Genomic DNA, 72089 nt, shown 5'->3' on the forward strand with positions numbered 1-72089 from the left:
TTGCTGGATTTTCTTTCATCAACCCTCAGTTTCGACACCCATCGCAAGTCAACAGTGAATGAGAAGGGTTAGGGTTAAAGCTGATGAAGAAGCTCCTTGTTCACTGCCACCCATTTAAACCATCAAACAAATGACCAGACCATCAATTCCCACAAAGGATCCTAATGTATTGGTGTAGTTCCACAACAGGAGTCAAGGGCATGCATATTTGCTTTGTACAATAGTTGTTGCAGTGTAGATTATGGACTGGATAGATTTGTCAAGTGCAACAAAAAACTATTTTTAGGCTTGTGTCTTACTGGGCTGTGACTGTTGGTGACTATCTGGATACTTTCCCATATGTCAAAACTAAGAAGAAATTGCTACAAGATGTGTAGTCGCTATTTAGTCACCAAGTGTCTTAATCATGTCCTAATTTTCCCTAAATGTCAGATTCTAGTCATTTGTCTCTAATCAAAACTTACTCTCCCACAAAATTTTTCACTTTCTAACTAACTCACAGAAAGGACATCACAAAGTTTTGTTTCCTTTTTAGGAGTTCTGGGAAATTTTTGGGAGGTGACAGGGAAAATCCACTGGCTCTGTTCTCTTAGCCGTCTCCACACAAAAGTGACCCGACTTTGCTAAGACGTCAGTATGTCGTTACCATTTCAGCAGTGAGTAATGTCACAGACCAGTGCCAAAACACATTCATGGACAATAATAACATTGAAGATGTTTGAGTCTCTCACAGTGCACCATGATTTAATCCATTCAAGGGATGAGAAGTGCGGCTGTGTAACGTGGAAAGAGGCATTCAATGACCAGAAAAAAATGTTTTTAGGGTGCTCTGTAGGAAAACCCAAACCACCATGAATTATTGCATAGTGGAGGGATTTCCACTGCATTTTCGGCATTGGGAGTTTAGATTTTAAAGAGTATTTTATTTTCCTTTCATTCTGCTTATCAGCAACTTCCAATTTTACAAATGCAGGTTGTCTGGCGATGTCATTTTTTACTGAGCTACAACCAATCAGCATGAGTTAACCACAAGTCCCACCCAGCGAGTGTACCGCCATTTCTTTGTACACACCAAATTTCCAGTACTCAGTTGGTGACTTATGGGCCATTCCCATCTGTACCGGGTCGGCCCGGGCCGGGTAGCGTAGGTTGTTTACATATCTGGGCGGCCTGGTATTTTTCCGGGCCAACCAAGGCTCATTCTCAGCCCTCTTCTCGAGGGGGTCTGCTTCAGGTCGACCAGGACCAACACACCCACTGCTGACAGCAAATTCACACCTTCCATTAGAGCAAGCCTCTGATTGGTGGGTAGAATCAGCCCACATGGGCTTAAGGCAAGGATGTGGGGAATCAACCGGGCCAGGCTGGGGCCGACTGGGGCTACCCGGCCCGGGCCGACCCGGTGCAGATGGGAATGGCCCATTAAATGTCTCGGAAAGTGGTACTGTCAGACCGGCCCAGTAAACTGGAGACACGCATACCGTGAAGGTTAAGTCAACTCATTCACTGCCAGCCGTTTCCTGATCAGTAAAGCCCTTTCCTGCCAGCGTTTTTCAATGCTTTTACTGGGTTTTTTTAGGAGTCACAGAACGTTGCGCTCTATGATGAAGTCAACGCCAAAACTAACAAAACAAAGAGGAGACTCGCCTTTTACATCAGGAAGAATCCGCGTGTTTTGAGCGTTATCTGTTCTTTCATAATCCGTTGTCGAATTGGGATCGGCAGATCCTTTTCTGGTTTGCGCCTTGCTTTTTTTACATTAGCGGCCCAAAACGATCTCCTAACGCATGGATTTTCTGCTTCCTGATCAAGTGACGTGTGACGTACACGGATGAAGATCGGCTTTGGAGCAAAATTCACTGCCAATGATAACAAAAGCCATCACTGGCAGTGAATGAGTTAAGTTAAGCCTGATTTATGCTTCTCCGTCTGCGTCAGTGCGGAGACACGCAACGCCATTATCCGTCCTTGCGTAGGGATCCGGCAGGCACGCAAGTACGTACGGAGTCGAGCCCACTTTTTTAAACATCCGTCGAACGAGACGGATTACGCAAGCTTGTGATTGGTCAGGACGCCGCTGTTGTTTACAGCGCCGCCATTGCAAAGAGAACCGAGGATAACTAGCGGCAGACACGGAGAAGCTTGAAGAATACCTCGCGAAAAAACTCTAAAAATATCATCGTTTAATTCTCCCGTGACTGCAGGAGTGAAGAGATGCGCAGCAAGCGTTTTATTTGTGGACAGAAATGACAGGAAACGTGGGTTTAGAGGTGGGGAGCGCATGAAGCGGTGGGAGAATGAGAGACAAATATGTCCGTGTTAAAAGTCTCTTATATACACAAAAACACAATATAAACACACTATCTTGGACCGATACATGACAGGATACCACAGAACAGCGCTACGCCCTCTGTTGTCCTGCCGGGAAATTGCTTTGCAACACTCTCCAGGAGACGGAGAAGTATGAAAGCAAAACGCTTCCGTCAATCCGTGCGTGTCTGTCCCCTGCGGAGCTGACGGAGTAAACCAGGCTTAAGGGCCAGAATACACTTGCTTGTTAAAGACACGTACGCATGTTTAAAATTCCTCGCATAACTTGAGTTGATTTAAAGAGTTGTTTGTGCGCTTCCCCCCAAATTTACACAAATTAATGAGATGCGTTCGCAGTCTTTAATATACAAATAACCAAGATCCGGGCTGTCTTTTTTCTGCTGTTATCTCAAAATTAACCAGCAACTGATTTCTTCTGTTGACGCCATGTTTATTTTGGTTGTAGGCAAGGCAGCTTTATTTGTGAAGCACATTTCACACACAGAGGCAATTGTCCCCCCACAAACAAACTCTCTACCCAGTCTGAGTACCCTATTGTGCCCTCTAGCAGAACCCTCTAGTACTACATGCAGTGCGGTGCAGCAGCAAGTACAAGAACAACGACGTAGCCTGCACCAGCGCGAGGTCAAAAAAGTATATTTCAGCCCTTACACAGAAGTTCTGGTGGTGGAAACACGTCTTATATTTGGACAAAATTCTTTATTCAACGATGTTAACAAGACATTTTGAAAAGTTGCTTGTGAATGCCGTTCATAAGTCATCACCAACAGTCATATCCAGTGAGATGCTTGCTGTAGAAATGATGATCACTCCCTGTAGAAGAATGTTTCTCTGTAAGACACTGAGACAGGCTGTTTTAAACCTGTGCCAGTATAGGTTTTAGAGAATACAATCACGTGTTTACAAATCTCAGTGGATTAAAGTGCTATGAGTAGATCTAATTGGTGAGAAGCTGTCTGTTTGTCAATAATTAAAACGCGAAAGTGTAAAAGGAACGGTAGATACTATTATTAGCCAAATATTGAGGGCAGGTGGTGCAGGTGTTGAAACGGCACTTTGTGATTCAATGTTTCCTGTATCATGTTTACAGTTTTCTTCTTGTTTATTTTATTTTATTTTATTGTATGGTGATGGTATACAACCTTAGAAAATTATTTTTTAGACTACAGTCTGAATAAACAGGTAATTATTTGCATCCTGTATCAAAATAACTGAGATATTTAGATGTGAATGGCTTTGATTATGGCATAAAAATGTTAAGTGTTAAATCTAATAATCCAAACATTTTACTCAGAAAATGGCACTTCCATAACGGAGAGAACCCATCAGTCAGTTTTAGTACCCAGTTAATCATCATTTAGTATTTACTGCTGGTTCTGGCTTTATCCATGACTAGAAAGCCTCCCATTGGCCACAAATGTCTTAAAAGTAACCCATAAGGATGTTTTGTGTCATCTGGTGTTGTTGCGTATTAATCACTTAATGTTTTACTGCAATACAGTATCTGCTCCAAACACATTTGCCAGGTTTTTTTTATTCAGACACTTACTCGTGATCTTGATAATTAATTAGGAGTCATAGTTAATTTTATTCTTGTTTTCCCAGCATCATTCTGTATTATATTTAAAATGAGGTTATTTACTCTCTTTTTTTCCCTGTCTGTGATTTCATCTGAATTTTTACACTTAGATCAGATTAATAATCTAGCTTTTTAAAAACATCAACATGTAACTCCTTTGTAAATAATTGAGTTATTTAGAAAAAAAATTATAGCAAGTTGCATTTTTATACCAACACATACATGTGATTTTATTACCTTAGTTAGGAAAGCCAATATGTGTATGTCAGTTAAAAATACTGAGAGCTGCACCCAGAACAGATGTTTGTAATAATTGGTTGCCATACAGTCCAGACTGAAAACGTTTGACATATCTCTTAATCCTTGTTTAGTATTTCCTTTTAATACCAGTAACGTGGGCTGCAGTTTTGTGTTGACTGGATGCATTTGTAGGTGTTGGCCTTCCCTTTGTGTCTGCATGCTGGTTGTGGGCAACCTTCATGCATGAGACCTGGTTGATGCTGCATGCTGCGGAGTTTGAACCGATAAGGTGTACAGTGTCAGAGATTTTCAAATCAGAATTAACGTTTACAGTCTTGAAGTGCTTCCCTATTGACAGATTCACACCTATGTCACTGTAGAAAGGGGTGTCCATCCTATGTTTCAAACTGTTCCTACTTGGCAACGTCCTCATTGTCTGTCTATTGAGATTGTTTTAAACATGAACTCTTGGTAAAATGCACGTTTTGTCTCAGCACGCTCACACATCGAGTATCGGACATGAATCCTGCATGTTTGATTAATAAATCTAAAACAACAATACGATTTAGGGTGAATAATAAATGCAAACACTGTTTTTGATTGGTTATCATTGTAAGTAAATTTGAGCTCACTTGTCGAGTGACACAGCTTTTCTGTGATACTGCCAATCCTCACACATTACTGATACTTTGTGACATAAACCAGACATTTCCCAGTGTATTGACTGAATCAGATGCAGAGCTTTTCTTGAGAAATTGCTGCCGCTGGTGGTTTTAAATCAGGGCTCCTTCATCTATTAGCCTAATAAATCCACGTTTTGGCACTTGGTTATTTTCACTCGTACAGACAGGGGCGTATCCAGGGAGTGGCCTGGGGTGGCACATGCCACCCTTGGAATCTGATTGGCCACCCCAGGTGCCACCACACTAATTTACCTTTAAATAGGCTTTTCATTGTTCACAAAAGGCTTGGGGGTAAAACAACAAAAAGCATAACCATTGGTGCCACCCATGCACAAAGTTGTGCCTCACCTGGGCCACCCCATTGTAAAAGATCTGGACACGCCACTGCGTACAGAGGATTGAAACTTTGCTACGTTCTCCACGGTCTTTTAGAATGTGGCTGGTTTGCAGCAAATTTGGAAACCTCCTTTACTGTGAAGGCAATTGTGATGCTACTTGGCCCAAGCTACTAGTAAAAAAGGGTTTTCTCAGTTATTTTCTTGAGTTTTTTTAGTCTACCACTCGGACCCATGGTCACACTTCATTAGGCCTCATCCAGCTGCTAGAACGCCACACACGCTCATGATGGGGCCCTGACCAAAACCTCACAACAGAAATTTTTGTGAATTTCAAAGCCGTCGTGAGCCTATCACCTTCTATTAAAAGTTAACGATGGACCCACTGCTTTCTTAATACGCACCTGGAGATCTCAACAAGACTCTGCAATGACCATCGTTGTTTTGGTAGATTTTTTTGGCCCATAGGGAGACCTTCCTTCTGTGTAAAGAGAGCTTTAGTAGGGGTGTGTATTGCCAAGAATCTGGCATTATGATAAATATCACAATGCAGAGGAGACGATACGATATTTGCAATAATAAAAGCCAGATGATGTTTGCAAGTTGAATCAAACTGGAAAACTGAGGTGCTTGTAATATTCAGTGTTATCGCAAGATCTCGTTCCAGCAGAATGAAGGCGGTAAGAACTACTGCCACCTTGCAGTCGGAGTTTGAATTGTACCACAAAAAATGTAAATTCTCATTAAAAATAGATACTTGCATCTTAACCTTGACTCAGTATCATAACACAAAATATTGTGATATTTCAGTGTGTCAATATTTTCTGACATCCCTAGGCCTCGGGATGTTAATGTTTAGTTGTTCCGGTTTAGTCTTGCACGAATGAGCATTTCCGGACTACAATACATTTTTTTTCAATCTCACCCTCAAGAAACTCATTATTTCAGCTTTAAAAATTCCAAACACAAATAAATAATTAGATACTGAAATCAATCATGTTTATCCAATGGCTGCACTTTACTGTTCTGCATGTGCCAAACCTGGAGCGTCCCACAACCCAACGGTTAGCTGTGTAGCAACACTGATGACTTCCTGTGGCAGCTTCTCATACTTGCCACAAAATAAATCATAGCACGTTGCCATAGCAACACTTGTGCACAGTTGGTGCACATTCACTTTAATACTTGGGCTAATTCTCATGTTAAATTTCCTGCTTGTGCTGTTTTGCCAGAGATCGGCAGCGTTTCTGAAACAAAAACATCTAGTTAACACAAATTCAGATTTAGGGTTAGTCAAAAACAGCCTTTGCTCCATTTACCATGCAGGTTTTAGACTCTAGCTTGATCCCTTTAGCAGAAAGACTTGTGATTTCAGCCTGTTGAGTCAGACTATAGAAAATGATAGTCTTCCCCTGTGTGCCTGTCCCAACTTGTCCAGCTCTGTCCAGCTTTACTTTTACTGTGTACTCTTGTCTTAAATAACTTTTTAATATACTTTTTATTTCCCTCATGCTTGTCCATGTTCATGTGAGGTTAAAAACAAACGTACTCAAAATGTTTGTTTCTGACAAAGGTAACTTGTAGAGTTTGTGAAGAAGAACTGGATTTCTCTTTGTTTGTAGGCTTGTTCGCTTCACCTTTACCTCCCTGTGCCTGTTACTTACCGAATGATTTAGGGAAAACGTGTTTTACACTGTGTACCAAACGGATCTGAAGGGACAAGGAGATGTGTTCAAAAAATGTTGGATCTTTGAAGACTTCCTGTGCCTCGTCCCGCTGATCCAGTCCCCTCTCTGGTGCCTGAGCCGAGTCAGTCCAGCATTTATCAGTAGTAGTTTTCTTTAGATGAATGTGATGCAGCGTCTTTCTTTGTTCCAGCGTTTCATTTTTAGAGCTTTGTCCTGACAGATGAAGTAAGCTGCTGTCCTCCTGGACATGCAGTGCACATTATCAGTGAGAATGCCTTACTGTATAACCAAACCCACGTGTTCTCCGTCTGGTTATTTTATAACCGCTGCAGTGCTGTTCCCGTACCAAACGTACCTACATTAGATATACACAGAGACTGTAAACAAAAGAAAATATTGTATTTTGCAAATGGTGTATGTATTTTTTTTCCTTGTCAGCCTGATACCTTTAGAATGAGTCTGAGCTACTTAACCTTGTAACTGATTGTGTCATTTGTACCTAATGTATGATAATGCAAGTAAATAAAAGGAGAGATGAGGTCCACACCTAAGCTTTTGGTTTTAAATCGCATTAAGGAATGTTACACTAGTATCTGTTTTAATGTCATTGTCTCTTTGGTCAAGCTTTCTAAGGCCCACACACACACACACACACACGTAGCGAGGTTTTTATAAAACCCAATGTCCTCCCTCACCAATGTAGAAAAATAAGAACAGGTCCACACCACCTTTTACCAAAACAAAAAGTCCAGTGTGTTACGCTCAGCTGTTATATTAGAAAGTGGCACAAGCTTTATTCAGACATGCGTCACATGGAGCAAAATCAGGCATCCATCTCATTTCCCTTGTTCACTTCTTCTTCTCCTTCACTCACTTCTCTCGTCCCCTACTGTCCCCTAGTGGTAGACTCAACACAGTGCAGTAAGGAGCACATTTATAAGCATGCCAAGCCTGTAGGCAGCAGTAGTTTCAGAAACCGGTGTCTTTGCCGAAAAACAATCCTTCCACGTGGAATAACTAGGTGGCTCACAATAACCACCCCTGACATCGTTCTTAACCTGTGGTGTTCTAGAGCAGATGCTAACAACGAAGAATTAGCAAATTTTCACTTTGGACTTTTGAAACAACTGTTTTGATTAAACAGTATCTTCACTTTCATGTGGTTGACAAGCCAATCTGTAGAAAAAGATCTTCGTTTGGTGGAATACATTAGTACATTTATGGCATTAGTGAGCTACAATGACACTTGCTACTTTTTATTCATACATTCATAGATAGTAGACTAAATAATAAACAAAGAGTTTTAGATCTTTTGACGTCGGTTGCTTTGGAAATATAAAATACTACTAAAATTAATACACGTGCAGTAGATATGTAAGTGATGCAAACATGAAGAATTATTTGGGATTATGAAATTCTAATCATTTTCTTTTGCATCAAATTAAAGATTAGTTCAACAGATACATTTAAAAGCACACACATTCGTCCATGTTTTTGAATGCTTTCCAAAGTGTTTCTGCCTGGCTGAGAAGTTGGCTACACCCTGGACAGTGGCCTGGTCTATCAGGGTCACTAAAAAACACATTTTATTATTTATTTTCAGAATCACAAATCAGAGGCACATACATGTTTTTTCTCTGGAATAAAACCAGAGTACTGAGAAAAAAATGCAACGGTAAAACGTGCAGATTCCATTGGGAAACAGGACCTACCAATCAACTGCCACACATCTATATTTATTGCATCAAGACTGTTACTGTGATTCTATTTTTGAACCCTTATTTTTCTTTTTCCAGCCTATGAAAAGGATTGTTTAAACTTGGAACTGTGCCTTTTTAAAGAAAAACATTTAGATGAGCAATAGAACTGATGCGTTGGCAGATAAGACTCATTACATGCAGAGAGGTTTCAAAGAGACAAAAACAGATAAATCTGGTTTTTGCCATTATTTCCTATTGATCATAGAAACTTTTCCTCTAATTTTCTTTCACCTTGATGTCTACAGCATTTTAGAGACTCTTCTGTCTTCTTAATAACTAAATTTATACTCAGATATTTCACACGTCACCTGATGGGTTTCATCGATCATGTTTCCACAAACGAGCACACTTAATTACAGATCATCTCTGAAAGACGGCCAATTACATGACGGCTGCACAGTGAGAAATGATTGGTTGGGTTTTATAAGAGAACGGGAGGATGAAGCAAATCTTTTATGATTTATGTTTATTGTATGAAACAGAACAAAAATACATGATTGAAGCCTAAAATAAGTTTATCTTATCTTACCCTGTAAGGTGTGGTCTTAAGTTTTTGATTTCTCAAATTCATTTTGGTGATATTAAGTGTTTTCCTTTGTTACAGATGTTACTTTTTCCTATCTTTTGTTCCCTTTTAATCATACCTAGTATTTCAGATTTCATGCTCAAATCAGCAAAATAGCAACCATGGAGAATCTCCTCTGACCAAAAACATCAAAAAGGCTCATCTCTCATTTAATTATTTATTTAGATAGTTTGTATACTGAAAAGACAAAAATACATATTTTTTAAAGATTTAAATCATCACTTCACTTCAGAAAAAAACCCAACCAACCATCAAACATGGTGGTGGTAGTTTGATGGTCTAGAGCTGGTTGAAACATTTCAGAGCAATGAAGCATTCATATAAGATTAAAATATTACTGTTGGCACTATGGAGACGTCATTTGTTCTGAAATAGGTTATTTTCTTGAGACATTTTATCAACCAGGAAATAAAACACTTGGATTTGTTGAAAAACGGCCCCCACCAGTGTGAGTTCCACCCAATGATGAATGATAAATGACCCGCACTTGTATAGCGCCTCTCAGAGAAAGGACTCCAAAGCGCTTTACACTACAGTGTATCATTCATCCATTCACACACACATTCACACACTGATGGTGATGAGCTACGATGTAGCCACAGCTGCCCTGGAGCGCACTGACAGAGGCGAGACTGCCGAGCACAGGCGCCGCTGGTCCCTCCGACCGCCACCAGCAGACAAGGTGAGTTAAGTGTCTTGCCCAAGGACACAACAGCAGAATTCTCTGTCCGGAGCAGGGATCGGACCTGCAACCTTCTGATTACTGGACAACCCGCTCTACCTGTTGAGCTACTGTTGCCCCCAGTTCATGACATAGTCCTAGCTCCCCAGTAAAGCATCATGAACCATGAAGAAGAAGACGAAGAAGAAAGTGATGATCCTGCCATCAGGAGCACTGGGACATTACCCGGTGGTCTGGCCACCAAACTGGCCCACTTGGTTGTTGCTGACCATTTCTGGTGATTAAGCTCTTCTTCAGGAAGACTGAACAGATTCCTGTACCTCTCGCAGAGAAAAAGTTTCATGTTCTAAACATTGTCAAAGAGTAAGCTAGATAAGAAAGAAATCACGTCTTCGCAACACCTCGCTTACAACTTGGTGAGAGTGGGGGTTAGTGTTTACAGTCCAGGGGAAAGGGTTCTGGATTCAACACTACATGGATGAGGAGGAATGGTGCATGATGATGTAACACTGTTCTATCCAGCTGTAGGCGATATAGCTTTGTAGACCTGCTGAGGGTCTGCAGCTCAGAGAAGAATGCAAGTGTGGAGCCAAAACCCGCTTTGAGGTGTTTCCATGGTGAAATATTGGTCAAAAGCTCCAAAAAGTGGATTTTGAAGGGGAAATTTAATTACTGGACCAGGTTGGTTTAAAAATGTTTATTAAATTTAATCAGTTCAATCATTTTAATATTTTCTTTGGTTATATTTGTGTCACATTGAATTTAGTTTGCTGAGGAAATCAGTGACAGGGTTGATTCTTTTTGCCATAAAGATTTCGGTAAACTCTTAAATCTTGCTGGATGAATGCCAACGGAGAGTACCTTAAAATGTTTTTTTTCATGATGTTATTTACATATTGTGGGATAACAAAGATTACTTTCTTGACATAAAAATGTTGATAGTTATTTGGACCTAGAAACTGTTTTCCTATATTGTACTGTAATTTATTTTTCAATAACAGCTAAACCATGCAGATTATCAGGAATCAGGACAGTCAGTCATGTTGGAAATAATAAAGGAACAAACTCTTTTATTGATCATCTCCAAGTGGCAGGACAGCAATTTAACTAATTAAACTGGGTGTAAGAGAAGAACCACTCATTTTTGCACCATATTCATATTGTAATCTCAAGAAACCAAGCATAAAAGATAAAGATGAAAAAAACACATGGTAATCCTGAGATAAAGAAAAATAACTTGTCTTTAGAACAATGCTTCAAAATTAATAACAGCAGGATATTCTTGGCTTCATTTGATCTTGATTAGGACTCAAAATTGATTCCTGTTTGTCAATTTCTAAAAATATTTATTTATCTAGCCTTGTGTTCATGACTCAGATCCAGTTACTCCAGTTAGTGACACTTTGCTTCACCCTCACAATAAATTTTTTTTTTCCTCTGCAGCGCTGAGCAGCTTTTATTAGCAAACTGTCAGGAGGCTCTATGATCCTTCCTCAGTAACTGATGTCTTACAAACCATGCAGGTGATGGTGAAGGAAACCGCGGCCCAGTCTGACATTTACTGTTTTGGACACCAATTACTGAACCCCCAAATATAGTGCACTGCACTGGTCAGCAACCAGCTCAAACTTTCATGAGGGAGCTCATAAAAACTTGGTCAGTCATTGTTTCTTCTGCAGGAGTTTAACTCTTACAGCTGAAAGTTGGACGTTCTGTTGTCATGGAGGGAAACAGAAGAGGTGAGAATGTGTGAAAAATGCACTTCTGAGGAAAAATCAGGGAGGCTGGGATGGAAATTTGGGCCACATTGCTATCCAATCAGGTCAATGTGCAGTTTTGTGAAATGCTTAGTCAGATCCAAGCTGATGACGGGTTCCTGCTGATGATGAGTTGATGTTAGTCAGACACTTGCAAGAGATCAGGTGCTATTTACATCTCCCTCCATTTTCCTTAGCTATAACAGAAGGCGTTATTTATTTATTGTGTGACACTCTTTATCTCAACACAAATCATTTTCATAAAGGAGGGTGGTGTCGTAAACAAAAATAAACAAGGAAATAAAGCAAACGAGCAGGAGATTTGTTTTGTTGCACACCAAACCTCTCATCTGTTTGATAAATGATGCTACTGCCCTGACAATGGGAGTTTAATATTACATTAATTTATTTTAGCATTAAGGATTTATAATCCTAATGAATAAAGCACGTGGGTTTATTTTCGTTTGAATGTTTAGATATTTTATGAGCTCCAGTCTGATGATGTTTACTAAAATAACTCGTGCCGTCATCCTCACTCACGTCGCGCTCCTCCACTCACCTGGGGTTGGGAAGAGCGCGGAGCTGAGCTCCACGTGCGTCTCCGCGCGCTCGCTCACTACTGCACCAGCTCCACAGCAGCCGCCAGTTCGGTTCTGTTCTGTTCTGACTCGCATCAAAATCCGGGAAAACAAGAGGGGAGATAAACGCGGAGTTGTTGTCAACGAGTCTTCTCTAAGAAGGTAAACAAATTCATTTGTTTTCGTTGAGCGTCCTGAAGGGAATGGAACCATTAAATCCGTTTTTCCCTTCATGTCAGTGGGCTGCTGAAGTGGACCTCCTTTTATTCTTGCTCCGGAGTGAATGCTATATTTTATTTTCACTTAACTGCTTTCTGGAGCCTTTCATTTGCACAAAAAGCAAAAAACTTCCCATTTATTATCTGTAATAATCAAAAAATGCGATACTCAGAAATGTGGTCAGAAAGAGATCAGGAAGTTAAGAAAAAAACTGAAATACGCAACAACAACAACAAGAACTGAGCTCACGTTCTTATTTCCAGTGTTTATAAACATCCAGATGGTTCCACATCCTACACATTCATGTTCTTTAATAATCAGGTTTACGTTTTAAACTGTTTTTACGGTGGAAACCCGATAGCTGCTTCAGCACCACGGACAGCGACGTCCCTTTAAACCAGATCAGAAAGGATGATGAGTTTAAACTTCTGGCTGATTCCGCAGAAACAGCTGTGCACAAGTGATGCTGTGAATTAGCACTGAGCGAAAGTGGCGCTAATCTGGAGTAGGTTGCTTCCCACTGAAAACTGCGAACCTGATTTAGACTGTTTTGGTGTGGATTAACATTAGGACTGAACCACCCCTGAAGAGATACTGGGCAGCATACTGGAGAAGGATTTGTTTCAAATGTTGAATTGGCGTTTAAAGTTGAGGCCACTAAAAACTGGGATGGAAAAATGACCCAGAATGTGAATGATTACATTAGATTTGAAGCCAAATTATTTTTATTTGTTTGGTTTCAAACCAAATTACAGATTTAAACAATGGCTAATATTTTTACAAATTCACTTTAATTGGCAGATAATAGAATATTGACTTTGATACAATGAAAGTGTGAACGATTATAAAATTCAGTTTTTGATTAAAACTCCTAATTTTATGTTATTTGAAACAAATATTTCTACTGTTTGAACTAAATGTTGCCAAAAATAAATGAATTAAACTACAACTATCAGTTCTTTATTTATTAGTTTATTTTTTATGACATAGAAAATTAAAATATTTTTGCTTCAGTGAAATGGTATTTACAAAAAAAGTTCAAGATTTGGTTATTTTAGTTTGAAACTCATCAAAAGTTGTTGCTTTTGTCTTTTCCTCAAAGTACATGGTTTGTAGGTCTAAGCCAAATGCTGACACATATTCTGGCTTCAGTGGTAAAATATTTTAGTACCAGTTCTTCAGAGGAAATATCTCTAAAACCAGCACTTGTGGATATTTACGCTCAGAAAAACATCCAAATTAATTGTTTCAGCTGATGTGAATATAGTTGTTCAGTCTGCTTTGTATCAAAACTTGGTTTTTGTGTTTCAGTTTGAGTTTAATTTTCACTAAAGCTCATTTGTCCAAATTTTGTTTAGGTTCTTTTCTTTTTTTCCTCAAGGTTTGTTCATTTAATGCTAGTCACAACATTTTTTCTTAGACATTAATGAAAGATTTTAAACTCTTTCTTGGAGTTTATGCTGATTCTATTGCAGGAATTTAATGGCTATTCATATTTAGACAGTACATGCTACAGTCCATTCAATGTATAACACATGAACCCCGACTTTGGCCTCTTCACTTCCAACAATTTGCCTTAAATTTGCAGCACTGCTGTTTGCTGAAATTTAAATCAAAAATCAAATCCAGAGCTACAGGTTGCCTTAGTAAAAAATGCCTGATGCACAGAAGGCTTCCAGAGAAGCATTGCCATGTTTAAAGTTACTTCTGTAAATAAGACAGTTGAAATATTTTAGAAAATGTAAACGTAACCATCAACATGCATTAGAACTAAACAAGCACCTCCTAGTGGTCAGCTGCGATGTCAGTTACTGGATTATTGAAAGCATCACAATTGTGTCCAGATTTGTAGTTTGGGACTTTCACACCACCATCCTGCTTACAGACTGGACCCAAAAACACTCTTTAAGCCCAATCCAAATGGTAGGATTATAAAAACAGATTTTTGACCTGCCCCGCCCTTTCCCACGATCCTTGTAACAGCTCTAAAGATACTCTTATAAGATAATCCTGCCTTATGTGGTGTGTTACAAGTGCTCTGGTAACAAAACACTTCTGGCCAATCACAGTGCTCTGTATGTAGAGAGGCATTGGGCTGGCTTAGCTCCAGAGCTGTGATGAAGAAAAACTACAAAAATACTAGCTCAGAAACTGTGTTAATTTGAAACAGCGTTGGCATCAACTTTAGATTATTTAGACTTAAGATAGAGGTACTAAAGTCATTTATTATGAAAAAGGATGCATTTGCTTATTCTTCTTCCTTGATGTATAACAGACTGCCCCGCTGACCGATTTAGCAATGAATCCGTCACATATTTGTTGGTCTGATTGGTCCTAGTGTTGTCCAATAGCATGTGGAGACAGTTTGACAGACAACCATAGATCCCGCCACACTACTGAGCTCTGTCTATGGGTCGTAGCCAGACTATAAATTTACATATGGATGCCTTGCCAGGCTACTTATTTATTAGACCTTTACCAAGATTTTGGCTCATCAGTGACTGCATACTATAGTGAAATTGCCCTGTCTATAGAGCATCTTCATGAGAAATGATTCAAATAAAAACACCCACATGGCTCTCTTGCTCTCCCGCCCGCAGTGCAGTTTGTGCCTGCTTGGCTGCACATTTAAGTCTTAAACATGATGTATTTGTGTGTAATGTTTTTGTCTTGTTTTCCCTCCATCGCCGCTCCTGCATGTAAAAAGCACTTCCAAATGGAAAGACGTGTTTTGTGACTTTTTCATTAGTCCATTCATGCTTAACTAATTTGGAGGTTTCTCTGTATTGCGTTGCCAGGCAACAGGGCCATGTCAAGCTCCAATTAAATGGCAGACTTGTTCTTACAACAAACACAGGGAAATGGATGTTAGTGCTTTTGCTGCAAGTCACTGTTTTGATGCCACAACTAAGTGAGTGTAAACCCTTTCAGAAAATCATGGTGCGCTGTTGAATAAAGGGTTAAATTAAAATATCAAACTTCCTCCTAATGAATCATGATGAATCAAATTAAAAGAAATGTACATTCAGCTGATTATGGTGTGATAATGTCTCATCCAATCATTGTTTATGACTTTCAAAAGACACCAAAGTTGACAGGAAATCTCAGAAGAGACTTGCCATTAGTTTAGAGGAGATTGTGAATGACAGTTCAAAGTCAGAATCATTTGCTAAAAAGGCGCAAGGGAACTGCCTCTGGAACAGCTTGTAAAACACAGGCTGGATGCTCCGTTCGGCTAAAATAATCTGGTAAGAAGAGATGTTCGGTTTTCATGCAGGGTCTAAAGGTTTGGGGAAAAAATGTCTCATAAGATCAAATGTTTTAACTGCTAATGTGCAAAACATCCCCAAAAAACATTTTATGGTTATGCTTTATCGCAAAAAAGAAAGTATAAAAAGAAAATCAAGTGGTCATTCTTCTCTGCTGGATGGGTAGTGTTTGGTCAATTTGAACAATATTAATTCTTCTAATATGGGTGGGAATAACTCAAAGGGTTAGCTGTGCAATCTCCAAACTTATTTTACTGGGCAACTGATGATGATGATGATGATGATGATGATGATGATGATAAATGGCACTAAAGATAATCTTATCAGATTGTCCTACGGTGTGTGGTGCGTTAAGAGTGTTCTGGTCAGCTCTGGAGCATGTCAGGGTCACTCTGATCATAAATCCAGGCTTTCAAACATGTTGGGTTTTATTGGTTCAATTTTTGGGTACAAACTAGCATGCTGGCCAATGAATGTGATGTGTAGCCAATCAGAAAGAGAGGTGATGGAAGTGCGCTGCACGCTCATCCTACTCCACCATGTTTGTTTACTCCGAAGTCCTGTTTCATCGCACAAAATTGACTTTGAGCTGTGATTGTGTGTAAAGTCAGTTTGTGTGTAGTTTTTGCTGTTAACTAACATATCCTTACTGACCAAATCAAGAATAGTTATTTGGCAATCTGCTGCCAGTCTGACTTCTTGATAGCCAGAGTTGTTGGACAATTTTTGTTCCCCGTCTCAGAAACATTTTTAGCTGTTTATGACAGAATTGGAATTGGAAAGCTCATAGATGTAAGTTTTAACTTGAAGGGAAAATCTGGTATGTTGGCTTGAGACCTCTATTCTAGCAATAAACTAACAGACATAACTGGATCAGCTGTTAACCAACTTTACTGTATGAATGGAGAAAATAAATCACTAGCAATCCCCAATAAGGATAAAATTCTGAAAAAAGACAAATCCTCAGGATACTTGGTCGAAGTTTGTATTTATGACATTTTTCCCCCTTAAGCACTGCACAAACTCCACCAGTGCCAATTTGCTTCCAGCTATCAGAGGTCAAAAATCCACAAACATGCTCAAAAAATCTGAAACTCGGTTTTCAGCCCTCTCACAAAAAGAGACCTAGCTGCCTCACACTTAGAAGTTCCTGAATCTCACAAAATAATTAAAAATAAGTGAAAAAAAATCCATTTTCAAAAGGTCCAAGCCTTTGCTGTGCATATGAGGGGAATTACGAAACATCCTGGTACATCGCTGGTAAATTGGAAGAGGGCTCCTTTAATTTCAAACTGTAGACTTTCCACTTCTGAATCCATTTTCATTTTCTTTCTTTTTTTTTCAAAGTGGTGAAGTGCGCTGAAGATTATTGTTTTAGCCAGTTATCATGAGGTCATGCCCTTCTAACTGGTCTTCCAGCCTGTACTGTGAGACCTCTATAAATGGTACAGAACGCAGCAGCGCGTCTGGTCTTCAATCAGCCAAAAAGAGCACATGTCACCCCTCTGTTCATTGAGCTCCACTGATTACCGCTAGCAGCACGCATCAAATTCAAATTGCTAACACTAGCATTCAAAGTCCGAGATGGTACGGCTCCCATCTACCTGAATCCTCTTGCAAAGGCTTACGTCTTGGCCCGGCCGCTCCGGTCAACATAGGGTCGTCGGCTAGCAGTGCCTACACCACGCTCATGACAATCCAGACTCTTCTCATGCATCGTTCCACAAATGTGGAATGACCTACCAAGCACTACCAGAACAGTGGCTTCCTTTTCAATTTTCAAGAAACTCCTGAAGACCCTGCTCTTCAGAGAGCATCTTCTTAACCAGCACCCTCCCTGCACCCCTCCCCCCTCTCTACTGTCCACTCCTTGTTCCCTCCTCTCCATGATTGATGTCATGTTGTTGTTATTGTTGTTGTTAGCCTCAAGGGCAACATGCCGATTATCACTTGTAAGTCGCTTTGGACAAAAGCGTCTGCTAAATACATAAACAAACATAAACAAATAGAAGCCTGAAGCTTGAAATAGAGTCTGCAGAGTGAAAAATTATACAATCAACTGAGAAACCAGAACTACTCTTGGATATAAAAGGCAGAACCTGTGGCAGAAGTCCATGAAGTGGTGGCACAGATGCTGGAAGATGTTTTGTGTTAAGTGGAGCTTAAAACGTCTGGATCCGACAAGCGTCCCAAAAACACAGTAGCTCACCCAGTAAGGAGATCATGTCTCATGACTGCCTCCGTGATATGGTACCAAATGAGAGCAAATTTCTCTTCCTGTATTTAAATCCACTTGCCTTGAGAAGTGGACTTGGAATCAGTCAGAGTTCATCCATCCTTTTCTACCATAACAATAAACCTGACTATCTTAAAAGGGATACTTTGCAACTTTTCATATTTTTAAATAATTTTCATAAGCATGTATGTGCTAAAACCACCCTTTACATGGTTAATGAAAACGACACTCAGACCCCTGCCACCCTCTGTGGCCAGAATAGTGCGCTTGCAATTTCAGTGTGGCGGGCTGACAGCTGTTGGACTAAGGAAAAATTAAGCTGACATACCTGGTGCTGCAGTCTGCTTCCAGCATGTTTTTGTTTGTGAGCTAAATGTTTAATTTAGTAATGAATTGATCCTGTAGACACTAATGAAGGCTGAGGAGACATTTTAGCTGTTAGATTATGATAAAATGGCCTGTATTTTCTTAGTGCCTTCTTAGGGTTCTGCAACCCCACAAGGTGCTTCACAACACAATCATTCACCCATTCACATGCTAGTGATGATGAACTACGATACAGCCACAGCTACCCAGGGGTGCACTGACAGAGTTGAGGCCTGCCAAACACAGGCACCACCGGTCCCGCCAATCACCACAAGCAGCATGCAAGGCAGGTTAGGTGTCTTGCCCAAGGACACAACAGCAGCAGCATTCTCTGTTGGGAGCCAGGATGGAATCTGCAACTTTCCAATCACTGGACAACCCCCTCTACCCCATGAGCTGTCGCTGTGTTTGAAAGTGTTTAAATGACAAACGCACAGCAGAGATTTTTGCTTTCGGTTTTACCACAGAGAATTAATAACAGACACTAGGGGGTGCTAAAAGCATGCAAAACTTCCTTGTGTGCCTTTGGGTCAGCAATCTTCCACCTTTCAGGAATTGTTTATACATGTTTAGAAATTCATAAAAGTGATAGTCTAACTCTGCACTGTGGTATAATGTTGGCAATATTTGTTTGGCTAAGCCCACTCTCCATCCCGTAATATTCAATGTGAACTGAGCGCCATCAGCATTAGCCAATAGGGAGCCTAAGTCACGCCCATCTACTTCCAGACCATGGGTCCCCGGAAAAACGAAAAAAATGAATGCAAGTCAATGGAGCTAAAAATGTTATTTCCTAATTCTGTTTTGTTGTGTGCCATGGATTTCACTTTTGTTATCTGTGAAATTCAAAGGCGCATTTTGATGCCAAAAAAGCGCTTATTTTCAAACGGGGTTAAACATTATCTTAGGTTGTGTGTTAGAATAAGTCCAGGACTACAAACAAAACAAAAAAATGAATACAAGACAATGGGGCTAAAAATGCAATTCTCTAATTCCGTTTGTTGTGTTTCATGGATTTCATATATAATGTCCGTTAATTTTAAACATGCATTTTGATGCCAAGAATGCTCTTATTTTCTAATAAGAAAATACGACGTTATTTTACATTATGTGTGAAAATTCGTCCACTACAAATGCGCATCACCAAAGTGACATCACCAAACCAGACATGGAGAAAAGTAGGGTTCAGCAAACTTTAAACCCTTCCTTGAGGAGGAAAGAACCACCATAAATTTGGCCACGTGGTAAGTAGCAGCTACGCTAGGGGAGAGGAAATTCTACGACGTGCTGATGTCTGATTTGTAGTCAAGCTAATTGCAAATTTTTACAAGCTGATGAATCTCAAAATACATGACAGGCGTGGTCGAAACTCACTTCATTTCTTTCATTAAAATTGAAGTACAACATATGTGTGATCCATGCAGTGCATAAGGCAAAGCAGATTAGAAAATAACTCTTTTAGCCCCGTTGGCTTGCATTCATTTTTTCGATCCTATGGGGACCCATGAGCCGACCAGAAAGGGAGGAGACTTAGACTCCCTGTAGCGTTAGACATCCACCTATGTACAGATGTCAATCACAGAGCATGTTTGAGCGTTTCTGGAAGTACCTAAAATGATGCAGAGTTTGCAACATTTCTTATGGAAAAGTAAGACTTTAAAAAACATATTTATAAATAAAAACAGAATAAAGTGAGAATAACAATCATTGTCAAACTATGCATTTTTAGCTCTGTTGGTCAGCTAGAGGAGAGAGATGTCGCTTCCAGCCATAATCATGGCAGTAGGAAGAGAGGTGTGACGCATTTTTTCTGGCTCTCGATGGTGAAAAACGCTAAATTTCTGCTTTGAGGCATGTAGGTTTAAAATTTAGACTATAGTGTAACGGATTTCAGTCTCAGCTGGAGCTTTGTCTCTCCTTATCCATCTGTCAGATTTCTCCAGAAATCCAAAACTGAATAAATATAGGCTGCCGTTAAGAGTCAGCATCTGCATGACTGGGATTCACATAGTGTCCCTGTTACTGGTTTCAATTCAAGATGCTGCTTGTCTACAAAGCCCTTATGGATTAAGCCCCATCTTATCTTTCTGAGCTGCTCTTCCCATACGTGCCCACCTAATCTCTGGTCTGCTGTGTTAAGCTTCATCACCCTAACCCCAAACATGACAAAGAGGGAGCAGCAACTGGACAAATGGATAAATATGTAAGAGTTACAGATAAAACCAAGGTTAGCCGGTGCTCTAAGGATCAAACTTTTCATTTCACTGATCTAAATGTGTGTTTTTTTAAAGACAACAAAGCAACAATGCACCAAAATAACAGCGTTTTTCACTTATTCAGATTTGTATCAGTTATCCCGTCATTATTCTTCCTCACTTTTGTGTCATGGCCATGTCAGATCCATCACTTCCTCCCTAGGTAGCTACAACAGAGTATTTCTACCATTTCAGGCTGAGACTTTCAGATGATCACAGAGAGTTTAAACCATGAAATGAAAATGTGATTTGAAGGAGACTTTGAACCAGAATTTGGTTAACCAAGTCCAAGTCAGTAATAATTTTTTATGACTCACAGTCTGTTTTAATATTAAATACTTGAGATTGCTTAAAATGTTTGAGCTACCTCTGTTGGGCGCACATGTGAGGACAGAGTCTGAGAACTAAGTTTAAATAAATACCCGTCAGAACTAAAACCAAAAGCTGATTAGTGCGCAATAAAAATAAATAAAACAAAACCGCAACAAACAAATCTGGCAGGAAAATCAACACACTGAGGAGTATTTATGCAGGGAGGGCTGATTAGTGGATGGCAAATAGGTGTTACAGGTGAGTAACAGGTGTGAGAGGAAAAAAACCTCAAACCTAAAACTAAGGCCTAGTCCACACGTAGCCGGGTTTTTTAAAAACGAATATCCGCCCCTCCAAAAACTTGCATCCACACCACCTCGTTTAAAAAAACAAACTCTGTCCACACGTACCCGGATAAATACGTTGTTAAGGACATGCCAGACCTGTAGGCGGCAGTACTTCCCCCGTTCTTAACCTCGTCCTTCGTCTGTGGTCTTCCACAAGGAGCAGTAATTCCACTTGCAAAAACAAACAAGCAAAAAGCGCTTGGACCATTGAAAAAGCGAGCGCAGCTCTGAGGGCATCCATGCTGTCGGCTAGTGTAAACACAGGTCGCACACGTGATGTCAGCATTTTTTTGTCGCGGAAAGTGACGTTGCGGACCTTAAAACTCCGGTTTTGTCCGTCCACACGCAGACACCCAAAACGGAGAAAACGCAGATCTTCACTTTGGCCGGAGTTTTTAAAAAACTCCGTTTTCGTGTGAAAAAACTCAGTTTTCGTGTGGATGACAGGCCAACACGTAGAAAAACATCTACGTTTTGGCAGATCCCCGGCCCGGCTACGTGTGGACAGGGCCTGAATCCAAAGGCTCATAACGGAGGCAACTGGACTTCTTTGGTTTTTTGAAGACGCTTTGCTTCAAATTCGAAGAGCTTTGTCAATTCTAAACTAAATTTAAAAAAAGACAAAAAACAAACTTTCTACAGTTTTGTCAGTTGGAAGTTAATACCTCACGGATGTTTGATGAATGAATGATTTTAAACTTGATGTCTCTTTGTGTATGAAACTGTTATCGCAGACCTCAGCTGCCCGCTGAAATGGGCTCGCCAGCGTCGCCCAGCTGTGTCCGTCTCTCCTCCGTCATGCATTAGGCCACCTCTGTCCTCAGGCCTCTCCGGCCGTCCCTAGCAACACCACCCAACAGGAACAAACTCACACTGTGTGCGTTGCCTGTCCACATCAGAGGCAGCAAAGGGACGGCACTCACAGCCACAGGAACTAGGTCAATAAACACACCAAAAGAGATCTGCTCCGTGACACTGACGACCCCTTACCAGAGATGGACAGACACACAAATTCAGATTAGGACATCGAATCAGAGTGTCGGTTGTTTGCCGTGATTTCTCACTCATGTCTGACAAGTTTAGCTCACCTTGAGCTTTAAAGCAGACTGAGTTTGGTCAAGTAATGCTAAAAAAAAGTACTTTCAAATCATCCTTTTGTTGCTGTAATTAACAGCAGAGACATAAAGATGGTCTTAGAAATATAAATATTAAGACAAAACAGTTGCAGCATCTTGTACAAAAACTAAGAACATAAATAAATTTTTAAGCCAAAATCACGTTTGTGTTTCTTTACTTTGCAGTGAGCATTTTGGATTCAGGTTGCCAGGAAGCTGCGTGCAGATTAAGATGGCAGACAGCAAAGACATCGCCCTACTTTTGGCGATGACATGCCCTTTACTCCGGCGATGGTTTATATATGTCTGCTTGACTCTATAGCAGCGTGTCTCCTGGGTCCACAGGGAAGACGCTCTGCATCAAGATGATCCAGGATTTTAGCACGACTGGTTCGTTTTTCATGCTTTGATACTCTGAAAATAGACAGGAGACGTGATGATTTTCAGACCATTCTTCTTTTAACCTATGGTTTTTTTTGTTTGTTATTTTGATCCAAATGTTTTTTCCCCAAGAGGATTTTTGTGTTTGCCCAAGCTTCAGTCCCATTGGCTTTGAACGTTTAATGAGAAACATTTCTCTATGAACATAATATCCTTTTCCCACCTGAGATAAGTAACCAAACCGTCCTTTAGAAACCAGATCAATGAAAGGAATAATTGAAATTCATGAAGGTTTTAATATCGAGATGCTTTGTGGGTGAATGAACGTGCTCTCATCCTAGAACCGCTCCAAACAAATGCCCATTCACTCGCTTTTATTTATTCATTCCTTTGTGCTAGTTTTTATTATGAAGAAAAGCTAAATGAGTTGGATGTAAATTTACTAAACTGTATTTTAGACAATTATAAAACGTTGCTGTAGATTTCTGTCTAGAAACAGTCTGTCTTCACACTCTGAACAAATCCTGTTAAAGCTCAATTAATTATCAAGCATCCTGAAGATTATGTCTTTTTATTGTGCAATGCTTTTTGTTATTTGTTGATTTTAAACGACAATTTCATCGACTAATTAAAAAAAGCAATTAAAGAATACAAAAAAGAATAAAGAAACAATTAAGTCATGAATTTTCTTAATAAAACACATTATTTGGAAAGCCAAGTTCAGTTTTACCAAGCATTAAGAAATCACTTCAACAGAACCTGTGTGACAACGTGGAGTCGGCTAAACGATCTCAAAAAGCAAGACGTTATGCCTTGTTGTAAATTCAAGAACAAAAGAACCCAGAACAACATGGGGTGGTATGTTTCAGGGTCAAAGGTCATGATTCAGTAATAAGAAAGGAGTGGGGAGGATAACCTGGAATGCAATAAACCTGGGTTTGATGTGTTTTAAATAATAACAAATATGTTAAAATAAAACAAAACAGTTTTAAATTAGTTATTCAGTTGAACCAAAACACTACAGTCCATCCCAAAAAATTAAAGTTTGCCATGGTGCAACAAAGAAGAAGACCAGTTCAGACTCCAGAGGCGAGCAGGCAAACTAAAGTGACGTCTGTTAAATAACTATAACAGCAGGAACATGAGGAGCACAAAATACCACAAGGGGACCCAACAAGGAAGGGATGCCAATCAAGCCTTTTCCTTCTAGCCCCAACTCTCTTGAGTTGTCACTGCAGTTTTCAGGAGTTGGTTGAAGACTTGCATTGCTTGGCTTTCATGTAAGATAATTTGTGGCTCTTATTTTTTAAATGTTTTAAAGTCTAGTTTTAATGTATTTTGAATTAACGTAAATAGATCTTTTTTATGCTGTTTTATTATTGCTCGTCTTTCTTTTTTTCTATGATCTTGTTGTTTGTGCTGTTCAGCCATGGACGTACGTTTGACTTTAGAGGCGGGGGGAGGGCACAACTGGCATGAGGACCAGAAGGGGGGGGGGGGGGGGGTCTTTACAGTAAGTATACAAAAAATACGTATAAATCTACAGCCTAGAGGCTATTTGTGCAATGTCAGGAATGCAGAACTGTCAAGTATGCAGGTGGCAGGAACGGCCAATCACAGGTTAGCAAGTATCAGCAGAGCCAATAGGGATCCTAAATCACACCCATCTACTTCCGGACCATGGGTCCCTGGAGGAACGAAAAAATGAATGCAAGTCAACGGGGCTAAAAACAATATTTTCTAATTCCGCTTATTATGTGCATCCGTGAATTTTAAAGACGCACTTTGATACCCAGAATGCGCTTTTTTCGAACGGGAGGAAACTTTATTTTAGGTTTTGTGTGAAAATAAGTCCAGGACTACAAATGCGCGTCACCAAAGTGACGTCATCAAACCAGACATGGAGATAAACAGCTGTGAGTTTAGGGATGGGTTGGGGTGGGTTGCTTTGCTCAGCGTTGGGCGGGAGAGCCTGCTCATCAGCACCCCAGTAGAAAGGGCCGAACTCTGGGAACCGGTGATGGTTGTACCCATTGTGCAGCAGTACCAGGACCAGAGTGAATAGGATATGTATGGGGAGCAAGAGTGGGCGTCTGGCGTGCATTTTTGTACATTTAAGATTGTATGTGTATGTGTGAGCATGAGGGAGGGAGTGTGTGACTGTGTGTATGACTGTATATTTCAGGTGGGGCCTTTGACTCCTCCCCTCTCCTAGACTTCTTTTGATGATATACATCTTCGTCTCCCCTCCCCCTGCCACATTAGGTGTGGAGTGCGGTGCCTTGGTCCGCCTGAGTGTTCGTGGCTCCCGGGTCAGGGGGTTTAAGACTTTTGGCGTCTGCCTGATTGATCCCGGTGGCTGCCTGGTGGGATCTGAGTCCCACGGCTCTGCTGGGTCCCGGTGAGGCTGGTCGCCTCTGGGTCCCAGGTCGCTGGATTCCAGGCTCGGCCGGCTAGGGGGTGGGAGGCTGCGGCCGGGCCTGTGGGCTTGCCGCCGATATCTCCCGGGACTCTGCCGGCTGCTGGTTGTGGCCCCCAGGGGCAATCCTCTGCGCCTCTTGAGAGGGGCAGGGGCTTCTCTGGTTGCAGTCTCCCTCGGGTCCCTATGCTCTGGGGCAGCTCCTAGATCTCTGGGATTTGGAGCTCCTTCCATCTCCTACACATCTTTGGGGGGCAGATCTGTGGCCCCTCACACTCTCTATTGGACGCTCCTATAGAGAAACCTTACATAAACAAGCGCGTGTACACACACAGGTGCTCACATGGTGCTCTCAAAAGTATGGACTTGGGCACGTTCAACACATGTCTTAAGGCTGTGGTTGGCACTAAATGCACTGTGATTTATTATAGTGATTGTTCAGTAAAACAACGTTGAATTTACATTTTTTCATCAAGTTGACGCAGTGATAGCTTGCTCCTGTTGTATTGTGCGTCCCTTTTCTGCAGGTCTAGAAGCAGACTCTTGTTCATCATTGATTGTTTATTCTTGCCCCCCCCCCCACCCCCCCACCCCCCCGTCTCCGAGTCTGGTCTGAATTACACAGCATTCAAAAAACAACAACAATAAAGTTTTAAGTATCAGGCGTGACATTAAAAGCAGAAGCTTTGATGCTCCACCTGAGAGTAAATCTGTAAGGCTTGTCACCAGCATTCAGACATTAATTCTGTTTGCTTCACAGCCAGACAGGACACGGTAAAAAAATAAATAAAATAAAAATAATTTTAAAGACGCACTTTGATACCAGGAATGTGCTCTTTTCAAACGGGAGGAAACGTTATTTTAGGTTTTGTGTGAAAATAAGTCCAGGACTACAAATACACATCACTAAAGTGACATCATCAAACCAGACACGGAGAAAAACAGCTGTAAGTTTAGCGAACTTGAAATCCTTCTTTCAGGGGGAAAGAACCAGCATAAATCTGTCCATTTGGCAAGTAGCAGCTACGAAACACCCATCATTAGTTTTCATTTAAATTGCAGTATAACATACAATATATGTGATCCACGGTCTTAGGCTAAGCAGATTAGAAAATAGCTCTTTTAGCCATGTTGTTCTTCCGGGGACCCGTGAGCTGACCGGAAAGGGAGGAGAATCAGGCTCTCTAATGGGAAACAGGCTTCAACACAAGTGGTTGTTTTCCGCTTGTTCCTAGTGCTCCACCACTGTTATTAATGTAGCGTAACATTGTTTTTGGATGATAAAAAGTTCAGGGGACAAAAATGTACTTTGGAAAAAGTGTGTGTGTGTGTGTGTGTGTGTGTGTGTGTGGGGGGGGGGGGGGGGGGTCCCTGTCCCCCAAAAACTACGTCCATGGGTTCAGCGCCTTGGGCTCCCACAAAGGAAGTGGAAGGCGCTATGTAAATACAATTTAATTGATTGATTAATTGATTGAAACAGGAGTTTAAAAACAAAGGGAAGTGAAGGGAGCTGAGGTGAGAACAGGTGTGCGTGCTTACCAGTGGGAGAATGATTGTCCAATGATAAACAGCTGTGAAATAATCACTTAGAAAGAAGAAAGAAGAAGAAGAAAATATCATTTCTATAGCGCCTCTCAAGATAAAAATCACGAGGCGCTTCACAAAATCAAAAAAATGTAAAAATATAAAAAAGCATTTAGAAAATGTTTAATATATTTAAAATGAGCAAAAATAGGCAATTGGGATTTAAAAGAAAAAATGTTAAGAAAGAGACAGAGTGAATAGGAAAGAGGGTAGTCAGTGGATCCTGAGGAAGGTGGAATAGGTGGGGAGAGCAGAATAAAGAGAGATGGGGTGACAAAGGTCAGACGAAAGCCAGCTTGAACAAGTGAGTCTTCAGCTGCTTTTTAAAGGAGACCACTGATCTCAGGCTCAGGGGGGGAGAGTTCCAGAGTCTTGGGCCACAGCAGCCTTAGTTTCTTACAATTTCTACTAAAGTTTATAAAATGGTCACTAGATGAACTATTACATTACTAAGTAAGCATAAAATATTAGAAAATGTAAATTGTCATATAGTAAAAAACTGCAAACCCTTTTTTGCCTACTTGGTCTAAAAGCCGTGAGCATTTGTTGATGTAAAAAAACATTTAGTTTCACCAAAATCCCCAACATCAGCATTTTTTCTCTGTCTTCTGTTTGTCAAGGCTTCTTACTTCTAGTTAACATTCAAATGAACACGTCACTAATTTGTTCCAGAGGAGCTTCGGTTGCAGCCATGATACAAAGTCTCAGTCTGTAGAGATGTAGATGTGAGATGCCAAGCTCAAAATCCTATCACACATTCCCTCCACCTTCCCAGTTCCTCTGTTCTCAGTGTGACTGCACGCTGGGAACTCTTTATGCAGAATCCATTCTTTCCGTGGAGTGTGTGGCGCTTGACTTTTCACAAACCGATCCATGTGGTTTTGTGTGCGGCGCATTCATTCAATGACACTTCCTTGACAGCGTCTATAGCTCGTATTCCTTCACATCACCAGTGTACAAAAAAGAGAAAACAGTGCATTATAAGCAATTTGTGTCGATATTTGAGCCAGACATTTCTGCTGGGATTTAAATGATTCAATGGATATTTCTAGCAAACAAAGCAAAGTTCAGTCAAGGAGACATTTAATTCAGTGTTCTCTTCTGAACCATCTACTCGTACTTTTATCCAGTAAAATGTACCTCATGGAGTCATTTTAGGATCTGTTTAGCTTTAGCTGCAGACCCTTGTTAACCCGTCTCCATGGGTATTTAATTAATTGACAAATTAGTTTGAAAGAAGATGAAGTAATAATTAACCCCAGAAGCACTCAGTTAAGAAAGTAATCATGGAAATTACAGCACCAATAGTAATAATGTAATCGTATCTCAAGAGACGGGTTACCTTTTTTCTCTTTCATTCAATTCAATTCAATTCAATTCAAAAATACTTTATTAATCCCAGAGGGAAACTGATTGCTGTAGTAGCTCAGAATAATAATAATAATCAAGTCATCAAAGAGTTGTTGTATATTACAATGGCTGTTGGCAGGAAGGATCTCCAGTAGCGGTCAGTGTTGCAGCCAAACTGAAGAAGCCTCTGACTGAAGACACTCTTCTCTTGTCAGACAGTCTTGTGAAGAGAATGCTCAGGGTTGTCCATTGTTCATAGTTTCTTTTCCTTACTTTTTTAACCATGTCTTTTTTTTTGCCATCTTTTGCAGCTCTCTTTTCTGCCCGTGGTGCATCCCTGCTATTGAGGCTGTGGTATGAGCCTATGTGGCAGGAAGGTGCTGACGTTGCTGAGCAGCGTGTTCGCTGTCTGCGGCCTCGGCCTGTTGGGGATCGCCGTGAGCACTGACTACTGGCTCTACCTCGAAGAAGGAGTCATCCTTCCTCTCAACCAGAGCACTGAGATGCGCATGTCGCTCCACTCTGGACTCTGGAGGGTTTGCTTCCTGGCTGGTGAGTTAGGACGATGTTTGTGGTGGCCTCATGGAGGGGGCCATCGACTAGCACACTGCTGCTAACCACTTAAACATTCTCTCTCTCCTGATAATAACTTTTTGGTGTGCTTGACTTTTGATGTGCTAATACTAGTTTATCCGTTTAATTATAGATCCACTAGGATAAATACAATAAAGTTTATCTTTCACCAAATAGAATATTTACTAAGACATCACAATATAACTGTAGACACATTACGTGTGTGTGTGTGTGTGTGTGTGTGTGTGTGTGTGTGTGTGTGTGTGTGTGTGTGTGTGTGTGTGTCTGCTCTGTCTTCTCGATCCCCAGTGAGTCGTGGAGGATGGCTGCTTATACTGAGCCAGGATTCTCTGGAGGTTTCTTCCTGTTAAAAGGGAGTTTTCCTCTCCACTGTCGCTGCATGCTTGCTTAGTATGATGACTGCTGTATAGTCACTGACACTAGTCAGTGACTTGATGCAATTTGCTGGGTTCCTTATATAGGAAACATTATTTCTGATTGGCTTAATGAACTGACCTGAATTGGAATTTTTATTATGTGAAGTGCCTTGAGACGACTCTTGTCGTGATTTGGCGCTTTATAAATAAACTTGAATTTGCTCAAGTAAAATATAAAAATAAAAGCTGATTCACTTTGGGGGGGGGGGGGGGGGGGGGCAATGAAGGAAGTTTGATTAATAATCATTCTTAGTAGTGACATTTCAAAAAATTGCCTTAGGTGTATTTAAATGGAAACCCCTATGTAACACATTAGATAGATTTCTCTATGTTTGAATAGGTTAACAGTCATATTCCTCTGTTAAAGTCATATGAGCAGTTCTGGTTTTACGCTTGTCTAAAAGCAACATGTTTTTAAGGCATAATGGAAATACAGCACCCTATCCACTCTAAACGTAAACTACATGTTGAAAGGATATAATGTCCATCCATTGGTTGTCTTACAATTACCTGATTGCTGGTTGCTGGGGCAGTAGCCTTGGAAGAGAGGCCAAGACTTCCATTTTTCACAGCCAAGAGAATCCCAAAGCCTGATTTAAACATCTCCATCAGCTCGAGTGCAGAGTTGCACACACGCACTGATGGAGATGTTTTCCCTTCAGACTTCTTTGTCACCTGGGGATCATTGCAAAGGAATTCCCCCTCAAAACAAATGAGGACGTAGTGCTTTTCTGAGGTATCCTGCCACCATTACAGTTATCCAGTCCAGTGTAGTCTATCTGCTGTGTTTACATTGTTTTATGAATTTCAGAGACTTTTTAACACGGACACATTTGTCCCTCATTTCCCTCTACCTCTTCGTGTGATTGGCACCTCTAAACCCCCATTTCCCATTATTTCCGTCCAGGGGGCAATGGTGGTGATGTTGACAAATGTAAAAGAAGCGGCATCCTGACCAATCACAAGCTTGCAGTCTATATCACTTTTGATGGACTGTTAAAAAGTTTGGCCTATCAGAGGACCTCTAAGCCGACTGATAATGGTTTTGCATGTCTTCCCATGCAGACAGAGAAGTATAAATTAGGCTTAAAACGTTCCCTGGCCAGCCGAGAAACATGGTCCCTTCATCGTGTCCTGGGTCTTCCTTTAGGTCTTCTCCTGGTTGGACGTGCCTGGAAAACCTCACCAGGGAGGCTTCCAGGAGGCATCCTGACCAGATGCCCGAGCCACCTCAACTGGCTCCTCTCAATGTGGGGGAGCAGCATATCCACTCTGAGAGCCCTATCTCTCAGGAAGAGCCCAGACACCCTGTGGAGAAAAGTATTTTTGGTCGCTTGTATTTGTGATCTCATTCCTTTGGTAACCCAAAGCTCATGATCATAGGTGAGGGTAGGAACATATGCTGACCAATAAATCAAGAACTTCACCTGTCCGACTCAGGTCTCTCTTCACCACGACAGGCCGGTACGCTGATGCAGCATTATTCTGCCTATCGATCTCGCGCTCCATCTTTCCTTCAGTCGTGAACAAGACCCTGAGATACTTAAACTTCTCCAGCTGAGGCAGGACCTCATCCTTGACCTGGAGAAAACATTCTACCCATTTTTTGGCTTGGATTTGAAGGTGCTGATCTTAATCCCAGCCACTTCACACTCAGCTGCAAGCTGCGAACTGCTCCAGTGAAACCACTTGTTTTCATTATGAAACATATTGCATTAAGATCCCCATCATTTCAATGGGGATCACATATAAAAAAAATTGGAAATGAAAAATATGACAGTGTCATGACATACAAATAAGGTTTATTGCTTCTCATCTAAGAGTTAGCACTCCAAATGCGACTTTCTGGTAAATGTTGACGTTTGAACGTAATGTCTGTTCAATATGCACATGAAGTTGTGTTCCTTTTTATATTTCCCGTCTTCTCTTTATAACTGCTACTGGTACAGATTCCTAGATTATTTGCTGCAGATTAATACTCAAGCATGATGTTGTTTTTTAAAGTTTTCTTCCCCTCTGTTGCTTTTGGCCCAGCTGTTAAGTCCTCATCGCATGAGCGCGATCTCAAACAGCATTTCAGGTGTCTATTGTTCCCTTTGAAACTGTCATTTGTCTTTATTCCAGTTGGTAGATAGCTGTCTAAGGCCTCTTTCCTCACTAGAAGCACTCTGAATTTAAACAGAAGCCCTCTTTGTTCCTAACTTTACACTCTTGCAAGATGTTAAAGGCATTATTATTTTGCTTTTTTGCAATGCATGATTTAGGGACCTTCAAAATATAATTGTCCTCCTCAGCTCCAGTATCCTACAGGCATGCTTGGACATCTGGATTATTGCGAGGAAGAAACTAACTGTTAGTTTTTGATTTTTTTTTCTTAGAGGCAAACCCCTTCCAGACAAGTGTTTAACTGAGTAAACCAGGTATCAACTTTTGTTTTTACTCTGTTCATTATGAGGCTGTGGATTTATGTCAGTCGGACTCATTTCTGTCTTAAAGAGCAAGTCACCCCTACCAGAGTCTAACTCCACTCCCACTTCATGTTTGAAAAATGCAACACATGCTGTTGCCTGGCAGACCGAGAGGGCGGAGCCGCTAACAAATACACACACACTCAGGCTCACGACAGGATTGTGACATCATAATGTACCAGTTTACATCATAGCATACTTCTTAGCCAATAGCGGTGGCAGATTTAAATTAAAATACAGTGCAGAGTTTTTACCTGACAACGGCACAACACTGCCAGTTTTAGGCAGAATATTTAAATTTTAACTAAGATGCACTGAAGTGCCAAATTATTGACGACACGTGTCTGCAGCACGATTAGACACTCGTTTATTTAGTTTATCAGCAAAAAAAAAAGTTTATTTGGGGGTGACTTGCTTTTTAAATACAGGTCAAACAGAATCTAATTCTAATAAAACAATGTGTCATCAGCAAATAATCGAACATTTCTCCTCTTTTCTTTGAGGCTTGATATATTGATAGATACTTTTTATTAGGGATGCACCAAAATTATTTGTTGGGCTGATACCAATATCCAATATTAATATTACTGTAATGGTCGATAACGATATTGGCAGATATTGATTTATTTTTCAGAAATCAGCAAATTTTGTATAGACTGAAATTATACAAGCAGATTTTTTTTAATGTTTTGCTTTATCACTATAAAGTGGAATTTGCAATATGTTCTATATACACACACACACCACACACATTTATGCTTCTGAGATGATTACCATCACTGTTACAGGACTAAACAATTACACATCAGATTACCAATGCAGATATATCGTGCATCCCTAATTTTTAGTGTATGATGTTTAGTCATTTCACTATCATGACTCTTTTAACCTGTTTCTAATTTATTTTGTTGGTTGTTGTATTCAGTCTTTTAGCTCAGTGGCCTAGTAGTATGAGTGTCCGCCCTGAGGCTGGGAGATTGTGAGTTTAAATCCAAGCTCGTCATTCCAAAGACTTTTTTTTAAAAATGGGACCCAATGCCTCCCTGCTTGCTACTCAGCATTGAAAGGTTGGATTTGGGGGTTAATCCACTAAACGGCTCCTGAGCTCGGCCGTGTCTGCAGCTCACCGCTTCCCCAGGGGATGGGTACTATAGGGAGCCTTGTTCTTTACTGTACAGGACTTTGGTTAGCTGTCATGCCAGTTTAAAATGTACTTTAGAAATAAACATGGCATGCGATGCGATACGATACGATACGATATGGTATTATATTGTATGATATGGTATGGTATAGCAGATTTTTGGGAAGAATTGCAGGCAGAACATTAATCAGTAGCCAATCTTTAAGCCCAACAGAGGATAATTTCAATCATTTAACTGCCAGTTTCTAGACTTCTTTGGTGTGAAGGTTCACCTTAGCCATTTTATGCTAAATGTAAAAAGCCATTCTTTTGTATTTGTGTCTTCATTGGTGGCTCTGGTTGATTGGTGGATCTGCTATTTTGGGGTAAATCATTCAGTCATGATGATTATGTGACCAAATCCAGCTGTGATTCGATAACAGATGTTACTTTTCCACATTGAAGGCCACTTTGGACATCAGGCCACACATTAACAAATGGTTCATTGTATCTTTTGAGGGAATGGAGTGGCTTTTAGCTATTCTGGTACAGTGTTTGACCCAGAAACGCTAATTGCTCACAATCACACCAGCAGTCATGTGTGAGTTTGCACAACTGATGTTGGCTGGCTTTATTGATGTGGCAGATTTAGCAGCATTAGGGTGCTCATTTTGGGGAACATTCGGGCAGTGAAGAAAATATAGTTGCATCCTCTAAGTGAAGCAAATTTTCATAGAAGAGACAAACAATAAGATGTCAAAATGACTTCCATTGTAGATCTTTTAATTTAATCAAGCAATGTGATGTTTTGGTTTGGACAAATACTTTCCATTTCTTTTTCAGTACTAGTAGTTATTTTTTTTACCACGTGTGTGTCTTACAATAAGTGTTTTGATGACTGAATGTTAAAGTCCTCTGACTTCTAGATTGCAAATTAATCATCTGTAGGATGTTTGATATCGCCGTTTTTACCAACATAAGATAAACAGGTATGGTCTAACTCTTAATTTCAGACACTGATATAAATTGATACAATTATCTGCGGGTCACCACCTTTAAAAGAAAACAACACAACAGAATTTTTTTTAAGTAACCAACATCACATCACATATCTCCTATTGTGCATACTGAAACGTTCAAAAATTTCTCAGCAAAATATGACAACTATTTCAGTTTAAGTTAGGCCAGTTGTGACAAACAAACACATTTTCCCAAAAACTGTACCTGGGATCTGGTATATTTTGATATTGTGAGTGAGAAGTGAAGTAGCCGAAGAGTTTGATGTATAATGTGATGTGTCATTAAATGAGTAAAATGCATAATTTCTAATATTAGATTTTAATGCCAATATTGGTCGATAATATCAGACATTAATTAACACTTTAAAATAATTAACAGATTTTTTATGTTTAGTTAATTTTGTTTGGTTTATTTTTTACTTAGATGCATAAAAATTACTCCATCCATCCATTTTCGGCTGCTTATCCAGGGTTGGGTCACGGGGGCAGTAGCCTAAGCAGAGAGGCCCAGACTTCCCTCTCCGCATCCACTTGGACCAGCTCCTCCTGGGGAATCCCAAGGCATTCCCTGACCAGCTGTGACACATAGTCTCTCCAGCGTGTCCTGGGTGTTCCTTTAGGCCTTCTCCTGGTTGGAGAATAGCTCCTCCTACTAAATCTAAATCATTTCTGTAACCTAAAGAGTAGTCTTATGAACACATTAATCATTCCTTTCATTAGCTGCATGTTGAAATCTAGCTAGTGATGCTGAATCACAAAATATCACCTAACACCTCACAGTGTGTAGGGTTAATTAAATGCTGAGAAAGACGTTACTTGCTGCCAGCTTTTGATGTGTGTGTGTGTGTGTGTGTGTGTGTGTGTGTGTGTGTGTGTTAGCATATAACTGAGTGTTCCTCAAACACATTCTTACAGCAACAGCTGTGGGTTATATTCAGATGTAAAATCTGATATTATTCTAATGATCAAACTCAGATAAAATATAAACTCATTCACCGATTTTACACAAAACTGGTTTGTTTACAGCACACAGTATGGTTTTATGGATAATAGAAAGGGATGTTCCACCTTTATTTTTGCCTGCACTGTTTATTTTTCTCAGTTAAAGTAACACTGAGCAGTTTTCTGCTCCTCTGCCCTATGGTTGAAAGTGGAATTACAACTGTTGTAAACAACCTTGCTGCAGCCTGCTGTAGCTAGTGCTAACAACAAGCTAACATTAACATGAGCCAACTAATACTAAAATAAACCACTAAGTAAAAAGATCCACACTGTTGGACAAAAAATATTGCTAACAAGTCCAGCAGCAACAAAGCCAGGTCACTATCAGTTCGTGATTTAGTAGCCTCCTTTAGCTCTCTCACACTAGTGTTGGCAGCGTCATTGTTACTTCGGTTTTAGTTATTTGCTTCGCCTCCAAAGACATTACTCTCTTACTTTTACTTCCAGGCTCTTCCATGATGTCAACAGAAAAAGCAAACTTCTTTTAATTCTTCTTGTGCTTTTTAGTGATGATTGGCAAACTGAAAATGCTAGCGTTACAGCTAACAGCTGTAAATCAGGTAGAGAGTTCCCCCTATAGGACACCTACCCACTTCAACAAGCTGCTGAGTGCAGTATCTGGCCATAAAGGGCTGCAAAGTGGTTTCAAATATGAAACTGGTAAAGTTGCTAACTCACCAAGCTATAGCTTAAAGTTTTAAAACACTATCTGGTGTTACCCTAACACTGAGGAAAACTTATTCAAATATTTTTGAAAGATGTCATTTTTCCTTCTCTGTTGTTTCAGGTGAGGAGAAAGGAAGATGTTTTACCATCGAGTACGTGATGCCTACCAATGTCCAGATTACATCTGAGTCCACCGTCAGTGTACTCAGTAAGTAACTCTTCGCACTTAAGCCTGGGGCACACCGGAGGCAGACGTGCTGCGTCGCACCCGCGGTTTTACGTAATCAAGTGGTCGGACAAGATGTGCTGCGATGCTAAGCGCTTCTTGGAAAATCGCACGATAGTCACAACATCACACAGGACTTGAGAACAGGAAGTGACTCTATTGTTTTTACGTGATCAGAATTGCCGTTTTACTTGTGCTGTAAAGCCTTGGGCTTCCCAACAGGAAAGCACTTTATAAATAAAGCTTTGATTGATTGATTGAATGATTAACTATAATGGCTTCTATTTAAAATGACTATGCAACAGTGTGTCTGTCTCCGGTGTGTCCTAGGTATTAACCAGTTTGTGCAAGATTTCATCTTTTGTTGTCCGTGACTTCAAATGGTGTTTTTCTTTGTAGGACTCTGGTAGTTTTTCCTAAAGTTGAAGTGGTAGCAGCCAGCTGTTTCTCCTTTTCTAATATTATTGAACTGAGAACCTCTTACACCAGTGGTGTTCTGTTGCTAAATATGCAAGTGTGTCATGAATGGAGAACGCAGGATATTGCTGCGGTTTGGCAAGACCAACAATCAGATGGTTCACTAGTTGCGTTTAGTCTGAAATGTGTTATTGATGGAGGTTTTTAGACAAATGCGAGAGAATAGTTTTATTACTTATTTCATTTTCACTTTAATCTCCACAACATCTTTATACCTACACTACAACAGAACATTGTTAAGAGACATGAAAAAAACAATATTTTAAGCTCTTTTTTTGTTTCAAAATGTGTTCTAGCAGCTTTAATATCGAAACATAGGAACAAAAGTGCATATCTTTAAATCAAAATACTTTACAACAGGTAGGTCTAATTTAGTCCCTGATTCCCTAAATTATTTTCTCTCACTGATTACCGTTTCATGTCACAGCGTAGAACCATTTATATTAGTTTAGGAGATAAAAAAATTTAAACGGATATTTTCTTTGAGATCCCAAAAAAACAGTTTTCTTGTCCGGGGATCGGACCGCCAAGGCTCCCACCTTGGTCTGCCACCCGATCCACATTGCACCGGACCCTTCATGTTCCTCCTGCGGGGTGGTGGGTCCACACTTGGAAGAGCCCATGTGCTCCTCTGGATCGAAAGGAGCCAGTTGAGGTGGTTTGGCCATCTGGTCAGGATGCCTCCTGGATGCCTCCCCGGGGAGGTGTTTCGGGTATGTCCTGCCGGCAGGAGGCCCCCGGGTCGACCCAGGACACGTTGGAGAGGTTACATCAACAATCTGGTCCGGGAACGCCTTCGGGTCCTGCCGGAGGAGCTGGTGGAGAAGGCCGAGGAGAGGACGGTCTGGAGCTCCCTAGTTGGGATGCTGCCCCCGCGACCCGGACCTGGATAAGCGGAGGAAGACGACGACGACGACGATTTTCTTTGAGAAGTAGAACGGAGATTGGGAATCCATAACTGTTTTGGTTGCTCCATTGAAACCTTTGGCTTCTTTATGTTTGTTGTAGTGCCAATCTGACTGGGTTGCATTTTCATTGATTGACAGTTCCCATATGTAAGTCTACTGGTCAACGCTCTAGGCTTGCAAAAATGATTTATTTATTTATTGCTGTAGAGGCCAGGGGACGGATTTTGGAGAAATAGAAATTATGAACGCTTTCCCTGTTTTTATAATAGAACAGGGTCAAATTTAACCATTTTAAGTGTCTAACTCTTTAACCCTCTTGTTATTTTACCCCAAGTGCACTCGTGTTCCATTCCATCTTCTTCAAGTGATTTATTTCTGACCCAACCCCTATGAACTAACCACTGAAGATAAGAGCTCTGTGTGTATGAAAAATGTAGAAGAGTCGTTTACATTTTTTAAACACCTCCTGCAGGGGAACATGCTGCGACACAGAATAACCAGTCCTCAGACATCCACTTCAGATCTGATAGCTCTGTTGTCCTCATGTGGCCTAAAAATAATCTTTGATGTCAAAGATGTAACAAATTGTCCCACAAAAAAGAAAAAAAATAAAGCAGGTTAAAAACAACAACACGCTTCATAAATGTGTCCCTTAGGGCCGTCGGAGCACATTTTGGGAACTTGAAAGCAGGAAAGTCAAAGAGAATATTTTTACATTTATTTACAAATTACCAAGAAGAAAGAGCCTTTCTAGGATAACTTTATAATTGGTTGAGCTGATGTGTACGAAAAATGATGTAAAAAGGTGAAACAATGAAAGAGACAGGTGTGGGTGTGGCCAAAATAATGAATTGTGACAAAAAATCAGCTCTTCTTTTTATTAAACAAGTGAAAATTGAAGAGCTTCATTTTTTAAAATTTCTATGTAAACATGGGACATATACTGACTCAAAGTAATTATTTAATAATGTTCCTATATGTATTTATTTTCCCTTTTTCTAAGCTATTTTTCCCTTTTTTGCGTATGGGGATATTCATCTCAGTGGTTTAGTGGTAGAGTGTCTAACCTGAGACTGGGAGATCGGGGTTCAAATCCACAATCGGGTCATTGACTTTAAAAATGGGACCCAATGCCCCTGCACTTGACACCCAGCTTTAAGGGGTTGGATTGGGGGGTTAAACCACCAAAAAGTTCCCAAGCACAGCCAATGCTGCAGCTCTCTGCTGCCACGGGGATGGATCAAATGTGGAGATGTAATTTCACCCGTGTGTGATGATGGGACTTTAAAAGTGTGGTTGACTGTCTCCTACACCTATCACCTGCATTAGCTTCTGAAAGAAAATAAAACGGTGAATTTGAAAATTCTCACAGATCTATGTCACACTGTGAATTTGCATTCATGGCCTTGCCCATCTTGGCTTGTGGCCGCCCACAGGAAGTCTTTTTGTGTTTTGTTTTTTGCAGCGAGGGGAGAGAGCGAAGAGTGTATTGGTGATAGTGCCTTTGCAGCATGGCTGAACCCATTCTGTTAGCCAATCAAAAGCAAGGTGTGTGCATATCATTAATATTAATGAGCAAACCTGCTGTTTTCAGCCCACCTCTGCACAGCAAACTTCTGAATCTCAGAACAGGACCCTCACAGATTTTTTTTATGACTCATAAGGCATCTTTTTACTAGAGAACACTGGAAATGTATTGAATAAATGAGTAAACCAAACCTTTAACTTTATACTGAATTGAAACTTTTAGTAGGAAAGGTGAGATTTCAATCCAGGGTTTAAAGAGCTGTGGCCTGCTACGTCTGGTCCTCTGAGATGGTTGAAATAAGGAGAACACAACAGAGGGCAGAGAGATATGTACATGCACTCTTGGCTCTGTTTACTTTGTGCAGTACTTTGCCCTTTACTCAATTCAAAAATAGGTTCCTTCTATCCAAGACCAAAGAGTTAAGACCATGAAACATCTCCATGTGGATTTCTGCCAATTGAGGAATATGCACTGCCTAACTCCTCTGAAACGTCACCACCAAATAAAATGGTGTTGGCCCACCTTAAGCTCTGGTTGCAGCACATATTCGTTGTGGTATTGTTTTGATGAGCTTCTGCAATGTCACAAGACTTATTTCCATCCAGTGTTGCATTAATTTTTCACCAAGATCTTGCATTGATTATGGTAGTCTCACCACTGCACAAAGCCTTCTCCAGCACATCCCAAAGATTCTCAATGGGGTTACAGTCTGGACATAACCTAGTCATTCAACATATTCAGGTAGTCAGCTGACCTCATTCTTGGAGCACATCCTGTCTCTGAACCTAGACCTGACCAACTGCAGCAACCCCAGATCATAACACTGCCCCCACAGGTTTGTACAGTGGGCACTAGGCATGATGGGTGCATCACTTCATCTGCCTCTCTTCTTACCCTGATACACCATCAGTCTGGAACAGGGTCCATCAGGACTCATCAGACCAGTTTATAATAATGCGTTTGACCATTCTTAACCCAGTTTTAGTCGTTTCTGCAATCTCCTTAGATGTTTTCTCTGCCTGATGCCAATGATCTGACCCTTCCCAAACATATTTTCTACGACCACCAGATGTCTTTCCACATGTTGTTTAAGAAATGAGAAGCAACTCCTTGCACCAGTTGGGGTTAAATAACTTGTTGCCAGCTGGAAGATAACTGCCTATGCTGTAATTATCCAATAAAAGGCTCCTACCTATTTGCTTAGTTAAATCCAAGTGGTTACATTTTTTGGGGCCAGGCAATATATTTTATAAACTTCTTTTATGACACTAAAAACTTGATATAAATCTCGGAAGTGACTTCACTTTGTTCTCCTTCCCTTCTGTTATTTTAGAAATGATTCGTTCTTCGACGCCCTTTCCTCTGGTTAGTCTCTTCTTCATGTTCATCGGTTTCGTCCTCAGTAACATCGGCCACATTCGGCCACACCGCACCATCCTGGCCTTTGTTTCTGGAATCTTCTTCATCCTTTCGGGTACGGTCCTTATTCTTTAGAAACACAGTTATGTGTGATTGGTTTTGTTAAATCAGATCATTCTGCTGAAATGTTTTTGCCATCAAAATACCTGTAATGCCTGTTCTCTGTGACACCTGCAGGCTTGTCTCTGGTAGTTGGTCTGGTTTTGTACATCTCCAACATTAATGACGAAATGCTGAACAGAACCAAAACTAATGAGGCCTATTTCAGCTACAAGTACGGCTGGTCCTTTGCTTTTGCTGCCATTTCTTTTTTGCTCACAGAGGTAAGCCACATCTTTAGTAATTTAGGGTATTTTTAAATCAAAATGTCTGCTTCATGTTTCTTTTATATAAACACTTAGTACATTGTCTTAATTATTGCCCATTAAATTTGTATGTATGTGTTAGGGATTTTATCAATTACCTAATACCTGTAGTCAGAGAGAAAAGAGAGACAATTAAACAGACAATTTACAGTTTGGAATTAGGTGACTGATAAAATCCCTAACATAATTTGGTTCTTAGAGCCGGATTATGTTAGAGATTTTATCAGTCACCTAATACCTGCAGTCAAAGAGAAAAGAGAGACAATGAAACTCATTTACCGATTTGCAATTGGGGCAGATATGCTCACAAAGTGAGGCTCACGAAACTGCAAGGAGATGCTGCCCTGAGAGTTTATTTATACAAGAACAAAGAGATAAGACAGTCTGTGTGAGAGAGACAGTGTGTGTGTGTGTGTATGGGAAGTTACAAGGTACAAGGCAGTTACATTCAATTAATAGGATTAATGATCAAAAAATAATAGAACATAAAATTTCTATAACATATTCCCTCCTGTTTATCTGTATAGGATAACCAAACAAAAAGAAAATAACAAATCAAAGGACGAATAAAGTAAAATAATAAAATAAAAGAACAAGTAAAAATAATAAAACATGAGAAGGCAAACACAACTGACAATAACATCAAACAGCAGTTTACAGAGAAACAAGTGAGATAATGGAACATCAGTTAATTCAACATCATCAGAATCATAAGGGAAGCGATTACATACATCTTGATGTGCAGATACTGTGATGCGACAATTTTACAATTCATAGCAGTTCCTATAAAGAGATTGGGAAGGATTAGCAAGACCATATAATATACATAAAATATCAGTAGAATTTATTGAAACATCAGATGAATTTAAAGCTACAGGTTGCACACGGCTGTCACTGTGGATGAGAATAAGGGTAGACGCTCAAGCAATGGTTGAGGCTTACAACTGCCCTTTTTGCAGACAGTAGCTTGTTTGTTTAAATGTCTCTCGCTTCTCTCCGACTGCAGGTATTAGGTGACTGATAAAATCCCTAACATAATTTGGTCCTTCGAGCCGGATTATGTTAGGGATTTTATCAATCACCTAATACCTGCAGTCGAAGAGAAGCGAGAGACAATGAAACACACATTTACCGAATTGCAATTGGGGCCAATCTGCTCACAAAGTGAGGCTCACGAAACTGCAAGGAGATGCTGCCATGAACGTTCATTTATACAAGAACAAAGAGATAAGTCAGTCTGTGAGAGAGATGTATTTCTAATTTGACTTATTTTAAAGGGAAATGAGTTATTGCTCCAGTAAAGACCATTTTTACATTTTATTCATCATCCTGGGCATAAATGGTAAATGGCCTGTATTTATATACCACTGTCTAGAGCTCTACAACCCTCCAAGGCACTTTACAACACAACAATTCATTAATTTACAAACACATTCACTTGTTTGTTGTGTTGAGCTTCTGAATTGGTTGAAATTATTTCATCTGTCCACTCCCTGGTTTTTTGGAGGTGACCCTGAGGAGAGATCTACACTTTAAGCCCAAAATAATATGCACACACACACAAATCTTTGGTTGGCTTCAGGTGAAAAGAACACAAGCAGTCCCCTGCTGATGTATCTTCTGACTTATGACTTTTCTCGTCAGCCCTTTTATTGAAATCATGTTTTTTACAACAATTCCACAATAGACTGGGGCATTCCCAGTCATATACCACTCCTCTTCATGTGGGCGGTCCACATGAGTTCACAGTCTAAAACACATTCTGATTTTACCTGCCCATCAACAGCCAAGACTTTTCTGAGACAGAACTCCTGGTGATCTTTGGCTCAGCAACAGTAGGCCAAAAGTTTATCTTCACCCAATAAAACACGTCCCCATTTCAGTTGTGTTCTAGCCATCTTCTGCTTGCACTTCAGACATATGTTTCCTGTTATTTTTCTTTTCACCTTTAGGTTCATCACAAGTTTTACTTAAGTCAGGCCGTTGCTATAGAAACTTACAGCACCATTGTTTTCTGCAAAGTTATCTCTGTTGGTCAGCAGCACTTCTGCAAAGTTTAATTTCCTTCAAAGCAAACACAGTAAGAAATAAGAATAATTTGTAAAATGTTCCTCAGACCTAATACCGAATGAAGATTAAATGATTGAACAACACATTCATAAACTGAAAGCAATTAGACTGAAACTGGTCATATTCGTTTAAGCAGAAAAAGGTTATATTGGTTAAGTGTAAAAATTCTAATTCTCAAAAAGATTGTATTGATTAGCTTATGCTGATTCATTGTGAAAATCAATCTTCAACACTACATCTTAGCCACAGCTGCCCTGGGGCGCACTGATGAAGGCGAGGCTGCCACCGGTCAAGAAGGGTGAAGTGTCTTGCCCAAGGACACGACCGAGACTGCCACATACTGAGCAGGGCTCAAACCTGCAGCCCTCTGGTCATAGGAACTTCATTCCTCTACCAACATTGTCCCCTGTAGGAGACCGTACTGAGCATATTGCCACAATAACGTGCCTTTGTCCTTAATGAGACACAGAGTAAAATATTTGACTTTGGTTGACAAAACAAATGAATTGTTGATCGATTTCAGTTTAAAACCAACACAAAAAAATAGTAAAGTCCTACTTTTCGGGATTCGTTTCTGCACTGCCAATATTCAAACATTCATAAAGACGTGCTAAATAAAACACCTTGTCTGATGACATCATTGTCTGCAAAGCCTGCAGCAGGGTTGTTTACAACAGTTGTAATCCCGCTTTTTAACCAGTAGGGGAAGAAGCGGGAAACTTATGAAGTGTTACTTTGTAACATTGGGCTTATGCTTTTCTCTTGTTTTTAGACTGCAGGTGTCATGTCAGTGTACCTGTTCATGAAGCGCTACACCGCAGAAGAGATGTACAGACCACATCAGGGCTTCTACCAGCCTCGCCTCAGCAACTGCTCAGATTACTCGGGCCAGTTCCTCCATCCGGATGCCTGGGCGGGACGCGGTCGCAGTGCCTCCTCCATCTCCTCCGAGGCCTCCCTTCAGATGAACTCCTCCAACTACCCTGCCCTCCTCAAATGTCCAGAGTATGAACAGATGTCCTCCTCCCCCTGCTGAGGCAGACAGCAACTGGCCACTGTGCTGATAGTAGCGGGCTCTGGATTTTCACAAATATCTGTCCAGTTATTTGATATCATCTAACTTGAAGTTTTGACCTCCCAACTGATTGTGAAAGTGTGTAATTCCTTAGTAGCTGGTTTTTGTTTACAGCTTTTGGTTTTAGAAGATACAAAACTTGAGTTCAAGATTACCCTCTTAGTCCTCAGTTTTGTTTCAGGCAGGTGAGGGAGGATGTAGTTTATCCAGGCGGTACTTAAACAAGCTCCTGTTGCACTGTTTAGTGATCAGTGGTGAACAACCAGCTAATTTTAGGGATTAGAGATGAAGAAAGACATGCAGATTTGCATCAAAGTATTAAACAAACATCATATCAGCAAGTAGCTTCATCCAGAAAACAGCAGCTAATCGGTTTCCTGTCGGGGTTTCTGGACCAGGAGACTTCTGGGGAAATAAATGTACTTTGTGCTGTTAGCATACTCGTGCACCTTGCAGCCTTTACACGCCTGGTTGTTACTTTGCAGATGTTTTAGAAAAATATGTTATAAATGTGAAATTTAAATAAATAAATACACAATCCAGCGAATATTTTAATAAGCAAGCTGTTTTACAGGCTATAATCTAATGTTATGAATAAAAGTAAATTTAAACCATTTCACTACTTTCATACATTCTCAATGTTTTTTTTCATTCTTGCATCACCTTTAATTAAAAAAAAAACTTCTGAAATTACTTTCATAGGAACTAATTATTGTTCTTGACCCAAATTACTTTTCTCTTGAATCTGACTCACATGAAATGTGACCTGATGGACTTTTGAGTGTATAGCTGTATATTCTTGTAAAGCCGAAAACAAAAACATTTCTTAGTTTACACTCAGTGTGTCATGTGCACCAACGTAGAGCAGCTTTAAATCTGTGAGTGGGACAATACAAATCAGTATATACAGAGAAACAAAGTTCCTATAGCTCATATACACAGACGTGTTTACTATATGTAAAAATGTGTAATTAACCAACACTCACACAGAAAAGAAGCAGTAGGCACGGCTCAGTTGATTTATTTTATCAGAGTTATTGAAGAGAAGAGAAAGGCAAAAAAGGGGAAGTTCCAAGGTGGAAATTTGGAGGTATAAAGTGTTATTTTGATATGAAGCCATCATGAATGTAAGGTACACTGAAGGAAACACTGCTAAATGAGATTTTCTATATCAAATACCTCTCCAAATCACATAAATGATAATGATAATTACAGAAAACATATTTTTCTAAGACATGAATTCATAATGAAAAGTACGGAAATTAGTTTAACAAAAATACAATGATTGTTAGTGTAGCAGGGATTCAGTGGCTTGAAATATCTGTTTCATACAGCATTAAGTGTCCATAAACATCTTACATAGGTGCATTTAGTCTTGTGCAATCATTTCAGGTTGGTTTGATATTTTACTGAAATTCATAGTCGCACGGCGTGATCTCCAGGTGAAACTCAGCATGTAGCAGCAAAGCACACTCAACCTGTAACCACAAACTGTGCCAAGGCTTCCATCTTTGGTTGATCTATTAGTGTTTGTTCACCTCCAATGCTGTAAATATGGAATCATCACTGTGTACATAAAGTTATGTTTGTATAAATGGCCATAAGTGTCAAACAGAAACCGCTTGTTCTGTTTTGTAGCTTCATCTGCAGCTGCTTCGCCTCCTGCTTCACATGAAACATGTGAGCTGTTGCACATGTGTAGCTCACACATATTTTACACATAGACAAAGTCATAGTCGGATGTAAAATATCCACATGCTGTGTGTCGTTTTACAAATATTCAAGATGTTAAATGTGCAATGGACCACGTAATAAAAATACAATTTGATAAAGACTGACTTTGTTTCCCTTTAATCGCCTAAAACACCATGCAAAAGATGGAAAAATGTCTCTTGTACATGCTTGTGAAACATATCAAGAACTACTAGCTATAATTTGGCAGCTTTGCAAATATTTTAAGGGATACTTTGCAACTTTTTTATATTTTAAAATAATTTTCTTGAGCCAGTATGTGCTAAAATGACCCTTTACAGGGTTACTGAAAGGCCACCCAGCCTTGCAACTTGCAACTTCAGAGTGGCGGGTTGCTCTGTTGGAATATTGAGCTGACATACCTGGTGCTGCAGCCTGTTTCCAGCACGTTTCCTGCACCCTAAAGCCGGAAGTACACCGTACGAATTTTGTATTTTTTTTAACCAATTTTCCCCTCAGGCGAGAATCTACAAGATCCGGTCGAGTTTTACAATGAGCATTGTGTGGTGGAGGCGATTATCACCTTGTGACCAGCTACCAATCAGCAATCACAAGCTTACACAAATTTCTGGCGTGTTTGATATTTTGCTTGTGTACAGTTTTAGCTGAAGCTCAAGATTGAAGCTGAACGTTATAGGGAAAAAGTCGCAGAGTGTCCGCCCGGCTTATGCTGCTAAAAAGGCGAACACACAGAGAGAATATGTTGCTTTTGGTACTACAAACAGACACTAGGGGGTGCTAAAATCAAATGTGCCTATTTTCATGTTGCAGTAGATGAAAGTCATTAAAAACCAGGGGCGGCGTTAGGCCCGGCTACTTGGACTGAAGCCCCGGATGTTTCATGAAAAGCCTGGATCTAAATCGCGGAAGTAACATGCAGTACCAAAGTCCAACAGAGAGGGAGCAGCTGGCAGTAGTTTGTATACAGCCTGCCTGAGCCTCCACCAGTGAAGAAGAAGCCCTTCAGCAGCCGGCTTCTTCTACACTCTCTGCCTGAAACGCATGAGTGAAGATGGACATAAGGACGTTTTTAGACAAAAAGTACGGCGACAGAGCCCCAGCTTTGATGAGACTGGTGCTGACTCAGGTTTTTGAGTCTTATTTGAAAATATTTGTTGTGCTGCTGGTTTGCCTAAAGTTAGCTTATCAGGTAAAGTTGTTGGAGAAAGAAAGGGAATATTTACTATCATCTCACACTAAACACTAACAGGAACAATACTCTGCCCTGAAAATGCTTCATATGTAGCTTCAGATTAAAAATTATGTGGTACAAGACAAATATATATGATGTTGACTAGTGCGTGTCACGTGTGCGCGCGCGTGTGTGTGTTAAGCCCCGGATCTTCTTCAGTCCTAAATCCGCCCCTGTTAAAAACAAATGTTTTGGGGGATAATTGATCTTGCAGAATTGTGTGGAACTGCACATAGAAATAAATTGTATGTTTTTTATCAACAAAACAATAACTTAGTTGAAAACTGGCATGAAAGGCAGCATTTATGCCTTCCTAAATGATGCTAGGGGTTTACATTTTATTAAACTGTTTTGTTTTGTCTGAAACTGAAGAAGCTGTTTCATGGATTCTAGGGCTTAAATGTTTATAAGATTGCTCATGTGACATAAAAACTTGATAATATGTAAATGTTCTATGAAAAAAAGAGTTTTTTCTATAATACATGCTGCATCAGTTATGATGTGACCTTTCCATTATTCACATTTTTGGAATATTAAAAACCATTAAAATTTTGTTTCATTAAGTAAATAAACTCTCAAGTTTAAGCCAAATAATAAAAAATACACGATTTAAATTACAAAAAGATATAAATTCTGTAAATCGACCAAACTCGTTGTGGATTTGTCATGCCACCAGGTTCCTTTGCTTCAAATTTTTATTTAAAGTTCTGCTGATGAGAAATGTCGCCATCTGTTGGCTAGTTTTGGAAGAGCATCACAGATTTGATGTTTTTTGAATAGCTTCACATTTCAAGAAAAAACTGAATATCTGTTCATGTCGTGCATTGTGCCAAATATACATCTTTATGATATTTAAGGTTCAAATATAAATCAAAATCAAGGAGTTTGGGGTGTTTTTCCTCTTTATTCCACAAAGGCCCCTCTGTGGAGAGTGTTTTATGCATCACAGAAATATGATCGTGTGTGTTGATTAAACAGGTTCAACCCCACACTGTTACTGTCATAGTCACGGGCTTTCTGAGTGCAGCAAGAGGTGGTGAAGAATGTTCCCCTGCAGCAGAGAGGAGCTGCATTGTGATCCGTTTGGTTAAGATGTGGATCTTCATCCAACTACTTGTTGTCTTACTCCATTACAATTAATTATTTAAATGAAGGAAATAATCTTACGTTAAAACAAAAAATATGTACGTGTATTTTTATTTGGGTAAAATATATTGTTATTTAGAACTTTTTTATCGCTTCTGTCTTGATGGAGTGTTACAGTGGTCTGGACCGACAGTATTTGAGGCTTTCTGTAGGTGTTTAAGGGTTTTTCTCTGCTGTTCACGTTTATCATGAGGGAAGTGGAGAAGTGATGGCAAAAGAAGAAGAGCCTGGTCTAAAAAGCTTTAGCTAAAACCTGAGTGTGAAACTACGGAAGAGGATTAGGGCCACTGAAAGAAAAAATGAAAAGAAAGAGAATTTTGGCTTTTTTCTCAGAATTGTTCAAGTCAAAATCCTGAGAAAAAAGTAATCAGTCTGAGATTAAAGTCTAAATTCTCTTTAATTCCTTTTCGGCGGTCCCAGTCCTCTGCTGTATGAACCTGACCGATGCTACATCCTGTAAGAGTTTATCTAATAGCTCATTTGGAATCAGCGCATTGGTTCTAAAATAATGTTTTCTGTCAGAATTGTATATTTGGTATGGTTTATAGATTCAGCTAAAGAAATGGAAATTGGCTCTAAAGACTGCCGTGAGTCGACTCATCGCTGAAGTCAGGAGCCTTCATGGCTAAATGAGTCACAGGAGTTAAGATGAGAATTATTAGGTCAAAGAACTAAAACAGAGACAAAAACAGTTAAAGCACAAAGAAAGACAGTAAAATACTTCCAGAAATACTGGAGAACTGATCAGAACAACTTAAAAATGATCATTCTAGCCCCTAATGTTTACATCCCAACTACATATCTGATGTCTTGTGTGAAAGTTTGGCCACTGAATTAATAGATTTTTTAAATGCTTCTGAAACCTGCTGATGTCATGTTCGTTCGAGTACAAGAAACCTCAAATAATCATGTGGAAACAACCCGAAAAGGGGAAGAGAATCAGGTGTGTGTACTGTGACTAAAGCATTTAAACTCCTTTGTTGGCATGCCGATAAAGTCCGGGGTGGCTGCGGGAGCTGGAGCTCATCCATCTGGGTGATTGAGACACAATTGGGGCTATTAGTGAAATGCAAACTGTGGATCCCCATGAGGCTGTGATTTGCCAACAAGATAATTGAGCAGTTACTTGTGCTGCCCTGATGATCTGCCACATCTCCAGACTAGCCAGCCAATCACTGCACACTTAGTGCAAAATAAAAGTAAAAAAAATGCCCTTGTTTAAGTTAAAGTTTAAATTTTTGTCATTAGAGTGAGACCAAATACAACCCACAGGAAGTGTCCTATCCTCAGATGTTGTGAGACAACAGCACCATCTAGTGTCAGAGAGGGTGGAGGTACACATCTTTCTGTTCATTGATTCAAATCAAGGAAGGAAGTCATTTTTTTCTTGTGTTTATTTTTTCTTAATGTTTTATTTAGTGAGTTCCTGACTTCTAAGGAAAAACAGAACAAGTTCCTCCAGTTAGAGTGCCCTGATGATTCTAGAGGCAAGGCAAGGCAGCTTTATTTATACAGCACATTTCATATACAGAGGCATTTCAATGTGCTTTCCATAGAAAATAGCATGAACATTAAAATCAACGTGACAGCACAATTAAAACACACACAACTTCATTCCAGATACATTTTTAAAAAAAGACAATGATAAAGGGTGAGCTGTTAGAGTGAAGAAGGTGCAGTATAAGAAACATTCATTCAAATGCTGATGATTGCATGAAAGTTTTTAGTTTTGATTTCAAAGTTACAGGAGTTGGGGCACATTTTAGGTCATAAGGAAGCTGGTTCTATCTGTGTGTGGCACAGGAGCTAAAAGCAGCGTCACCCTGTTTGGTTCTGATCTGGAGGTCCACAAGCTGGGCGTATATACTGTACAGGAAAGAGACCCGACATGTATTTTGGCCTCGTGCCACTGAGTGTTTTATAAACTAGTAGAAGCACTTTGAATTCGATTCTGTAGTTTACTGGTAACGAGTGTAGAGATTTAAGAACCGGAGTGATGTGTTTGGTTCTCTTGGTTGTTGTTAAGCTTGGTTTATGCTTGACGCATTCACTTTCTGCTTGGTGATGCGGCTCGCGGATGGAACGCACTTCACAACTTGCAGCGTTTATGGTTCATGCGCCTTGTTTCTGCAGTGAGCCAATATTCTCCCAAACTGTAGGGGGCAGCATGGAGCTCTACAGCATGCATCCAACACTACACCATAGTAGAAGTAAAAATGAATGTTTACAACATGGCATTTCAGCAGTTTTTAACAGCGTCCTTGTCTTTTCCGACAGTGCGAGCTATTTCTCTCCAAGAATTATTAACAACATGTTGATCACGGTGATCTCTGAGAGCTGAATCATACAAACGTCTGTATTTACCAACCTCTGCCATACTAGTTCTTGCCGGTCCGCCATGTTTTTCCGCGTCCGACCGTCCGCGTGGTTAGAAAATTTTCTAGGTGCACGTTGCGGAAATTTTGGGCCGTGCGGAGGCGCGGTGGAGAGGCGTGGTTGTTAAAATGACGCAAAATGATGCAACTTTTCCGTGCGGAGCCGTGCGGACCTCGCGGACGCGTCAAGCATAAACCAACCTTTAAGAGGCTTTGTTGTCTGGGACACTTTGCCCCTGGCAGGGTCATCCATGGCAACTTGGTCATAAGTGAAAGGTGAATCTAAAAGGTGTTTGAAAGATGTTTAATGACTATAACAGATTTCCAGAATACCCAACCCAGAGGGAAACTGGGGTCCTGCCCGGGAGCCAGGCATGGGGTTGCCTGTCTGAACTGGTTACCTGGGCTCGCCCACCTGTATGAGGGTGGCAGACCAGGGCACTGGCTTCTGTGGTCTGATCCCCGGAATCTAAAACTAGCATTTGGGACTTGGAACATAATCTTTCTTCCTTTATTTTTGATACTTTAAATAAAACATCAGATCAATGAGCAGAGCAATAAAAATTTTGAAATGTATTTTAATTGCTAATTTATTTAAGACGGAATCCACTGGTTTACGACAATTGGACCTTAAAATAGAAAGTGCTTTAATCTCATTAGATTACAGTTACTGCTCACTGCTACTGATCACACCATACAGAAGTTAGGGAAAGCCATGAAAGGATTAAAATTAATCCAAACCTTTCTGTTGCTGATTTTGTAGTGTAAAAATTCAAAATGAAAATTGAAATCAAACTAGAACAAAACTAAAACTGTCCCGAGACGTCAGCCTTTCCTTGTCTAAGTAGACAGCCATTGATGAATATGTCAAACGTTTCCTTCAGCCTCTAAAATAAGCTACAGGCTTCAGTGTTAGAGGAGAAAAACTCACAGCTTTCCACAGCACAGCGTGTCTCCGACAGCCTGAGGGCTGAGTGTGTTTGCTTTCTTTCAGCTCCTTCTCACACGCTCTTTATCTGTCTTCTGCTCTAGTCACCGTCTGCACACACGATGCCTTGTGTGACTGCAGCAGGCAGCATCCCAGCGTTTGCTTTGCTTAACTGCAACCTGCTCAATGTTCTTTATTTCTTTCTATGAATTAATGAAGGGTTGTGATTATTAATGTATTTTTTTAATAGAGCACAGAAGCCCGAAGCAGGAACACTAAAGCGGTCATTTGTCAGCTGAAATCAGGTCTGATGGAAAGTATTTTAAAATTCTCTTTAATCATGTTCAAAGTTTAGGAGAGGAAAGGCTCGCCGATGTCCGGTTCTGCTGATGATTTTGATCTTCAGGAGTGACATCAATAAAAACAAACACTCCACTGAGGATTTTATCTCCATTCTGCATGTATTTTTGTCACATATATAGTATAAAAAGTAGTATTTTCTTCAAAAGAAAGTATTATTATTTCTGCTTTTTTTTCTAAATATTTGAATTTTATTTAAAAAGCTCTCTACAATCAAACTACATCCCGTGGTTAAACTGCATTTAGAAGCACTGACCTCATCAGGATTTCTGTCCTATTCTTTTTGTCCAGCCCCTTCAAAGCTGCTTTATCGGCTGCACATCCATGATGCGAATCTCCCATTCCACCACACCCCAAAGGTGCTCTATTGGACGGAGATCTGATGACTATGGAGGCCATTTGAGTACAGTCAACTCATTGTCATGTTCAAGAAGCCAGTCTGAGATGATTTGAGCTTTATGACATGGTGCATTTTCCTGCTGGAAGTAGCCATCAGAAGATGGGTACACCGTGGTCATAAAGGGATAGGCATGGTCAGCAACGATACTCAGGTAGGCTGTGGTGTTGCAACAATGATCAGTTAGCACTAAGGGGCCCAAAGTGTGTCGAGAAAATGTTCCCCACACCATTACACCACCACCAACAACCTGAACCGTTGATACAATCAATCAATCAATCAATCAATCAATCAATTAGACTTTATTGTCACTTCAGCCATATACGGTTTGTACATAGTGAGGCGAAACAACGTTCCTCCAGGACCAAGGCGCTACATGCGACATAAATTTACAACATAAAATAACAGGGAAATCACTAAACTATCTAACTAAGGACAGAACAGACTGACCTAACATGACATGTCCTCTCTAAGTGGGTAGTGCAAAGGAAAAAAGAAAAACCGTAAACATACTTAGTATGTAGGTGGTAAACAATCATAAAAAAACATGCAAAGAAAAAAACATGAGTGTGTGTGTGTGTGTGTGTGTGTGTGTGTGTGCGTGTGTGTGCGTGTGTGTGCGTGTGTGTGTGTGTGTGTGTGTGTGTGTGTGCGTGTGTGTGCGTGTGCGCGCGTTCATCAGTCCAGTCCCTTTATGTTGAGGAGATGAATGGCTTGTGAAAAGAAGCTGTTGCACAGTCTGGATGTGTGTGCCCGAATGCTTCGGTACCTTCTTCCAAATGGCAGGAGGTTGAAGAGTGTGTGAAAGGGGCGTGACCAATCAGCCACAATGCTGGTGGCTTTGCGGATGCAGCGTGTAGAGTAGATGTCCTTAATTGAGGGGAGAGAGACTCCGATGATCTTCTCTGCTGTTCCCACTATCCGCTGTAGTGTCTTGCGGTCAGAGATTGCACAGTTACCAAACCGGGCAGTGATGCAGCTGCTCAGGATGCTTTCAATAGTTCCTCTATAGAAGGTGGTCAGGATCAGTGGTGGAAGCTGGGCCCTTCTCAGTCTTCTCAGAAAGAAGAGACGCTGTTGGGCTTTCTTGTGCAAGAAGCTGGTGTTGAGGGACCAGCTGAGGTCTTTGTCCAGGTAAACTCCCAGGAATTTGATGCTGCTGACGATCTCCACAGAGGAGCCGTTGATGCTCAGCGGTGACTAAAGTCAACAGCCATCTCTTTTGTCTTGTCAACATTCAGAGACAGGTTGTTGTCCTTACACCAGTTCGTTAGGCAGGATGGATCCATGCTTTCATGTTGTTGACACCAAATTCTGGCCCTACCATCCGAATGTAGCGGCAGAAATCAAGACGCATCAGACCAGGCAACATTTTTCCAATCTTCTATTGTCCAATTTTGGTGAGCCTGTGCAAATTATAGCCTCAGTTTCCTGTTCTTAGCTGATAGGAGTGGCATCCGGTGTGGTCTTCTGCTGCTGTAGCCCATCTGCCTCGACGTTGTGTGTTCAGAGATGCTATTCTGCATACCTTGTTTGTAATGAGTGGTTATTTGAGTTACTGTGGCCTTTCTATCAGCTCGAACCAGTCTGACCATTCTCCTCTGACCTCTGACATCGACAAGGCATTTTGGCTCACAGAACTGCCGCTCACGGGATGTTTTCCCCTTTTCAGACCATTCTCTGTAAACCCAAGAGATGGCTGTGCATGACAATCCCAGAAGATCAGCAGTTTCTGAAATACTCAGACCAGCCCGTCTGGCACCAAGAACCACGCCACGTTCAAAGTCACATAAATCACCTTTCTTCCTCATTCTGGCGCTCGGTTTGAACTGCAGCGGATCGTCTTTACTGTGTCTACATGCCTAAAAGCATTGAGTTATCACCATGTGATTGGCTAATTAGTAGTTTGGGTTTATATATATATATATATATATATATATATATAGAGAGAGAGAGAGAGAGAGAGAGAGAGAGAGAGAGAGAGAGAGAGAGAGAGAGAGAGAGAGAGAGAGAGAGAGAGAGAGAGAGATGAATGGTCATGAAAATAAAGAAAACACATAGAATGAGAATGTGTTTTCTTAGTTTTCATGACCATGGCCATTTACAAAGGGGCACCTCTGGGAAGTCTTTCAAGATGGTTGGAAAACCATTTCAGGTGACTACCTCTTGAAGCTCATCAAGAGAAAGCGAAGCGTGTGCAAAGCAGTAATCAAAGCAAAGGGTGACAATTTTGAAGAAAATAAAATATAAAACATGTTTTCAGTTATTTCACCATTTTTGGTTAAGTACATAACTCCACTTGTGTTCATTCATAGTTTTGATGCCTTCAGTGAGAATCTAATAAAGACCTGACATTTAATGAAAAAGTGTGTCCAAATAGTTGGCCTGAATAGCATACATATACATATACATATAAATATATATATATGAACATACATACATGTTCTAAATGAACAGTTTTTTAGTAAAACAAAAAAGCACGATGTAAAGGTCTTTCTAGAAACTATTCTTCTACTGAAGATTTTGCCTCTAAAACTAAAACAAATTTACCAAATACAGAAAATTTGAACTTTTGCGACATTTTCAGCATTATCAGCTGGTGCTCCCTCATATCTCCTTTACATATTTGAATGTTTGACGTTCTCTCTCTCTCTCTCTCTCTCTCTCTCTCTCTCTCTCTCTCTCTCTCTCTCTCTCTCTCTCTCTCTCTCTCTCTCTCTCTCTCTCTCTCTCTCTCTCTCTCTCTCTCTCTCTCTCTCTCTCCGTACCGATGACAAGCTTTTTTCCACAGCCAATTAACTGCTTTTTCTCCAAGTTGGCTGACTTTCTCTCTGTTTCTTTTCAAAAGAATCAAGCTCAAAAAGCTTCAATCTTCACCCCACAGTTTTGCCAAAATCGGTGTGAATCAGCCAAAAATCATTTCAAAGAAAATACCCAATTACTTCCCCGAGAAGGCCTCTAGTTTACTTGTGAAAAGGCCCCGGCACATTGGCGCGCTCAGTAATGATGTTCCGGCAGGCAGAAGGCTGCATCTCTTTTAAAAAAGGCCAGACTGTGGCAGCTACTTAAAAGTCCCGTGGAAAAGAAGCTGCAGTTGAGACCCGCTATTGAAAGTGAAAGCGCTATATTTGTAAGAGAAGTCAAAAAAGGTCACTGAAAGGTTGCAGTCAGCAGAAGCCAAAACCTGCAAGAAAAAAGAAAAGCAGGAATTGAGAGAAGGAAGCTGGCTAAGGAGACATCAATTAGCAGAATAAAATGGCAACAATTTCCCGAGCAACACGTGAACAAGGGCTGGAAGTGGAGATGGGAAGAAGTCAGACAGAACTTATAAACACGATGATTATCATTTAATTATTCCCCCGTTACCCAGTGTCCTCTCACCACAACAGCTCCTTTGATTGAGACTGCTTCAAAGGCTCATGCCAGTTCTAGGAAAACCACAGCTCTTGGAGTTATAAGGAAGTGAAAACCAGCCCAAATTTGAACTTGATCTAAAATTTGACCAGTGCTTTTTCAAGTCAGGGACTCCAAACACTCACACACTGATAGTCAATACTATTTCCATTAGTCAACTACGTAGCTCATCACTGTTTATTTGCATTTGAATCTTTGAAAAGTCTGACCCCTCATTATCTGAGCGAACTGCTCCATTACTACCACCATCCTTGTGCTCTGTAGATCAGCTCCTCCTTACCGCCCCTAGGGAATGTTTAAAGTCCCGTGGGTAAAAGGAATAGGCAGTACAGGTAGTAGCTAGGACAAGATACGGCCAAGCAACAGCTAAGTAGCCCCAACTCTTGGGAAGTCTGGGCGTCTCGGCTTAGGCTGCTGCCCCTGCGACCCGGATAAGCAGCTGAAAATGGATGGGTGGATATTCTTTTGCAGACGTTATTGTGGCTTGAATGGCAACCTGCACCCCCACAAATCATACATCAAAATGAGCGGCTTGACTGTGGAAGGTGTGTCATTACTTTTCTAAGTGATCCAACTCACCAAGGCAAAATTAATAGCAAATAACTTTGGAAATGTCTGAATTTTTGGCAGATTGAGGTGCTCTTTCAAACTTTGAGTGTGTGGCATTTTTAGATTTGCATAAGCACTGTCTTGTGCCAGGTGGCAGGTCCCTTTTTAAAATTTCTTCAGGAAATTTCTAGTTAATTAATTAATGCACACACAGTTAGAACACACACATGTTCACTCCAAAATCACGTTACTGAGGTGATGTTTGGGTGATTAAATCAAAACAATCAATCAAATCAAAGATACTTTATTAAATCCCAGAGGGAAATTAGAGTTTCAGTACACACAATTCTGAGATCAGACATACATGGGCAAGACACATGACAAGAATTGGTGACTGTGGTCATTCGCAACCCTGAGTCGCGCTACCTTAATAGAAATAAAAGTGTTACATGAGGATTGGTTCAGGTGGAGGGAAAAAAGGCACTTCAGAGTTACCCTCCACAGGGAGGGCAGCTTTGCTCTGCAAAAAAATAAAAATAAAAAATAAAACGCCTCAGACAGATATGCAACAGACTTCAGACAACACAACATAAATGTCCACTAGGTGGGGTGGTGGGTTGGGACTATCCCCACTTCAGTTTCTGCAGCCACGATACGCAGCGCATGTCACCTCAGTGTGGATAGGGGGAGGAGCATTGAGGGTTGGAGGGTTGCAGTGACCCTGGAACGTTTCAGCGGCCTTCCCGCAATCCCGCCCAGGCTGGGAAAGGAGACAGAGTTGAGTTGCCATAGCGACGGCACATTCCACATATCTTCTGAGGGGGGAGTTTTTGATGGAGCCTTGCAGGCTCAAGGGCACCAGATTCCGATTAGAAATTGTTTTGGGGCCAGACAGAGATAATTTCCTCTCTGTCTTACAGTTTGTTGGTCCTCAACCTCTCAAAATCCCAATAATGGACGTTAATCTATCCCAGTCCGTGCTGATTTGTCCACTCTCTCCTTGATGGCATCCATCTTTTGTGCCAATGAATGAATCTCGGCCAAAGTCCCAAGCTTACGATTCATCTAGACAATTATGTGAGTCTGTGAATTCACAGCGCGGTGCAAACCATCTCTGAGCTCTGGGATCAGGCCAATATTCCTCGACAGCTCGTTAATTTTCCGGTAAGCCGGGTAGCCTCCCAGGCCAAAAAGCAGGAAACCTGACACCAACACCACGAATATCCACATGTCTTCAGAGTCCTCCACAGACAGCTGAGATAAACAAATCAAGTTCCACTGTTTCCAGGAGTCCATGATGTGTCCAACTGGGTCTGTATCGGCGGGGCATCCGGGAGCCCCTTCTCCCGTTCTCATCGTTGAAAAAATCTTATCAATCGCATTGAGAGACCAACTGACGAGATCCATTTAAATGTATTTCAGTTTCCAGTTTCCAGAAAAATGCAGAAGCAGCCGTGCACCCAGCACACACACACAGACAAAGGGCCTTGAGGATAAGATATGGAGGAGAGGAGGAGAAAAGCGTCTGCACCCTCCAAGAGCCGGAAGAAGACTTTATTCAAATATCAAACAACTAAATAATATTAACATGGTAACAATATCAATCAAATCAATCAATCAAATTTATTTATGAAGCGCTATTCATACAAATGCAGCTCAAAGCACTTTACAATATTAAAAACAACCAGACAGCAGTCGGTTTCCCACCCCTCCCACACAGATTCACATACGAGATCCCCTTTGTATCTCCTTCCTCCCACAATCAATCCCATCCCAAGCAAATACACACACACACACACACACACACACACACGCACACACACACACACGCACACACGCACACACACACACACACACACACACACACACACACACACACACACACACACACACACTCACTCACATACACAAACGGGAATAACTATAGGACCCACGATACAAACTCGTTCTGGCTGATTTCTGCTTAAAATGTAATTTAAAAAACAGATATACACTCAACTAAAATATAAACACAACACCTTTGTTTCTGCTCCGATTTTTCATGAGATGAACTTAAAGATCTAAAATTCATTCCAGATTCACAATTTTACCACTTCTCTCAAACATTGTTCACAAACCAGTCTAGATGTGTGATAGTGAGCATTTCTGCTTTGCTGAGATAATCCATCCCACCTCACAGGTGTGCCACATCAAGATGCTGATCCGACATCATGAGTAGTGCACACGTGTACCTTACACTGCCCACAATAAAAGGCCACCCTGGAATGTGCAGCGCAAAGCATGCTGGGACAGCCTTGTTCTGTGAGGATGCAGCAGACCCATCCTCGAAATGTGGGTGGAGCAAGGATGCATTTGAGGACGTGAGAATGAGTATTCTTGGAATTATAAAGCTAAAAAAAAAAAAAAACAAGAGTATTCTTGGAATTCGGACAGTACACGTCACTGAGCTGTGACATTAGGGCTGCAACTAACGATTATTTTCATAATCGATTAATCTGTCGATTATTTTTTCGATTAATCGATTAATCGGTTTGTTATTGTTTAGCTATTTAACCTATACAAGTGATGAATACATTTCAGTTAAGAAAAAGAAAAACATAAGAGAATTGTGCAGTTGACTGCAATCTATTTTATTGCACATGACCACAGTCAGCAGTGTAAAATGAGCTAAACAGTGCAAAATATCAGTCCAGAATAATTTTTTGGCATCAAAATATAAGAGGTAAATTCCATAAAAAATAATGTAGAATCTGGAATAGAGTTTGTAAGTGGTATGCATTGCTGGGGGTGAGTGTCTTCCCCATGTAGTTGTCCATCGTTGCTTGTTTTTTTCTGCATAAGAAACACAAATAAACTGAATTAAGTACACATATAAAATAAAGCAGCACAGACACTACAACACTAAATCAATATTACATTATTTGAATTAATTAACAATATACAGTGATCATTTATTTTGACAAAAATGTGTTGTGAGGCGTTTTACAGCGTTAGATAGTAAAACAGCCTTTTAATAGTTAAAAAAAGGACTTTCTGAATTTCTCTTGTATTTAAAAATTGAAAGCGTACAACTATGCTGCGTTATATTCACCTGGACACAGCTCGTCTGTATATTTTTCTCCGCGGAGTTGTCCTTTTTTGAATGAGGAACATAGTTAAGGGTTTGTGCCGTTTTTCTCTTAACGAGAACATTCTTATAAACAGACGTGCTAAATTTGGCAAGCGCATGATTCACAACACGGAGGAGATTCACGATTGCTTCTAGTCAATCAGAAGTAGAACACCGTAAACTGACGCGGCAAAAAAAAAAACATGTTTAACATCCACTATAACGAACTCAGCTAACACTAAGTCCCAAATGTGATCTGCGTTAGCTTGTTTATTTTCTGTTACTTACCGGACATTCCTCTGCTGCATCAGCCCCCACGTTTTCGTCTCAAATGTTCACTTAGGGACGTCGTGCTTCCGTCGTGCCATGGTTTTTGCATATTTTGTAGGTCACCGGTCTTTTCAAGGCATCTAGTGAAGTGCTCCAATACTCGTGAGGTTTTTGTCCGGGGTTTCTCTTGTTTTGTCGCTTCTATTTTTCTTCCGTATTTGTTGTTGATCCGCCATCTCTCACAGCAAGATGCGCGTCAGTAACGTGATACGTCATGAAAACCGAGGGCACTTATTGGCTAATTTCTTCTTCTACGGCCCCACTGGTAGATCAGTGGCTCATTACTGCCACACACTGGCGGCAAATTTAACAGATTGTAACCGATGTCAGATTGTGGTAAAAAATAGACTTTATGCGGTAAAATATGATTATTAAACAACTAATCGATGACTAAAAAAGTTGTTAACTATTTTAATAATCGATTAGTTGTTTCAGCTCTATGTGACATCATCGACCTCGGAATGCGTCTGACAATTCGTACACACCCTAAGAAGGTCGAGTCAGAGCTGAAGTTTGTTCAGGAGCTGCAGGAAGTCCTAAAGCAGCTTGAAGAGGGAAATGAAATTAGACTAAGTTTGGAGTCTGATCTGGTAAACACAGAGAGACCGAGAAAGCCAGACTTAATGAGGAGCTGATGGCCAGGCTTAGATCTTTGGAGAAAATGGAAACCGAACTCCACAGTATAATAGTGGATCTTCAGTTGGACAAAATAAAAATTAATGAGCAGCGTGAAGAACAGAGACCCTCAAAGAGCAGCTTAAAGACAGAAACAGCTTCTGAGCTCCAACCTGGTTCTGATGTTAGAATTCAGGAACCAGAAACTTCTGTGGGGGGTCTGGAGACAGATCCTGATGAGGATTGTCAGACGGGAACAGAGGTTAGCTCACCGACTGAATTATTAGATAAGTCTGAATCAGAGGAACGTCTCTATGGAAGTGACTCTTCACCTGAAGAGCACTTTAGCAACAGAGGAAACCTTCCACAAACAGCAGGGAGAAATCAGGAAACCATTTGTGTGTGGAGGCGTTTCAAAAAGTTCCTTACACCTGCGTGTTTCCAGAAACACAAAAACAGGTCTTAAACAAACCCCAACATGCACACACGATTAGGTTACCTAGAGATGCTGGATTGTCCCTGGATGTGAGTTACCGAATAACTCTCCCCCCTCCCTCTTAGAGCACTCACACTCAGAAAGAAAGGGGCTGCATGATGGAGAAGATCATTTGCTGGTTCAAATCCTGACAGGTACCTTTCTTTATGACATCAGCATCTTCTGCTTCATCTACACATGGGTTTAATTTGGGTGCTTCGGATCCATGGAGTGTCACTCACCTTGGTGTTGAACATGCTGAGTAGCAGGCAGAGGATCTGGAAAACAGTATGTGCTGGAGCGCCACTCTCCAGGGAGCTGATCCTCTAGGAATAGACTAAACGAGCCTTAAGAGACCATGGCTGTGTTTATAGATCATCATTTGCAGTTTGTCAAAATTGGGGGGCCCAGAACATTATCTTGCATAGGGCCCCCACAATGCTAGAAACGGCCCTGTTCCTGGGTGTACACATCACAGATTACCTGTCCTGGGGAGTGAACACTACAGCGATGGCAAAGAAGGCTCAGAAGAGACTTTATTTCTTGAGGGTCCTCGGGAAAAACAACATCTCACAAAACTGCTGATGTCCTTCTATCGCTGTTCCATAGAGAGCATCTTGTGCTACTGCTTCTGCCCGTCGTTCTCTAGCTGCACATCAGCACAGAGGAAATCACTCCAAAGGATTGTGGAGACCGCCCAGCAGATCATCGGCTGTCGTTTGTCTTCTCTGGATGAACTACACAACTTTCGCTGCCTCTGGAGAGCGGAAAGCACCTAAAACATCCCCCACACCCTGCTCATGATTTGTTCCAACTACTGCAAAAAGATACAGGAGCATTAAAACAAGGACAAAAAGACTAAACTGGTGCAATATTTTTATGTATATATTGTTAGCTGTCTTTCACACAGTCAGTGTGAAATGATTCAAGTGCAGAGGTTCATGTGCAGTGTTGCTCTCCTATTTTATTCTTTTTATATACATTTTTAGATTCTGTTTATCTTTATATATATATATATATATATATATATATATGTATATATATATACATATATATATAATTTTTTTTTCAATTTCGGACACAGTGATTGCATCTAATTTCGTTGTACTTGTTGCAATGACAATAAAGTTTATTCTATTCTATTCTATTCTATTCCATGCCTAATCTTGCCATTGCTTTAGCAACCCCTAGTTACTGCCTGGCGCCGCCCAAGGGTATTGTCTAGCCTTATTGCAAAACCCTATTCCTCTCTCACAATTTATCTGAAGTCTGAAACAAACATTTTTCTACAAATTTTCTGCTTCTAGCTATTGACTTCACACACATTCTGACCCCCCCCCCCCCCCCCCTCCCCTCCCCCCCAGACTTTCTTTGATAGAAACAGGAAGTGTCTTGAGGGTCACTTACTGGGGCCTCCGATCAAAGACTGGAGCCAAAACCAAAGCCTTTGTAGCAACATCCTCATGACAAGACCCAGACTGCCAGCAGTCACAACTTAAAGAAGGATATGGAATCTTTTATAAGATTATACAAAAGCACAAATGATTTTGCAAAATGAAATAATTTTTACTGTTCTGAGGAATAAAGACAGAATCCACACACTAAAACCCTAACTGTTTTGGTGCACATTTTATTTTCTCTGACTTTTTTACATATTTAAAAAACATTATTTTTCTGATACATTTTATCTGGTTTTGGCTGTAAATGAAGACTTAACTTTTTAAATTGTGAAACAATAAAAATCTTAAAAAATCTAGTTTTCAAATTGGGAAAATTGTTGTCACACATTATATTTAACACTGTGTAATAATGCATTTAATTACATTATTTAATCAACATAAAAATTATAAAGAAATAAAATTGGGCCTTGTCCCTTTAAATTCACCATCAGAGGGCAGTAAACATGCATGAGACTGCATGTGGCAGGTATGTGATGAAAGTACTAATCCTAATACTGCATCTGGACATTTTAATGCCTGAACTGGACTGATGTGAATATGTAACAACAGTGTACAAGGGATGTCCAGTAAATATACTAGGATTAATCACCTAAAAATGAACTATTTTAGGTAGAACTCCTCCATCGATATGTTTGGCTAAGCCAAAAACCTGACTTTCATGGTTGACAAATGACCATGCTTTACCCAATGTGTCATGACCAAATTAATCCAAATTAGGTTGTTTTAGCAGTTTTAGTACGTAAACCAAAAAGTTGAAGATTGCAAATTTTTCTTAAATGATGCAAAGGAAGTGTTTGTTAAAATTTGTTTGAATGTACAAAGGAAAATTTTTTCATTTTTTTGGACAAATAATTACTCAGTTTTGCATGATTGTCAAATCAGACACATTTTCATCCATGCATCTATCCATTTATCCAGTGTCGGGTCACAGGGGCAGCAGCCAAAGCCGAGAAGCCCAGACCTCACTCTCCCCAACCACTTGGGCTAGCTCTTCCGGGTGAATCCCAAGTCTTTTGCTAGCCAGACAAGAAACATTGGGTGTTTCTCAAAGTCAAGGCGCCTGGCCAAGCAATGTCTTCCTTGCTTGCGAGGACACTGTCCTTCCTTGGTCATCGGAAACAGTTAAATGGAACAGACTTGCCTCACGTAACCGCGGCTCCTGCAGATGTCATGTCGCGCCTCGTGACTCGTAAGTTATATTTTATACATATATGTTTCAATATAAATGAATAACAAGCCATTTACTTTTTAAATTGTGTATATATTGGTTAAATTTAATATGTACTGTAAGTGAGTTACTACCTGCTAGCCACCAAAGCAGCAACTAAGCAACTAACCAATCATAGACAACTATTTTGGATCTAAAGAACATTTTAGATTTCAGCCCGATAGCTACAATTAGTTGACTTACATTTATACTGGAAATTTGCCCCGAAGTAGCTGCTGGCCCCTGATCTGCCATAATTTGAAAATACTACTGTATTCTGGGAAATTTTTGACAGAGAAAAGGCAACAAGACACTTCCCGTGCATCCTTGGTCATCTAGCTAAATGACTAACAAACGGAGAACAGACACCTCGGTAGCACCATTGGTGTCATGTTTGGGTGTAGCTTTTTGACCCACGACATGTAGAATCACCACGGGAGACAGAAGGTAAGTAAAAAATGTTATTTATTACGCTTGGTTGAGGTGAATGTGGCAATCCAATTCTTCTTTGAGAAGAAAGCACAGGGGTGGAGCAGGTTATCAGATGGAGATGTCTGGGAAAGAACAGTGCCAACTCCGGAATCCGAGGCGTCAACTTGAACGGTAAATTGAATGGAGGGATCAGGGCGAGACAGAACTGGAGCTTGGGAAAAACTGGACTTTAATTCCAGGAAAGCCTTGTCTGCATCATCAGTCCAAACAAAGGGTCTTTTTATGGATGTTAGCTGTTTAAGGGGAGAAGCCACCTGGCTGTAGTTACAGATGAAACGTCTGTAAAAGTTAGCAAAACCAAGGAAACGTAACTGTTTGCGAGTCATAGGGATTGGCTGCGTCTACTTTCTCGGGGTCTGTCTTCAACCGCCCACTCTCCAAGACGAACCCAAGGAACTTCACAGATGAATGAATGAATGAATGAATGAATGAATGAATGAATGAATCAACCAACCAATCAATCAATCAATCAATCAATCAATCAATCAATCAATTTTTTATTAATCCCAGAGGGAAATTAGAGTGTGAAATTCGCATTCCTCTGCTTTTACAAAGAGGGTTAGGGTTAGGGCATGACGAGATATTCGTAGTGGCCCAGGGGGGTCTTAAAGACCGTCTTCCGCTCGTCGCCTTCCCTGATTCTGATGAGGTGGTAGGCGTTACAAAGGTCCAGCTTTGTGAAAATGGTAGCATTCTGTACAGGATCAAAGGTAGATGACAACAGAGGCAAGGGATATTTGTTCTTGGCAGTGATTTGATTAAGTCCTCTATAGTCAATGCAAGGACACAGGGAACCGTCCGTCTTGGACAAAAAAAAGAGCCCTGCACCTAAAGGAGAGGTGGATGGGTGAATTATACCTGTTGCTAACGACTCTGAGATGCAGGTGGCCATGCTTTCACGTTCAGGTTTAGACAAACTGTATAACCTGCTGGAAGGTAGGGTGGCTTCCTGGAGTAGATCGATGCAACAGTCGTGAGGACAATGGGGTGGCAGAGAGGCAGCTCGGTCCTTACTGAAAACCATTTGTAGATCATGGTACTCGGGAGGAACCAGAGACAGGTCGGGAGGACTCAGGGGGCTGGGAGCAGGAGCCTGGGCAACGATGTTAGCAGACAGAAGGCAAGGGGATAAACAAAATGGACTACTACCTGACTGGTCTTCCAATCAAGGTGGGGGTTGTGCATGACTAACCAGTCATGACCCAGAACGACAGGGGACTGAGGAGAGGGAAAAACAAAGAATGAGATGATCTCATGATGGTTACCAGAAACCTGTAGTTTGACGGGCACAGTTTGGTGGGTGATGGTGGTCAATGAGTGTCCGTCCAGCAATGAGGCCCGGATTGGGGTGGTGAGAGGTGTTGTGGAGATTCCCAGTTGGTTGACAATGGTCTGATCCAGAAGGTTCTTCTCACAACCGGAGTCAATAAGGGCCTATGTGGGGAAAAACTGCTGACTTAAAAAAAAAACAGAACAGGTCAGAGCACACCAGGAGATTTTACTTTTGAGAGTGCCACCCACCAATACCCCCGGTATTACTGGTGGGCTCTCCCTTTTGGGCAAACCGGAAAGTTAGACAGAAAATGACCCGACTGACCACAATATAAACAGAGTTGAGAGGAGAATCGATGTTGTTTCTCCTCTGGGGTCAGACTGGCATGGCCTATTTGCATAGGTTCATCCGGAGAGGCTGAAGCAGAGGCTGAGATGTGAGGCTGAACAGGAGGTGATGTGGAACAAGCGGACTGTTTGGGCTGAACGGGCGGAAACCATGGCTGTGTGTACTTAGAACGGGTCTTTAATCTTTTTTCAATGCGGATAGCAAGGGTTATGAGATCCTCCAAATTCTCAGACTCAGGGCAGAAGGCTAACTGATCCTGAATTCATCGTTAAGGGCTTGGGTAAAAGCTCCTATCAGTGAATCAGCATACATACTTGAAGTTGTGGCCAAAGTTCTGAAGTCTATGGCAAAGTCTGATACCGTTAGTTTTCCTTGTTTTAGACTCCATATGGTCTTAGCTATTTCTGCTGGGGTTTCTGAATGGTCAAAAGTCTTTTTGAAATCGGAAAAAAAATTGGCGAGGGAACCTTTAAGGAAGCTGGTGTCCCGGCTTTTTGCTTCCGCCCATTGTGAGGCACGGCCTTGGAGCAAACCTATAATGTAGGATATTTTAACTGGGTCGCTGCTGAACATATCTGGGGACCTTTCAAATGCCAACATGCATTGGCGGAGAAAACCTTGTACCTGGCCAAACTCACCGCAGAATGTATCTGAAGGAGGGGAGTCCGTGACCCAGAAGTGCCACTGAGGTGACGGACCAGTCTGGACAGGAAGCTCTCGGGCAGCTGGCGGGACCATTGGAACTGCGGAAACAGAAAGCTTGTCATTCATCTGCCGGATCATGGTTTCTAACTGGATCAATGCTGGTTAGTGTTTGTCTGTTGATCAAGGAGTGTCTGTGGAGTTCTCATGTTGGGATAATGTCGTGGCTAGAGCAGGCGGAAGTGATTCAACGGTGGGATCAGATTGCTGGCCGGATGATTCTGTCATGTTTGGGTGTAGCTTTTTGACCCACGTCATGTAGAATCACTACGGGAGACAGAAGGTAAGTAAAATATTTTATTTATTTGCTTAGTTGAGGTGAATGTGGCAATCCGAGGTCTGGAGGCTCCGATAGATTCTGAAGTGGAAACAGGAGTGAGTATCTTGAAGTTAACTTGTAAACAAAACCAAGTGAGAGGAGGCTTACGGTTTCCTGGATGTTTTAGGAGCTCAAGAGGAGGGCAAGTCAGGTCTGGCTGGGGTGGTTGAGAGACAGAGACAATGCCTGGGAGCGGAGCACTGGAGAACAGGAGTCCAAATGTGTCCAGACGGGCAGTTGAGCGGTGGAGAGCAGGCGGTCAGAGGCGAGTGACGTGGCTGGCAGGCAGGTTTGATCCAAAGGAGTATTGAAGAAGAGAGGTTTTGGTTGATGAGAGGAACCTGAGTGAGTCAGGAGAAAACGGCAGATTAATATGAGGATCGCTGAGATTACAGGAAGCAAAGAAATATTTAAACAGGCAAGAACACAGGCTAGACACTACCCAATACACAGTAATCTTCAGGCACTGGTGAGTTGTCTCGCCGCTCCTTAAATCCCCTGACCACTGATGAGACGATCTGCAACAGCTGCTCTCCGGGACACGCTCACCTGCAACAGAAAGTCTCAGATCCCAGACAGAGGTTAACTCAGCACAGACCATGACAACTGGAGAACGCCTTGCTGGTTCCTGATGACGTATCTCCTAGGCAAGCTGGACCAAGGCATCAAGGTGAGGTTCCTTGACATTGAGAAATACCCATCGTCCCTTCAGCGTGTCCTAGGTCTTCCTTTGGGTACCCATAAAATCTCAGAGAGGCATACAGGAAGCATCCTAACTAGATGCTCGAGCCACCTCAACTGTCTCCTTTCGATTTGGACAAGCTGTGGATCTACTCCGAGCCCCTCCCGGATTGCTGAGCTTCTCACCCTATCTCTAAGGGAGAGCCCAGACACCCTGCACAGAAAACTCATTTAAGCAGCTTGTATCCACAATCTGATCCTTTCTGTCACTGCCCAAGGCTCTTGACCATAGTTGAGGGTTGGAACTTAAACTGACCGGTAAATTCACCACGACAGACCAGTACAACGCCCGCATCACTACAGATGCAGCACCAATCTGCCTATTTCCCAAAAACATGGTCTCAGATTTAAAGGAGCCGATTCTCATCCCAGCTGCTTCACACTCGACTGCAAACCGCTTCTGCGAAGGCTGTAGATCACGGTCGGATGAAGCCAACAGGACCACATCATCTACAAAAAGCAGAGACCTGATCCTTATAAGCCACCAAAGCGGATCCCCTCAACACCTTGGCTACCTTTAAAAATACTGTCTATAAACGTTATGAACATTTTCATTTAACGTGTTTAAATAGTGTGTTGGGATAACTTGTGCTATGAATTGGTGCTATAAAGATAACCTAAAAGGAATTGAATGTTATTTATGAATATACTCAATTAATTTCAGTCAATATAATTAAAATATAATATATGATATTTTAATATGATATTTAACAAATGTTGAACAAATTTATGATATTCAGTTAAATGTGATCCTGACTTCTTTTTAGTTGGCCTTCTTTAACCGCTTGCTAATGTTTAATTCCCCATCACCGCAGGTTGAAGGGATGTTTGGTCTCTCAGGCAGCAGTTCTCATTCTCGCTTTCCATTGGCTAAAGCGCGGGAAGGTGTGGTCTGCTCTGGATGCTGCATCTATTGTGCGCTTTTGTGCCAAACAATAAACTGTGGAGAAAGCCTTGCTGCTGCTTCTGTGCACATTTTTTAAAGCGCCTCATTGACCTTCTTGGTCAAAACTTTGCATTTTTTTTTTCATTCCCTTTCGCTTCCACCTGTGGCAGGATTGATTTGATCATCGCTTCTAACGGAACCAAACAAAAGCAGCGCAGATCCGAGCCCTGCGTCTCCAGATGAACTCGGATTGAAGTTTCACACGAGGAAAAAGACGGAGGAGCTCAGATTAGATTTGGGAAGGATAGGGTCGGACAACGGGCGATCGAAGCGCGAGCGCTTCTTTGGCATCAGGTGCTCGTCCCCGCGTGCGTAAAACCGCTGTGGAGGATGCTCACGGCATGAGACGCCATGGCATGGTGTGACCGAGGGGTTCAGACTTTGTTGGCCATCGCGGGGGCCTTCGCCGCCTTCAGCCTCATGACCATCGCCATCGGCACCGACTACTGGCTCTACTCTCGGGCGTACATCTGCAACGCCACTAATGTCACCTCCGACGAAACCCAGACGCAAACCAAGAAAGTCAAAGGGGACCTGACGCACTCCGGGCTGTGGAGGATCTGCTGTATCGAAGGTAAAATAAATTACTTTAAATGTGCACAAACTTTTTCCTTCCTTCTTCTGCATGGCCCTTGTTTGCATTATAGGTTAGGGAAGTGATGCGCCCCAGGGATGCTGACACAGTGGTCCTTTGTTTTCTGGAAGGTGGAGATCTGTGTGCTCAGAGGCAGAAGAAAAGTTGTCCCCTTTTCTGAACGAACACGTTATAATTTTTGACTATGCACAGATTTTGTTTTCCTTTCACGAGCCAGAAAAATGTCAAATGTTTCCTCGCACATCCTAACTGCACAGCAACAGTAAGAATATAACAATAAATGATGATGTTTATCCTGTTTGAGCAAAAAAATGTTAAATAAACATTTTAATATTAAATTAGGTTTCATTTCAGTAAACGTTACTGTTTTCTTATAGCTATTTTGTAGCTTGGTCCTTGGGGAGTTTGGGGCTGGGCGTCTGGCTTCTGGACAACAGGTCGATATCGCCTTACACACACACACACACACACACACACACACACACACACACACACACACACACACACACACACACACACACACACACTAGCATTCAAACCAAATCAATACAGTCAATCAGCCGATAAATATAGAGAACTGTGGTTCACAGCTCTGTGTGTTGACCATTGTCGTTGCTTCCCTTAAAAATATTAAATCAGCCATATTTTTTCCTGTAAACATCCGTTTTTTTTTATCCATGCACAACCCTCTGGAGGTTTGTTGAGATTTTTCTCCACATGCCTTCAAGCAACACCTCACCTCATTCATGTTTTACAGCCAAACAGATGTTACAGTTTCAGCCACATGAGACCATTTCAGGAACTCTTAGATGACTTTTCTTTCTAAATAAGTGAAAATATGAAGACTATTCAACAAAAAACACAAGATAATAGATTCATATCTGAAAATAGACGTTTCCCCTTTTCCATATGTTTCCATAGGATTCTATGTAGCAGATGTCAGACAGAGAGAGAGCTGAGTGTTGTGGCTGCATCGGTCCACTTACCCAGACATTTGTCTGATATGCTGATGAATTCAGTCATTAGAGAACTCACACTCCAGGCTCTAAGTCTCCACCATTGTAACTCATCCTGGAATTTCATGTGAAAAATCCGTTGCTATTTATGGATTTCATGTAAAGTTAATCAAAAGACGCATCCGCTCTTCTTCTCTCTTTGTAAGAGGCTGCAACAGATTTGAAAAGGGCTGCAGAGTGTTCTTAAATGCTGCCTTTGAGGAGTGTTGCACGTCAAACGAGAAAGGGAAAGTAACACAATCAGGCGAGCTCTTACTTCTGTGGCTTCCTGTATCCACTTTAGTATCCACTTTATAATTCCTAAATTGAAAACTGAGATTTTTGGATGACAATAATTTATAAAATGTCAGAACAATTAAAACATTATCTGTGGATAATATTTCTTTTTTCTGTTTATTTTATTTGTCTTTTGATATTTCTCTGCCTGGAGAGCAACATGGAGTCCAACCAGTTGTATTGAGTGAAATGAGCAGCATAAGTAAAGAGAAATCCTCGGGAGAAACCATCTGAGTTTGTTGTGTAGAAACAAGCAGTTGGAGGAAAATGAACTTTCTAGGGGGGAAATAAATAAAAGGGACGAATTGCAATGCAGGAAGTCATGCTGAAATGTAACAAGAACCTTTACTTTAGGAACATGCTGCTGTTTTCCGAACATGCTGCCCTCGCACAAAAACATACAAAGTCTTTCAGGCAAACAAAGTCTGACATTAGAAGGTCAAATCCTGATGAAGATACATCCTAATATGTGTATCTGATTCATTTGGTCTCATGAAGGTAACCATTGTGGGATTTGTTGTGATGTGTAAATATTAGTACATGTGTTATTGATAAAGTGTAAATGGACATGGTACATTGTAAATAGTGTGTGCTGAACTGAACACTAGGTGGCAGCAGAGCACTGCTAATATATAGAGGTGTAGTGTAGAGTTCAGGGGAAGTTCTGCTGAGATGATTGCTCAATGCTTGTCCCAAGTCCCTGCCAGCCTGCTTTCCACAAAATACAAAACATTACAGTTAAAAGTAGACATGTTTTCTTCCCTTCACAAAGAGCAATTAGTCATGATTCGTTTAATTGTAGTTTTAGTGTACAGAGCACGTAAAAATATTTATGGTCTTGTAGCCCAGGCTCTGGCATTTTGTTAGAGGTACAGCTTCATTAAATTTATTCATATACAGGGTTAGGGTTAGGCATCAATTGGGTTCAAAGGGGTCCAATTTTAACACATTATCTTATTTTTAATTGATGATAATTAAAGCATCACATTAAAAAAAAGTGTGTGTGTGTGTGTGTGCGCGCGCGTGTGTGTGTGTGTGTGTGTGTGTGTGTGTGTGTGTGTGTGTGTGTGTGTGTGTGTGTGTGTGTGTGTAAAAGCCTTGTGAATGCATTAGAAAGATGTCAAAGGTGTCCTCTGTGAAGCAGCAATTGAAAAGTGATTCTGGGTTGCCGGGGGGGAGGTTGCTATGGAGAAGCTATGCTGAGTAATAAAAGATCGTCTCCAATCTCTCAGAGAAACAGACTCTAGGGAGAAACCTCCCCCCCAGTGAACTCGCTCTCTCGTTCTGCTTCGTCGTTTCACCGTCAAACCCCTAATTATTCCCCTACCAGCTTTCAGTTCACATCTTGATTCCTCAGAGTCATTTTAAAGCTATAGTCACCACTTTTCCTCAACTTTTGGAGAATATAATGAAGAAAGGTGTCCAGTGATGCTAAAGTTAAAATCTTGACACTGTCAGCAAAAATGCATTGAGCTTTTGGTTTGATCTCAGGAGCATGTACATAAATATTCAAAATTAAACTGGTGGAAGCTTTAATAAGCGAGCATTCTAAAACATGAGGGAAGTGAGTTTTTCAAACTTGAGCACGGTCAGGGTGCTGTTAAAAAAGAGACAGAGAGAGCTGAAACAGTCTGGATGACTGAGTCTGACACAGAGGAGCAAACAGAAGGAGGCTGTCTTGTCACCTAATCCCTGAATTTCTTTCATTTTCTTCCCCTGCTGTTTCAGAATTCACTCATGATGAATTTTACTGATTATAAAAAGTGTGATGCAGTGGAATAAGAACATGATTGTATAAAACATATACGGTGCCCTGACTGTTTGATTGTGACTCACTGTGTCACGGTACAAATGCAGCGGATGCATGTCTTACTGCATCAAACGTGTCCATATCAAAACGTGTCAATCATCTCAGTGATCTGTGAGCTTGTCAGATGCCTCGTAGGCCCCGGATACAGAAAGCCACTCAGGCTCAGAAGGAACGGTCAGTGGGCTAATCAGCTGATTTGGATTTCCGAGCTACAACTGAGCTCACCACAGTACCATCTAAGATTAAATGTCTTCTCAGGGAAAGAAAATTAACTGAAGCCAAAACTCTGATGGAGATTCGGACTCTAATATTTGCAACAAAATAGGCAGAATTTTCTTGATTATTTATTACTAAGAAAAGTCACTTTTGGACACGTTCTTGAGGGAAAAAATGCATTGTTTATGACTGATGGAGCGATTAATTAATTAATTAATTAATTCCCTTTATTTCAATTAAAGTCTTTATATTATTTTATGATGTTAATACAATTTTTCTTGGTTTGTTTTCACCAAAAAACACAACATTTAAAAAAAATGTGTCCTTGACTCATTAAGAGAAGAATTAAGTGTGAAGTATTGAAATGATAATTAATTGGGGGTTTTTTTGTTTGTTTTTTTGCTTTGACACTAAATTAATTGTTCTTTAAAAGTGGGTTTCTGTGGAAAAGGTACTTGTTGTGGAAAGCTCTTTAAACAGCCTCCATCTGGAGAAACAAAGATTATCTCTGAAGGGCTAACCATGAGTCACACCAGGACCAACATTAAAGCTGATAGCAGCCTTTTAAAAACAATTATAATCTCAGAAATATCATTGCAGTTCGTTCAAATACTATTTAAT

The 72089-nt window shown here is 40.8% G+C and overlaps 3 protein-coding genes across 4 annotated transcripts in view; all 3 read left to right on the forward strand.

The window, feature by feature from the left end:
* The window catches only part of prkcaa (protein kinase C, alpha, a), a 205196-nt gene extending 204909 nt beyond the window's left edge, over positions 1–287 (forward strand). The window contains exon 17 of the mRNA XM_015968942.3: positions 1–287. This exon is cut by the window's left edge and continues 103 nt beyond it. Within this exon, the coding sequence (XP_015824428.1) occupies positions 1–62 (62 nt within the window). The 3' untranslated portion in view covers positions 63–287.
* An 11908-nt stretch (positions 288–12195) lies between these two features.
* Positions 12196–45262, forward strand: LOC107391664 (voltage-dependent calcium channel gamma-5 subunit). 2 transcript variants are annotated; one of them, XM_015969074.3, is made up of 6 exons: positions 12196–12381; positions 28384–28624; positions 35479–35565; positions 39830–39970; positions 40093–40238; positions 43123–45262. In XM_015969074.3, the coding sequence occupies exons 2-6, from the start codon at positions 28429–28431 to the stop codon at positions 43384–43386; spliced, it is 834 nt and encodes a 277-aa protein (XP_015824560.1). In that variant the 5' UTR covers positions 12196–12381; positions 28384–28428; the 3' UTR covers positions 43387–45262. The 2 variants fall into 2 exon arrangements, with proteins under 2 accessions (XP_015824560.1, XP_054600844.1); XM_054744869.2 differs by lacking the exon at positions 12196–12381 and adding an exon at positions 23568–23999.
* Positions 45263–67180: 21918 nt separating this feature from the next.
* Positions 67181–72089, forward strand: part of LOC107391657 (voltage-dependent calcium channel gamma-4 subunit) — a 12668-nt gene continuing 7759 nt past the window's right edge. Inside the window, exon 1 of the mRNA XM_015969066.3 lies at positions 67181–68129. Within this exon, the coding sequence (XP_015824552.1) occupies positions 67907–68129 (223 nt within the window). The 5' untranslated portion in view covers positions 67181–67906. The remainder of the gene's footprint in view (positions 68130–72089) is intronic.

This window comes from Nothobranchius furzeri, chromosome 4 (genome assembly GCF_043380555.1).
Source record: "Nothobranchius furzeri strain GRZ-AD chromosome 4, NfurGRZ-RIMD1, whole genome shotgun sequence".
Classification (NCBI taxonomy): domain Eukaryota; kingdom Metazoa; phylum Chordata; class Actinopteri; order Cyprinodontiformes; family Nothobranchiidae; genus Nothobranchius; species Nothobranchius furzeri.

Excerpts from the sequence above, each read along its gene's own strand:
- LOC107391664 (XM_015969074.3), top strand. The coding sequence starts at position 28,429 with ATGAGCCTATGTGGCAGGAAGGTGCTGACGTTGCTGAGCAGCGTGTTC. Across the intron at positions 39,971-40,092 it reads AATCTTCTTCATCCTTTCGG|GCTTGTCTCTGGTAGTTGGT; the intron begins GTACGGTCCTTA and ends TGACACCTGCAG. Across the intron at positions 40,239-43,122 it reads TTTCTTTTTTGCTCACAGAG|ACTGCAGGTGTCATGTCAGT; the intron begins GTAAGCCACATC and ends TCTTGTTTTTAG.